General features: G+C 42.5%; 1 protein-coding gene across 1 annotated transcript; it reads right to left on the minus strand.

The window, feature by feature from the left end:
• Positions 1–28840: 28840 nt before the first annotated feature.
• PPP1R3C (protein phosphatase 1 regulatory subunit 3C) lies at positions 28841–33421 on the minus strand. The gene is made up of 2 exons (XM_032608456.1): positions 33325–33421; positions 28841–31293 (listed from the first exon to the last, which is right to left on the minus strand). The coding sequence occupies exons 1-2, from the start codon at positions 33336–33338 to the stop codon at positions 30354–30356; spliced, it is 954 nt and encodes a 317-aa protein (XP_032464347.1). The 5' UTR covers positions 33339–33421; the 3' UTR covers positions 28841–30353.
• Positions 33422–72089: the final 38668 nt, after the last annotated feature.

Consider the following 72089-nt stretch of genomic DNA (forward strand, 5'->3'; position numbering starts at 1 on the left):
TGTCCAAGACCCCCTGCAAACAACTGCCCACTGCTTACAATCTGGTGGTATGGCCACATAAACAGAATCTGAATCCTCAGCCCAGAGCTTGGCAATCCAAGGTGAGTGCTATTTGAATTGCAGTAACCTTCTTGTTTTTTCACTAAGAAACTTAGTGTCCAATGCCAAAATGTTGGTCAGTTGTGTTCAAGTTTGGTGTAACAGAGCACAAACCATAGTCATAGGCAGCTCTCAACTGTAATGCCACCCCCCAAACCACAAGAAAGGGGTCAGGCCCACCGAGGTCTTGCCCCAGAAAGGAGGTGGGTTTCACACTATGATGTGGAACAGGCCACTCTCATTGGCACTTACAATGGTTCTTTCTTTGTGTCAATTTGGTTGGGTTATGGTACCCGGCTGTCTGGTCAATCACTAGTCTAGATTTTGCTGTGATGGTATTTTGCAGATGTGACAAACATTTACAATCAGTGGACTTTAAGCAGAATATCCTCAATAATGTAGGTGAGATTCATCCAATCAATTTTTTTTTGTCACTTGACAAAATTTTATTAGGGGCATGGAACTCTGCACATAGCAGAGTTGAAGGATATTAAATAAACAAAACTGGCCAGAGGGGAGGATTCTTAAAGATGGTAGAAGAGGCAGTTAGAACCAGAATTTGGACTCAATTACATGTATAATGAGGTCCCACTAAAAGACAAGGAAATTGATAATTAATGTAGGGTTTTCTGGAAATTAATATGACTGATAGGGTGGAATAATACACAAAATGGAAGGACTTAGAACTGTGTAATAGATGAGGGTCTTTGTAAATATTTTAGGAGTGTCATCCAATCAATTGAAGGCATTAAAAACAAAAACTGAAGTTTCCCAGGGAAGGAGGAATTCTGCCTCAAGAAATGCAGCCTGAGTTTCCAGCCTGTTGGCCTGCTCTACAGATTTCAGACTCAATAATTCAGTTCAGTATCAACTCTTATCTGAATTTCCAGCTTGCGAGCCTGAAATTTTCTCTCCCTCCCTGACTGATAACAGTCCTTACCCACTGGACTGCTGATGGTGACCTGATGACACTTCCCTCACACTGACAGAGTAACAACTCCTGCAGCTGGAGCCCTAGGCCAGATAAGGAAAGGGAAGCAGACCATGCTCTGCAGTGCCCAGGTGCAGGTATCTTAGAGTGAGTCCCTCCTTCTTCCACAGATTCCTGTCTCTCCGCCAGAGACTCAGGTAGCCTCAGAGAGCTCACTGAGGTTGATATAGACCCTCACTACTCAAAGCATGGCCCACAGACCAGCTGTATGAGCATCACTTGGGAGCTTATTATTTATTTATTTATTTATTTATTTTTGCTGTGTTGGGTCTTCGTTTCTGTGCGAGGGCTTTCTCTAGTTGCGGCAAGCGGGGGCCGCTCTTCATCTCAGTGCGCAGGCCTCTCACTGTCGCGGCCTCTCTTGTTGCGGAGCACAGGCTCCAGACGCGCAGGCTCAGTAGTTGTGGCTCACAGGCACAGTTGCTCCACGGCATGTGGGATCTCCCCAGACCAGGGCTCGAACCCATGTCCCCTGCATCTGCAGGCAGATTCTCGACCACTGCGCCATCAGGGAAGTTGGGAGCTTATTAGAAATACAGAAGCTCAGGTCCCACCTCAGTCCAACTGAGTCAGAATCTGCCTTTTAACAAGATTCCTCGGTTATTCAAATACACGTAAAGTTTGAGAGGCACTGTGATTGAAGGCAGCCTGAAATTTCAGGACAAACACTGGACCAGGTGTTAAAGAGATACGGGTAGAGTTCCTGATCGGACTCTAGCCAGCTCTGAGTATGTGGGCAAACCTCGGAAGGAAACAGGCATGCTCAGAACTAACTAACAAGAGCTTACGTTATTGGGGTTTCACTATGTACCAGGCACTGAGCTAGGCATCTTGCGTGTATTAACTCTCCCAACCCTCCCATTGAACCTCTGAGAAAGGTACTCCCGCTGTCTCCATTTTACAAATGGCAAAAATGAAATACAGAGACGTAAGGCAGCTCGTCCAAGGTCACACGGAAAGTAAATAGTTGAGTCAGGTTTGAACTCAGAAAGTCTGGCTCCAGAGCTATATACTGCCTCTCAGATTCCAAGCACAGAGTCTTCGCAGTGTTCTATCAGGTGTATAAGAGAAGCTCTGGCATGGAACTAATTCTCTCTTGACTGTAGGGTTTGAAGAAAGCTTCATAAAAGAGGCAACTTTTGAGATGGTCTTTGAATGAGAGGTAGGAGTTTGGTAGGAGTTTTAAGTTGAGTGCCTTCCATGGGTAAGAAGGCTATTCCCATAACCCGGATGGGGTTTCCATGCAGCCGAGTACTCCTGTATCCGTGCTGTTTCCTCTGCCTGGAACATCTCAGCATCACCTCACCCCCTTTCACCTGATAATCTGGTTTCACTTGTTGAGTGTCATCCTTCAGATCTCAAGCTCCCAAGACGCTCAGGCAAGGTCAGGCTTCTCATTAAAACTCTCCTCACATCAATTGCTTTTCCTTCATATCACTTAGACCAGCTTATAAATAAGGAGTTATTGTGAGAGTGTACCTAATGAACGTGGGATTCTCCAACCAGTCTGTGAGCTTTTTGAGGGCAAGGACTATACCTAGTCCTCTTTTTTTACGGTATAACAACATAACGATCTGACATATGTATACATTGTGAAATGATTACCGCAACCAAGTTAATCAACACAGCAATCACCTCACGTAGTTACCATGTTTTTGTGTGTGATGAGATTATGACCTACTCTCTTAGCAAATTTCAAGTATACAGTACAAACAGTATTATTAACTGTAACCACCACGCTGTACACAGATCCCCAGAACTTATTCACCTCATAATTGAAAGTTTGTACCCTTTGACCAACATCTCCCCATTTCCCCCACCCCTAGCCTCTGGCAGCCACTGTTCCACTCTCTGGTTCTGAGTTCCACTTTTTTAGATTCCACGTATAAGTGAGATCATACAGTATTTGTCTTTGTCTGACATATTTCGTGTAGCATAATGCCCTCAAGGTTCGTTCATGTTGTTGCAAAGAGAGGATTTTCTTCTTTTTATGTCTGAGTAATTTTCATTGGATATATATGCCACATTTTCTTTATCCATTTATCCATTGACACTTAGATTGCTTCCATATCTAGGCTATTGTGAATAATGTTGCAAGGAAGAGGGAATGCAGGTATTTCTTCAAGATGGTGATCTCATTTCCTTTGGATATCTGCCCAGAAGTGGGATTACTGGATTGTAGAGTAGTTCCATTTTTAATTTGTTGAGGAGTCTCCATATTGTTTTCCATAGTGGCTGCACCACTTTACATTCTCACTAATAGTGTACAAAGCTTCCCTTTTCTCCACACCCTCTCCAACGTTTGTTGTCTCTTGTCTTCATGATAACAGCCATCCTGATGGGTATGAAGTGATATCCCATGGTGATTTTGATTTGCATTTCCCTGATGATTAGTGATGTTGAAGACCTTTCATGTGCCTGTTGGCCATTTGAATGTCTTCTTTGGAAAATTGTCTACTCGGGTCCTTTGATCATTTTTTAATTTGGTTATTTGGGTCTTCTGCTTTTGAGTTGTATTAATTCCTTATATATTCTGGATATTAAACCCTTATCAGATATGCTTTGCAAATATTTTCTCCCATTCCATAGGTTGTCTTTTCACTTTGTTGTTTCCTTTGCTATTCAGAAGCTTTTTAGTTTGATGTCGTCCCAGTTGTTTATTTTTGCTTTTGTTGCCTGTGTTTTGGGTGTCATATCTAAAAAAAATCATTTCCAAGACCAATGTCAAGGAGATTTTCCCCTATGTTTTCTTCTAGGAGTTTTATGGTTTCAGGTCTTAAATTTAAGTCTTTAATCCATTTCGAGTTAATTTTTGTGTATGGTGTAAGACAAGGGTCCAATTTCATTCTTTTGCATGTGGATATCCAGTTTTCCCAACACCATTTATTGAAGAGACTATACTTTTCCTGTTGTGTGTTCTTGGCACCCTTGTCAAAAATTAGTTGACCATACAGGTGGAAACTAAACTTCACAGCATACACAAATATTGAATTATTACGCTACACACTGGAGACTAATCTAATGCCATATGTCAATTTTACCTCAATTAATAGAAAAGATTGGTTGACTATATAGATGTGGATTTATTTCTGGGCTCTCTATTAGACTGTACCTGTTTCTACTTTCTTGTGAATCTCTAGGGTCTAGCCCAGTGCCTGACACACAGTCAGCACTCAGTACTCAGTAACTGTTAGATGCACGGGACATGATCATCGGCGGCTCTCAATCACCACCGCCCCGCCCCTCCCCCACACAGAAGTCAGAGAATGGGCTGCAACCCGAAGCAGGAAACCACCCTCCCCTTGATTAATAAATGACAAACAACAAGTCTGCCAAGCCTGCATACCTTGGGTTTATCCATTTCAGCTCATTCCTTCTTTGGAGCCACAATGAGCACAGATAAATAGTCGTTCATAATTTGAATGGCTGTTACTTGTACAAGGTTGTACTGTTACCTCCAAAGCATAGAAGACAAATCATGTATTTAAACTGAAAATGTGAAACCTGTTCCAGCAACACTGTGGCTTCTCCAAAATTCCAGATCAAAAAGGAATAAAACAAAGTCGAATTCTTCTTTTAGGCACCGTGAGGTTAGCTTAAACACCAGAAGCACTGACTTAAAGGGGCAAATTCTTCAGAATTATATAATAGATTTGACAAGATCTTACAAGTAAATTCTCTTTCCAATATGAAAACCTCCTTTCAGAAGCTGGCCCCATTTTGATAAGCGATTAATTTAGTGGTAAATGAAAGGATCCTTTGCCGTTCAGAGCTCTGCTTCGTGTGGTCAGCTTGGGAACCTATTGCAAAACCTCCATCCCAGGCTACTTGGCTTCAATGGTGTTGAAATAAAGGGATCTCTTTTCCAAATCAGGTTGCCATTTATCAAAGCTGCAATTCTTCTTAGGGTCCAGTTCCATGTTCATTTGCTTGTTTACCAAGTCTCAGTTGGTCCTTTTAAACCCCAAATATAAATATGCCTCCAACTTTGATTTCCGGCCAGGGATTTCTAAAAGCAAGTCAGACTTCAGAATGTTATTCTTTCTTGTAGGGAGGCCTTATCAGATCCCATCACACAAACTGATTTTGTGAAAATAAACTCACTTGAAAACCAATAAGAAGCCCGGCTTTTGGGACCAGTGACAGTGAAAACAAATCACTCATGTAGCTGTGAGGTCTACTGGCAGAGGTTTCTCTCACTCTTCAAACAGAGCAAAGAATCTGCTAAGAAACATTCAATTCTCCTGTAATTCTGGATTGCCCAAAGCAAATATAATTGGAAGCAGACATATCCAGTAGCCCAGCACAGTCATGTGGGTTGACTGTGGGTTCAATTTCAAAAGGAAAGAGTTCTCTGGACCAAGGAATGATCATGTTTACAGTCGCCCTTTGAGTCGTTTGAGTTTTGCTTGTCAGTTTGTTCATAAGAAGACAGAAATTTTAGGAAATTAGAGGAAGAATTTCTTCAATGCTGATTGTCAATGTCCCCACTGAGACCTCTAAAGAGAAATGATTCATTTATCCCTCAGCTCTATCTTCTGCTTTCTAGCCTCATGCATTCAGGAAAACTGAGAAGTTGAGTTTCCTCTGCTAGACAAGGTCTGGCCAAATATTTACTATTGAAGGCCAAGTCCTGAGATCAGCGATATACCATTAATTTTCACAACAGGCTAGTAAGGCAAGTACAGGTATCAGCTTCATTTTATAGATGAGGGAGATGAGGCTCAAAAAGGTGAATAGGTTACCCAGCTTGTAAAGACAGGCCTGGATTTAAATACTAGCCGGTCTGACTTCTGACCCTCAGCTGGTTTGCCTCCCCAGCTCTGGGCTGTTTAGCCCTGGCCTCGGGCCAGTGCCTTGGGCCTGTCCCCATGGAATTCTTCCTTCCCCACAGCCTTCTTTCTCCTCCTCCGTGCAGGCGGGGGGAGCCTGCTCCAGGCTTGTCCTCCAGTCCCCATTTTCTCAGGGCTGCCCATGATGACTCCCTGAGCAGATTACAAGCCCTGTGTCCCTTGGTTCCCATTTATCTCCAGGGCCTGAACACCAAGCTGTTCATCAAGGCTCTGAAAACTGTTGGTGCCTGACTGATGATTACTGGGGTTCAGACCCCCTCTTCTACAGTGTCTTTCATCTCATCGAGGAAATACCCTCAACTCAAGCCTCCTTTTATTCCATCATCCAGGTCACAGATAAAAATATTCAGCCAAACCCATAGTCTCTTTGCGTCACCCACCGAGAGAGACCAGTTCCACCTGTGCAAGAAGGCAGCCCAAGGGAGGAGGGAAAAGGGAGGAGAGAGACGGGGGTGGGGGGGTAGTTCTGCACCCCTCCAGCAGTGAACCCCTTTCCCACTATTGCCATGTTGTATAAAGGCCCAGAAAAAGTAAAGAATCTGAATTGGAAAAAGAAAAACCATGAGGAATCTATCAAAACTACAGTTATTAACAACTTCTTACTCATTTATTTTCGTTGCATTTTGTTTCTCTTTATCCTTAAGGACAGGACACAGTAAAACCAAATCGACCAGCTGAGCTCTGAGAGGCCAAAGAAAGTCTGACCTGTGACTTTTATGTATTAACAAGGCCCACTCTCTACTAAAGAAATAGGTGAACAAAGAGCTCTAGATTAAAGTACTAAAAACCCAAATGAGCAGTTACCTACATGACAAACACAACTTCCCAGCCTGGAAACCCCTTTGGAATGATACTGTCCAGAGACACTATGGCTCATTGAAAAGAGTAGTGGACTTGATGGGCTATCCCAACCCTGCTCACTGACAAGCTGTGTGACTTTGGGGAAATAACTTACCCTCTCTGAACTTCAGTTTCCTTAACTATAAGATGGGAATCATTTGAGTTTTACTTTACAGGGTTGTTGTGAGGATTACATAAATTATTAGGTCACAAAAGGTCCTCAGTAAATATTAGTCAAATTCCAATCCTAATGGCCCCTTACACATACACTGGAGGTGACCACTGCCCTCCAGTAGCTTTCTGAATATCCAAAGTTCCTCTGGGCAATTCATTACAATTTGCCTATACGTAGGACACCTACTACTTCTTCCTGTTGGTCTACCCACTACCCCTACCCCACATAAGATTCCATTCTCTCATTTAACTAAACATAGCTGAGGGACAAGCAACTGAGTCTTTGGTAGAAACTAATCCTCAGTAAGCATGAACAGCCACAGGTAAAGCGCCTGGGTAGCTTGCCACTTTGCCATAGGTAGACTCGGGGTAACAAACCCAGCTGTGCTTGCCTTGCACCTCCTTCTCTTTACTTTCCTCCCCTGTGAACTGAGATGGTGATGGCAGACTCCTATTCAGTCTTATCAGTCAGTGGGGCTCCAGCATTTACTGGGGTCCATAAAGGCCACCACATGGACCTAAGAGATCCAAGTTTTCTCTTCCCACATCCTCAGTCTTCTCCTCTCACTCCCTCCAGCATCTCTCTTGGCTTGGCCCCCAAGACTAAGCATCTTTCCAGCCTAGTCCCCGATTTGGATGCCCTATCTACTCCAACATGAAGAAATCCTCAAATACAAACCATATGCAGGTTTTTAAAATTAAGCTCACTCCAATCTTACTCATTACAAAGAAGGTTGAGGTGACTTAGAATAAAAGCTATAAAATTAATAGTACATAGTTATCATTATGACACCAGATTAGAAACAGCTGATGTCACTAAGTGAGCTCTTACTAGGCTCAGTGAAGCATTTCAAAGGTTCAGCTCAGGGTTTTGGGGTCTCTCTGTCCTCCTGGCCGACTGCAGGTTATAAATCAATTCTGCCCCATGCTGTCTCTATTCTCCACTTTTGCACTTTCCAGCTACTTCTAATAGTGTATCCAGCATGCCTGGGCTTTGTCTCTCTCTCCAGGAAAAGTATAGACTGGGACAATCAGAAGTTGCTTCTCTCCTGGGCCCTGCCTTCCTGGGAGAGCAAACAATGATTCTCTTGATGCTTTAGGTCTTTCTCTCTTGTGCTTTGGTCACCCACCTGTAGGGCACCTTAACAACTTTTGCAGCCCTCCCCTGGTTCCTATAGACCAGTGGTTCCCAAGCCTGGCTGCCCATAAGAATCATTTGGGGAGCTTAAAAAATGCTAGTGTTTAGGCCTCCACCCTATTGATGTAGAAGCCCTGTTGGAAAGGCCTGGCCATCCGTATTTGTAAAGCTTCCGGGGTGATTCTAACACATAAGCAGGGTTGAAACCCACTTCTGTAGATTTTCACCTTTGGACCTCCAGCCTTACATTGTCTGCTGGTATTTCCAGGTTCCTAATATATTACAACTGAATATTCCTTGGAGATGAGGGGAAGGGACATGGGGAAAGCAAGGACAATGCACTACTGTTACCCAAAGGTAATTTTTTTAAAAAAACAGCAATAGGAAATAATTTTCTTTTAAGGGAAACAAAATAATTAAATGTGGCATAACACTTTTTTTCGAGCAGCCTTTAGTAGTTATTAAGAAAATACTGGTACATTTTATTTATTCATATATTTCATTATAAAAAGAACTCATTTTTATTTTCAGATACAAAACAATAAGGCTAATTGAGCAAATTCTTGATTCTCACATGTAATTAGTGACAAAATAGTTTGGGAAAATCTAAACAAATTGTATCAAAAGTCCACCCCTGGGACACCCTAAAAGCCATTAAAAAGGCAAAAGGTGCAGGGATCTCTCTTCTTTTGAAACTGAAAGGCATCTTTGCACAGATGCGATGACAGGCATTTCTTCAACAAAAATATGTTGAATTCCTACCTGGTGTGAGGCGCTGCTCCAGGCCTGGTGTGTGGGGCTTTAACTTGAACCCCTACATCATGCCCTTCCACCTCAAGTCCCACAGGTTGATTATTCATAGGCTGTACTTCTTTCTTTAGATTGAAGTATAGTTGATTTACAATGCTGTGTTCATTTCTGATGTACAGCAAAGTGATTCAGTTACACATATATATATTCTTTTTTCATATTATTTTCCATTATAGGTTATTACGAGATACTGAGTATAGTTCCCTGTGCTATACAGTAGGACCTTATTTATCTCTTTTGTATATAGCAGTTTGTATCTGCTAATTCCAAACGCCTAATTTATCCCTCCCCCCTCTTCCCCTTTGGTAACCGTAAGTTTGTTTTCTATGTCTGTGAGTCTGTTTCTGTTTTGTTAATAAGTTCATTTGTATCAGATTTTAGATTCCACATATAAGTGATATCATATGATATTTGTCTTTTTCTTTCAGACTTACTTCACTTAGTATGATAAACTCTAGGTCCATCCATGTTGCTGCAAATGGCATTATTTCATTCTTTTTTATGGCTGAGTAGTAGTCCATTGTATGTATGTATACTGCATCTTCTTTATCCACTCATCTGTCCATGGACATTTAGGTTGCGTCCATGTCTCGGCTATCATAAATAGTGTTGCAATGAACATTGGGGTGCATGTACCTTTTTGAATTAGAGTTTTCTCCGGATATATGCCCAGGAGTGGGATTGCTGGATCATATTGTAGCTCTATTTTTCGTTTTTTTAAGGAACCTCTGTATTGTTCTCCATAGTGGCTGTACCATTCCCACCAATAATGTAGGAGGATTCCCTTTTCTCCACACCCTCTCCAGCATTTATTATTTGTAGTCTTTTTAATGGTGGCCAGCCTGACTGGTGTGAGGTGATACCGCATTGTAGTTTTGATTTGCATTTCGCTAATAATTAGTAATGTGTTTTAATTCTCACCGACAACATTTTTTTATTGAGATGTGCCTATTGGTCATCTGTATGTCTTCTTGGGAGAAATGTCTGTTTAGGTCTTCTGCCCATTTTTTGATTGGATTATTTGTTTTTTTTTTATTGAGTTGTATGAGCTGTTTGTATATTTTGGAAATTAAGCCCTGTTGGTTGCATCATTTGCAAATATTTTCTTCCAGTCTGTAGGTTGTCTTTTCATTTTGTTTATGGTTTCCTTTGTTGTGCAAAAGCTTATACATTTGATTAAGTCCATTTGTTTATTTCTGTCATAGCCTGTACTTCTAATTGAATCACCTGACAACATATGAATCTTGTTTTCAACCGTTTTCTTTTTCTTCAATGGTCTCTACCTTCATCATCATCGAGTTTCCCATTGGTCTTAGTGTCTTTGATCTCCTTGTTTCTGAAAGTTCTCCTACATTTCTTCTAGAGTTCTTATACACAGTTCAGCCATTTTTATATTTCCTAAAACTTATCAACTTTCTCGTCAATTATGTAAAGGAAAAATTCTTGAAGGCGGTCACAAGCTGATACAATCTGCCAGCCTAAATCAATAAACAGACTTAGTTTTGTCACCATCACTAGACATGCCACCTGAACTTAAGGGAAGTGCAAAAGCATTTTACATGTTTGTAGACTAACAACTCATTTACCTGCACCTAGGAAGCGAACTCTTCCTCCTTCAGGACTTTCCAAAAACTTCCAACACTAAAACTGAAATTTAGCCATTTAGATCAGGAATCTCGCAGTGGTAGATGGTGGACTAATTCAGTTTGCATATGTGTTTTAATTTGCACTGAAAACATTTTTTTATTGACATGTAATTGACGTACAACGTTGTATTAGTTTTAGGTGTACAACATAGTGATTTGATCCATGAATATATTGAGAAATGATCAGAACACTGTTTAGTCGACATCCATCACCACACCCACCCACAAATTCTTTTTGTGTGTGACTACTATCACTTCCACCACCCACACACACACACAAACACACAAGAGTCTTTTGACATACACAAACCCTTTCTAACCCTCTACTCTTCTGTGGGCTAAGAACCAGGAAGATAATTTAATTGAAATTGTGTGTAAAGTAATAATAAATAGGCTTGAATCAGGAAGTCTTTAAGGAAGGTGCCTCTTTATAATAGATAAATTTCAGTGCAAGTTCTTTGTTTTGCCTGTTCAGAAATCATCACCATTCAGTTATAGGCTCTTTAAAGAAGGCTGATAAGTATGTCTCCTGTCTAATAAAAGAGTTTGCAATGGAAATTCTGAGCATTGAATTTCCCATGAAGAATCAAAAACTCACTCACTAAGCCAAATAGAAAGCATGCCCACTGACCTTCAATCCTTGACCTTCACTGCCAACCATAAAATAAACAACTAGAAACAAACAGCCACAGATGTTATGCCCTTCCTTGGGTTGATTAGTGGCACCAAGAGCATTTGTGCACCCAGCACTGTAGCATGAGCCACTTGTGTAAGCAGAAAGCCACTCGTCATTAACTAGACAACGATGGCCAAGCCAGCCCAGCCCAGAGCCTCTACTCATTCTGTACTCAGAGCCCACAGAAGCAGCTCCCTCAGAGGGGCCGGGGCTGCCTTGCTCCCCTCACATCCAGTCAGGCCCACTGCCCACCCCAGCCTACGTTTTTGTCCCTCCTTGCCTGGGCTATTACAATGACTCCCCCAGCTGAACTTCTGCTTCGCATCTCTCTCTGCCTGAGCCATCCTTGTCAGACTTTCTAACCCTCTGCTCTCATTGCATTGCTTCCAGGTAAAGACGCAGTTCAGTCTATCTCCCTCTTACCTGGAGAAAAAAAGATGACTTTCCTCAATCTCCATCATTCACTGCACCTTACCTTTCTGCAGGCCCCAGCCCAAGCAAGCATGTTTACCTCTTAGCTTTCCCACCACTCCATGGTTATTGCCACTTCCTGCCTCTGCTCTTGGTGCCCTTCTGGAACACCATCTCTATTCCCCTCTGTCTGTCCAAATTCCAGCCAGACTTCATATCTCTATTCAAGAAGCCATTCCCAACCACTCCACTCCTTCAGGGTATCATTCAACTTTCATTCAACTCCATACAACTCCCAACAATTTAAGCCCTCCTCTTTTTTTCCCCACTGTCCTGGGCATAAGCCCTGGCATAGAACAGAGGTCCTAACATGAAACTTCTTTGGTGGGTCCTGATCAACTTCCATCTCTCTATATACTAACATGTTTAATGAATACAACTGACCTTGTAAATGAAGACCCTAAAAAGGGGTAAGTTTCTCTTTGGAGAAACTGCAGTCTCCCTCTCACAACGATGCACTGCCCTTCAAGTTTCATGGAGAAAGTACCGACGGGCTAGGTTTCCCGACAGCTGGCAAAGGAAGGGCAAATCAACCTCCTCCCCTCTGCCAACCACCCCACACTTGCCAGACAGCATTTAAAATGCACTTCAGGGTGTCCATCTTTTCATTTGGAAAGGAAACAAGTCTTGACATTCTGTGTCTCCCATTTCATTAAGGACAGAGGTCATCCCAGGGAGGGGAAGGGCAGTTTCCAAGAGAGGGCTTGTGGAGGAGTGTGGTGGGGGAACTCCCTCAGCCCTTCTCTTTAGCCTGCTTCACCCTTTGAAGAGAACAAGCCTAGCTCTCAGAGCAAATTATTTTCAGCGCAGCCTCTGCCAGGACCAGGCTCTCCCTGGCTGGCTGAGGCAATACCCAGAAGGACTGAGTGATAGCTCAAGGTCAAGGTCAGTGACTCAAGTGCAAGGTCAGACAGGGTGTCCAGACAGGACTGGCTGGAGAGGTGGCACTGAGACAGCTGGGAGAAAAGGGATTGCAGAGGGGACGAGGGAGAAGGCAGAGTGCATGTGTTAAATGAAAGCCGCAAAGTTTCCCTTCTCTCTCTCTCTCTCTCTCTCTCTCTCTCTCTCTCTCTCTCTCACACACACACACACACACACACTCCCACACAGAAACACATTCTTTGCTTTCCCTCCCCTCCTCTACCTCCCCAAGGCATTTCTATAAATAAACAATAAGCCACCGTGCCTGCCTGCCGCCCATTATTAACTCTTGCAGTGTTCAGACTGTAAGTATATAAATCCTCACACTGTCCCCCACTTCAGGGTTTGTAAAGCCCTTTCCCACATGTAATCTTCACCTGATTCCTGCATCACACACCTTAAAGGGTCCTATAAGTCCCGTGCACAGAATCATGGGCATCCCACAGCTGCACTCTCCAAGTTCTGAGCCTTAATACAACAAGCTTCAGGTTGTGCTGCTCAGAAGAATCCCTTATGGTTCAGGCCACGTATTTCTTAAACCATTATTTGCACACCCCTAATAATCAGAGCCACGATCTTTTAAACATTTGCTCTGTTGCAGGCACTGCACTAAGTGGTTGACACGCATGATCTCGTTTAAATTCTGTAACGATCCTGAGTTGTCAGTATGACAGGGGCATTTTGTCGATGAGGGAAGGGGAGCTCTGACGTTATGTTACCTGACTGAGATCCTAACTGGAGAGTGTGGGTGCCGAGTTCTGAACCCAGATCTCTATGACTATAACACCTATGTTCTCAGTTCCTGCCCTGAGGTTCTCTTACTAAGAATCCTTTAGCGCCCAAGGCAAACCTGTAAAACTCTCTGGAGGTTGGCCTTGATCCACTGCCCCATGACCTCCTCTCTGTGCCCCCCATAACTGACAACACCCTGCCCCACCCCCCCTCCTAAGAGAGGAGTTGGAGGGCAGCTGGAACAAAGAACCAGGTTGAGGAAGGGCATGGGAGCAAAGACAGGTGGAAGAGCTATGGCTGGGTTTGCCCTGTCACAGAGCACACAGCTGAGAGCTCTCTCCACACCAGGCATGCAATAAAAGAGCAGTGAGTAAACATGAAAGGAGGATGCTGACAATCCTCGAGGAATTAAAGGGCTGAGATGTGAAAGAGTAAGTGGACTTAAAGGCCTTAAAGATTCCCAGGGCCCCGGGGCAAGGATGCAATTGGAGGCCCCTTCTCTTCCCACCCTGACTTTGGCCTGCAGCACTGGGGACCTCATCCTTATGCAGTGGACACTCCAACCCACAAGCCTTGTCCACATGAACTCCCCCACCCCATCTTCCAAACAGCCACCTCCCAGAACCCAGGGTGCAGCCACTGGCGGTATAGACCATCCTCAGGAAGACACACTCGGAGCAGAGGCCAGCACGGGCCCTGGAGGTGGGCTCAATTGAGGAAACCATTCCAGGGTCCAGGGGTGCCATGAGCATAGTCTAGATGGGGGATGTGCAGAGGCTCAGGTGGGCACATCCCCTTGGCCTCATGGATTGCTCACCCTGTGGGAAGAGGTATAGCTAGAAGAGGGTCAGAGAAGGACCTTCTAAGGTGCAGGGACTGAGGGCAGAGGGGCCGAAGGTGGTATCATGCACTTGTTAGTGGAGCACCAAAAGGCAAAACTGGGACAAGTGGATAGGAGTTAGAAGGAAAAATCTTCCCTAGGGAGCTTGCTTCCCTTCTCCACAAATTAGTATGCCCAGCTCTAAACTCATCTGTGTTACCAATTATACATAAAATGTCTGTGGATTCACCGTCACCTCCAACTCAGTCTATGCAAAAGTACAATCTTCCTCTCATACTTCACGAAATTCCCCACTGAGTCGGTGGTACCATCATTTTCTCATGTCCTAGTAAGTTAAAATACGGAATCATCTCCTCTGCCCTGCCTTCCTCAGCACCTGGTTCATCTCTGTCTGGGGCCCTTCAGCTAAAATTTAATAATAATAATGATATACATGTAAAAATGAAACCTGTTTGTGATGAGAGGTCAGACTTTGGAAATTGGAAAAACAAAAAGCGCATTTGAGAAATAAGAGAATCTACCTTCCTATCATATCTTAAATCACAGGCGTCTAGTGACGGCATTCACCTGCAGTAGCCTCTTAAACGTGATGACAGCTCAAGTGGCATTTAAATAACATACTTTCAATATAAAGCTCTAAAAGAAAGCAATTTTATGATAATGACGGTTGTCATGAAAAGAGTTTAAATGTGCATGTAGAATATTTGTTGTCTGCTACCCACATGGTTGCTTTTGGGATTTGTGTCCAATTTTTTCAGTTGCCAGCCAAGACGTTGGTAGCAACAAAATGACAACTCCAGCTATATGCTAGGGTTGATTCCCCGTGACCTAAATGGTCAGAGCCCAGAGTATCAGCCTCCACAGAGAAGGGAGTGTATCATAAATCCCAAAGCAGACGTGTAAACAAGTAGTTTATAGACTATTAACTAGGGTATATCCAAAGATTAATTTTCAAAGTTACAGCATCCAACCGTGTACACTCTGAACATTTAAGTCTTTGTATGTCTCTGGTTATAACCATTTTTAGTTACTGTGAATCTGGCCAGCATTGTAAATGGCCAGGGTAAAACATCTGCTGGAGGAGCAGGTATAAACCTGTGACTCACCAGCTAATCTGACTCAGTGGACCCGTACCAGTCAGGAGCTGTTAATACCTAGATCCAGTAACAAAGCCTGAGCAGGGCTAAGGGGCTATAAGAAGTTTTAACAGCAAATGGCTAGGAGCCCCTGTGGCTGTCTTTATGACTGTATCCTTCGGTGGTATGTAGCACCTATATCTTTTGTTGCTATAATGGCAAATTTGGGGTATAGGCGTGGCCTGATCATTGTTTCCAAGCACACTGAAACTAGATGATGATATAGTACAGTCGGAACTTATCCCAAGATGGGAGGTGCCTCTCTCTACCAGGGTTTGACACACTCTTAATGTAGATGAAGGCTGGGAGACTCTGCTAGAAATCAGAAAGGCAGAGTGGTATGGGTGCCTATAGTTGCAGGTGGTGGGACCATTTAGAATGTTAAGGGAGGGTGGTTACCATGTTACATAGGATTGGTCGTTCTGCCACCTAGAACCCCTGGTGTGAGCACCAATAACCTGGAGAATAGCTGGTCCTTAACAGAAACACCTAAGGATTTAGCTTTTATTTTCATTCCTGCAGTAGCAATGAGAACGCAAAGAAAACTTCTACTCAACTTGACACAATCTGACATCTCAAAACTTTAGGAAAAAAACATATAAAAATGGCCCTGGTTCAGGAAGATCCTACCTGCTGCAGAGCAACTAGGCCCATGCGCCACAACTACTGAGCCTGTGCTCTAGAGCCCGCGCATAGAGCCGGTGCTCCAAGACGAGAGAGGCCACCACAATGAGAGGCCCGCGCATGGCAATGAAGAGTAGCCCCCGCTCACCGCAACTAAAAAAAAAGCCCACGTACAGCAACGAAGACCCAACGCAGCCAAAAATAAATTAAAAAAAAAAAAGGTCCTTTGTCATGAATTCAAACCACATCTTAAAGGCTGGCAGAACAATGCTTTCAAAACCCAGACGTTCCCAAACAATTTATTATTCTCAAGGGTTACATAGGGAAGAGATCATCACTAACCACCCCCCAAAAAATTGAAAAGAAAATAAAAGTTCTATTTAGCATGCAAATGGGAAAGTTCCTAGTGTGCTTATATATGTACTAACAAAACTTGTTTACCGTGTTTATTATAAAGTATTATTTACATATGAAATATATAATGTGTATACAAGAAATTTTTGCTTAAGAAATAAAATGTTAACTTTGTTTTTTTGGGTTACGTTGGATCTTCGTTGCTGCGCGCAGGCTTTCTCTAGTTGCGGTGAGCTGGGGGCTACTCTTCGCTGTGGTGCACAGGCTTCTCATTGTGGTGGCTTCTCTTGTTACGGAGCATGGCCTCTAGGCACACGGGCTTCAGTAGTTGTGGCGCACGGGGTTAGTTGCTCTGCGGCATGTGGGATCTTCCCAGACCAGGGCTCGAACCCGTGTCCCCTGTATTGGCAGGCGGATTCCTAACCACTGCGCTACCAGTAAGTCCCCTTAATAACCTTTTTGAATCCTTTTTTGTACACCACCCCATTCCCATTTACGTCCTCCCCAAGAAGTAACCACTATGCCAAATTCTACTTACTATTCCTATGTTTCCCTTATTAGATATACATATCAATTTGCTATGGATTTGTAAAAAATCCATATATTCAGCTGTGTGTGGTCTTAAACCTTATGTAAATGAATCATACTGTAGGTATTTTCTGTAACCTGCTTTTTTGTTCAACTTCATGTTTGTGGGATTCATTTGTATTGGTAGGAGTAGCTGCCATACATTTTCACTTAAATAGAATTTATTTATCCAATGTACCCTCAGTGGATATTTGTGTTGGTTTCAGTTTTTGCTTTTACAAATAATACTGTTATAAACATACTTAACTATCTCCTGATACACACACTCAAGAGTTTCTCTGTAGGATATATACATATAGAAGTGGAATTGCTGTGCATCGCTGACTTTACAATGCTAACTTGTTTCCAAAGTGGTCACACCAGTTTATAATCTCACCAGCAGGGTATGAGGCCCACCGTCCACAAGCTCACCAATATTTGCTGTTTACAATGTTTTCACTTTTGCCATTCAGGTGCATATGAAATAATATCTCGGTTTTAATTTGCATTTTCCTGATCATTAATGAAGTTGATAATCTTTTCATATGTTTATTGGCCATTCATGCTTTCTCTTCTGGGAAATGCCTACTCAGGTCTTTTTGCCTGTTTTTCTATGGGTTTTTTTCCTTATTAGGTATCGGAGTTCTGTACATATTCTAGATACTAATCCGTTGTCAGTTATAGCTTCTCCCACTTGGTAGCCCATCTTTTCATTTTCATTATATTGTCTTCTGATTTTAAAAAATTCTACATTTTAATGTGGTTAAATTTATCAGTTGTTTCCTTTGGATTTGTGTTTCTTCTTTATCTTAGAAATCTTTTCCGGCTCCAAGGTCCTAAAAGCCTTCTATATTTTCTACAAAAAATTATAAAAGCTTTTCCTTTCCCCTTTAATTATTTAACCCCCTGGAACTGCTTTTGGTGCAAGGCATGAGGAAGGGTCCTAGTTTCATGTTTTTCCATGTGATTAACCATCTGTTCCAGCATCAGTTATTGTGAAGTCCATTCTCTTCCCACTCAGCATCATTCCCAGCCCTGTCCTAAGTCTTCATATACGTGTGGGCTGGTTTCTAGGTGCTCTATTTTGTTCCACTGGAAATCTGTCCACCCGTGAGCTTACACCCCACACTGTTAGTTACTATAATTTTATAAGAAATCTTGGTATTTGCTACAGCAAGTCCCCCTCTTGCTCCCCCATCATGTTCTTTTTCTTTAGGACATTCTTGACTCTCATTGGGGCTCTTTTACTTCCACACAAATTTTAAAAGCAATTTGTGTAGTTCCTTAAAAACAAAAAACTATTGGTATCTTGGTTTTGATTGGCAGTGCTTAAAATAGTTGACAAGTATCTTCTTGATATTAAACATTCCTAACAATGAACATGGAAGTTATTCATTTGTACATCTCTTTATTGCCTTTCAAAGTATATTTCTAATTCTCACCATAAACATGTAGAAACTTTTGTTATGTTTACTCCAAGGAATTCCAAGTAATTTTTGTATTATTGCTGCTATTGTAAAATATTCCTTTTTTAAAAAAGGAATATTTTCATTGCTTTATCTGTAGATAGTTCACTTTTGGATGTTGATCATTGCTGAGTAACAAATTACCCTTAAATGTGGCTTAAAACCACAAACATTTATTATCTCATAGTTTCTTAAAGTCAATAACTTAGGAGGAACTTAGTTGGGCAGTTTTGGCTCAGGGTCTCTGAGGTCATAATCAAGATGTCATCCAGGAGTGCAGTCTTCTGAAAACTTGACTGGGAATGGAGGATCCATTTCCAAGGTCACTCACAGGGCTGTTGTTCAGAGGCCTCTGTTCCTCATCATGTGGGCCTACCCAGGAAGGATGTTCATACCAAGGCAACTGGCTTCTTCCAGCACTGGCTTCTTCTCAGAGAAAGAGAGAGAGAGAGAAGTGGGGAAGAGGGAGGGGGAGAGGGAGGGGAAGAGGGAGGGAAAGAAAGGGGAGGAGGAGAGGGAAGGAGAGAAAGGGGAGATAGAGGGGAAGAGAGAGGGGAGAAGGAGAAGAGGGGAGAGAGAGAGAGAGAAAGGACAACTAAGATGAAAGCCACAGTGTCTTTTATAACCTAATCTTGGAAGTGACATACCATAGATTTCTGCTATGTTCTATTGGTTATAAAGAGCAACTCTGGTACAATATGGGAGGAGACTACCAGAGAATGAATCTCAGAAGGTGGGGATCATTGGGGCTGTCTTGTAGGCTAACTACCACAATCTTATATCCAACAACTGCTAAATTCTCACACTTATTCTAATAATTTACTAGTAGACTCTTTTGGATTTTCTGTACAGGCAAATAAGGACAATTTTCTTTCTTTCCTTCCAATCCCATGTTTATTTCTTTCTTGCTTTACTTCACAGGCTCAGATTTCTGGCACAATGTTTGAAAGAGGTGGTGACAGAGGATCTTATCTTAAAAGTAGTGTCAACATTTACCATAGTATGATGTTTGTGGTAGGTTTTAATTGTTTTTCTTTTTAGTCAATATCCTTTTTTTCAAATTAAGGAAATTTCCCTTTATTCCTAGTTTGAGTAGTTTGAGGTTTTTTTATCATTAATGGTATACAATTTTATAAACATTTTTTGGTATCTATTGAGCTTATCATGTTTTTATTCCTTTAATTTGTTTATGTGGCAAATCATAGTAATTTTTGGTCTACTGTTGAACCAATCTTGCATTCTTAAAATATCCCCAACTTGATTATAATACATTACCTTTTTATATATTTTGGATTCATTTTAAAAAGTTATTGTTTATAAATGTTTGCATCTATTCAATATTTATAAGTGAAATTGGTATCCTTTCCCATACTGTCTTTGTAAGGTTTCAGTGTCAAGGTTATGCTAACTTATATATGAATCAGGGAATGTTCCTTCGTTTTTATATATACTGCAGAATATTTTATATAAGATTAGAGGGCTTCCCTGGTGGCGCAGTGGTTGAGAGTCCGCCTGCCGATGCAGGGGACACGGGTTCGTTCCCCGGTCCGGGAAGATCCCACATGCCGCGGAGCGGCTGGGCCCGTGAGCCATGGCCGCTGAGCCTGCGCGTCCAGAGCCTGTGCTCTGCAACGGGAGAGGCCACAACAGTGAGAGGCCCGCGTAAAGAAAAAAAAAAAAAAAAAAAAAAAAAAGATTAGAAATATTTGGTCCTTGAATGTTCGATACTACTTATATGTAAAAAATATCTGGGCCAGGTATTTTCCTTATGAATGGATTTTAAACTACTAATCTTAAATGTTTATAGACTACCCAAGTTTTCTATTTCTTCTTGAGATCATTTTGAAACAATACATTTTTCTAGAAATGCATCTATTTTATCTGCTTTAAGATTTATTAGTATAAAGTTATTCATAATGCCCTTATATTAACTTTTAAATTATGCATTACCTACATTTATGACATTTTATTTAAGTCCCAATTTTTTTTAGTTTTCTCACTTTCGTCTTCATGCCTCTTGTCGAAGATTTGTCTTTTTATTGCACTGGGTGTGAATTCATGTTTGATGAAAATTCTTTGAGGCTTTATATTGAAAGTACACTCTTACACAGAGCACTTATATTTGCTTCTACCAAAAACCTGTGGGTACTACAACTAGGAGCCTTTTTTTTTTTTTGCGGTACGCGGGCCTCTCACCGTCGTGGCCTCTCCCATTGCGGAGCACAGGCTCCGGATGCACAGGCTCAGCGGCCATGGCGCACGGGCCTAGCCGCTCCGCAGCATGTGGGATCCTCCCGGACCGGGGCACGAACCCGTGTCGCCTGCATCGGCAGGCGGACTCTCAAGCACTGCGCCACCAGGGAAGCCCAACCAGGAGCCATTTTAAAATAAATTTTCTGCTTCAGGTTTTTCAGAACACAGGAATGTGAATTCAGATTGCAAATCCCGATGAGGGCCAGAATGTGGTTATGAATTTTAGGAGGAGGTATTTTTTCCCTCTACCCAGAGGTAGAGGCATCTTTCTTAGTTGAGTTTCTTTGTAAGAGGGTTTTATCCCCTTCGTACCAAGGGTGTATCTTTTCTTGATTCTGGCTATACTAGATATTCGCTGTGACCCCACACCCACCTTAATGCAGCTTCTTTCCTCATAGCAGCTGTAGATGTTAAAAAAACTATGTTGGTCACCTGGGGATTAACAGGTGATTTCAGGACAGGTGCCAGCCATTTACCTCTCTAGAGTTCTGCTTTTGCTTTTTGTTCAGAGGGCAGAGGAAGCCTTTAAGGCCAGCCTTACTTTCTTCCCAGCTTAGCAATGTTTTTATAAATGTAAGTAGAAACTATTTTATCTATCACTTTTAGGTGTTTTGTAGTGGGAGAGTTTTGGTGGGATATAATCTAGACTTTTTATTTACTTTTTACATTTTCAAGGCCATTCTCATCTTGGTCATGTTGCACAGGGTATAACTTTGGGGTTGCTATGAAGCACTTCTTTAGGTATTAGAACAATCCCTGAAATGCTTCTAGAGGACAAAGGTGAAATAGGTTTCTAGCCAGGTTAGGATCCTGGTTATACTCTTCAAATTTTACAATGACAAAGTATACTTACGCCCTCTCCTTAGATTTCTAGAAGAAATTCACATAGAGTGAGGCAATGAACTGTATAAAGTTATGAGAGAAGAGCTTGCAGTAAACCAACATTCTTAATGAGGACAACTAGAAAAGCCATATAAAATATGACAACAAAAAAAAAAATCTGAAAGCATTGAGCTGTTGTTGAGACAACCAGGGACTTGAAATAAGGAGAACCTGTACAGAGAGAATTAAAGATCGGATAGACCACTTCTGAATATGATAGAGTAACTTGAGGCAGACCATTACTAACATGAAGATCAACAAGAAAATCTAGGGGAAAATACCAACAAATTGTTTAAAAGCATTGGAAAGTTACTAAAACAACTAGATTTTATGGCTAAAGGGAGCTAACACACTGCAGCTGTTTGTACCAGGATTTGTTTGCTGATTCTGGACAAGGGCAAGAAGCTGAAAATCTGAACTTTGCCTTGGAAGAAGACCAGTGGCATTGACAGAGGTATTGATGGCCTCCAGGAGCTGGAAAAAAAGAAAATTTAAGAGTTCAGACGTCAATATTCTGGTGAGAGGGTGTGCATAAAACTGAACCTGACACTCAGTTCATTTTCCACTCAAGATATTTGGCAAATTTCAAAGCTACAAAGGGCAAGAGGCCAAACAGCTTACCGCAAAAGCAGAGTGGAGATGTTGACAGTCTAGGGGTGCTGAGAAGACAAGGATTAGAGTTTAAAACCTGTCAGGAGGAGGAATCCTGCTGTATACACCAAACTCTCAGCCTCAGAGGGCCACAACTTAAGTGTAGTGGTGAACGAAAGATAAAAAATCTTTAACATGACTGCAATCCTGCCTTCATTCAGCTCAATTCCTGAATGGATTAGGAAGATTGGTCCTAACCCTATATGTCTAGCAGAGGAAAGGGTGAATACTCTCTGGAGAAGATTGTACATCTGGTGAAATTCTCTTTCATCTATTTTCTCCATCTTTTCCTCTATTTTTAAAAAACTACTAATAATATCTATTTTCTTTTTGCACTCAATACTTGTCATTCAATCCAAAGTTACTAGGATGCCAAAAGACAAGACCACATGAATAAAAACCAAGAAAAAAATAGATAATATAATCAGACCCAAAGGAGACTTAGATATTAGAATTAGCAGACAATTATTTTAAAGTAACTATCAATATTTTCAAAAAAAAATAGAGGAAAGGGTAGAAAAATAGATGAAAATATGGAGAAGTTCACAGGGAATTGGAAACTATCAAAAATAATTAAATGGAAATTTTAGAACTAAAAAAGATAACAACTGAAATTAAAAGCACAAGAATGGATTTAAAAGCAGGGTTCAGCACAGCAAAAGAGAGGCTTAAGTGAACTAGTGAATAGAAAATATGTGAGTAAAGCCCAGAGAGAAAAATAATGGGAAATAGAGAAAAGAGGATGAAACACTGGGGCAGAGTGAAAGGGTATAACATAAATGCAATTGGAGTCCCAGAAAGAGAAGAGATAGCAAACGAGACAGAAGAAATATTTAAAGAAATAATTAGCAGATGATTTTCTAATCCCTACCTAGACTCCTGGCTAGAAATTTACACCTAGTGAAACTATCTTTCAAAAATGAAAGCTGGGGCTTCCCTGGTGGTGCAGTGGTTGGGAGTCCGCCTGCCGATGCAGGGGACGTGGGTTCGTGCCCCAGTCTGGGAAGATCCCACATGCCATGGAGCGGCTGAGCCCGTGAGCCATGGCCGCTGAGCCTGCGGGTCTGGAGCCTGTGCTCTGCAACGGGAGAGGCCACAACAGTGAGAGGCCCGCGTACCAAAAAAAAAAAAAAAAAAAAGAAAGCTAAAGATGTCTTCAACAAACAAAAAGAGGGAATTCTGCACCAATAACTATACTAAAAGAAATACTAAAAGGGCTTTTCCCTAAGACTGAAGGAAAAGTGATCCAAGATGGAAACACAGAAATACAAGAGAAGGAAAACAGAAAAGGCAAGTAAATGGATATGGATAAATATAAAATAACTGAAGAAAACAATGATGACAACATCTCATGGGGTTTAAAATATATTTAGAATTAAAATGCAAAATAGCAATGCAAAAGGTGTTCGGATGGCAAAGTATTTTAAGGTCCTAGCTTTATTTTTTTTAAAAAGTGGTAAAAATAATAATGTGTGTTGTAATTATTAGCGTAACCAACAAAAGAACAGTAAACAAGTTAATAAACTGGAAAAAAATGGAATAATTAAAAAATAGATTAGGGAGTTCCCTGGCAGTCCAGTGGTTAGGACTCTGTGCTTCCACTGCAGGGGGCATGGGTTTGATCCCTGGTCAGGGAACTAAGATCCTGCAAGCCACTTGGTGCAGCCAAAAAATAAATAAATAAAATAAATTATAACCATTATAAATAAATAATAGATTAATCCAAAAGAAGCCAAGAAATAAATGTAAAAGAACATAAAACAAGGGGGTCTAATAGAAAACAAATAATAAAATGGTAGACATAAACTCAACTTTATCCAAAATTGTATTAAATAGAAATGGACAAAATAACTAAAAGGCATATTGTGAATAAAGAGTTTTGAGAAGCAGTATAGTATAGAAGTGATGACCATGGACTCTCTAAGTCTGGGCTCCAATCTTAGCTTCAATACTTACTGACTAAATATTTGACATTGGGCAAGTCACAAATCTTGCCTGTGCCTCAGTTTCCTCATCTGTAAAATGAAACTAAGGAGAAAACCACCTGATAGAGCAGTTGTGCAAATTAAATGAGTTAACATATGTGTAAAGTACCCAGAACAATGTTTGGCATATAGTAACTGCTATATAAGCGTTAGCCATTGTTATTATTATTTAAGCCTCACAGCAACCCTGTAAATAATTAACTCATTTCACACAGAATTCAATTGAGGCTAGGATGGTAGTGCAACTTGCCCAAAATTACCCAGCAGGGGTGTTACTACAAAATTATAGAGATGTGTAAATGTCTCCAATAGTCACGCTCCATGAAAGCAGCAACCATGTTTGTTTTGTTCATCACTATACATTCAATGCCAAGCACATAGTTAGTGTTCTAGAAATAGTTTTTGGATGGGGAGTGACTCTTACTACTTACTATACCAAGCTCTTTCAGATACTCTCAGCCAGGAACACAGAATATTAATATTAGTACTAGCAGTCCTTATTTGAGAAAAGAATCTCAAAAATTGATATTCATCTTCAATAAGAAACACACTGTGAGAATGAATATTTGTGAGGAAACTTTTTACCACTGGGTATTAATTTTAGTAACAACTTACACTTATTTACCACCTATCATTGTTAAGTACTTCATCCGTATGACCTCATTTTATTCTCACAACCACTTCATGAGGTTTGAATGTTATCCCCATTTTAAAGATAAGAACAATGACACCTGGAGATAAGTTGCCACTGAAACACTGGGCCTCAACCATTTAGGAAAGGCTGTACCAAGGGGACCTATGTGATGAAGTTCCAGTATTTCCTTCCTCCGTACAGCTTTGAGTTTCAGAAGTTGCACGTCCTCCAGCCTCTGGTTGGAATCGGGGTTGGGGGTGGGGGTGGTGAAGGGGAGGGAGGATTCCTTACTTCTCTGAGCCAATCATAGAGTCCCATTCACCTGTCCAGGGATCGGCTTATGCACAGGCATGTGCCTTAATTCCAGTCAGTGAAACATAGTGAGGGGAGGGGAGCCTTTGGTGGAAGGTGGGATGAACTCCTGGGAAACGTCTATTCACTCATAAAAAATGACACAAGAAAGATGGGCTGCTGCTTCTACTCAGTGGCGTTGTGTCTGCATATGAGGCCTGGAAGTTGTGGCAGCCTTCTTATAATTAGGAAGCAAGTCAGCACAGGCACGATCAAAAGTAATGAGGATGGGAGGACGAAAAATGAAAATAACCTGAGTTTAAAGCTACTAAATTAACCAACTGGGAAAACACCCTACCTTGGGACTCGAGATCACAAATTTTCTTTACTGTTTAAGCTCGTTGAGTCAGAGGATCATGTCCCTTGCAACTAAAGGCCTCCTCATTAACATACCACCATATAAAAAGATCAAAGAAGAGAAAAGTGAGTGGAAAGATTGGTAAAACTAAGAAGTCCGTGTTCAGCTTGTTTAGCAGGAGGGGATATGGGCAGGGGCAAGGGTGTTGGGAGAAGGGGTCAGGGGGCCAGGCCGTACTATCTCTGTAACTGTCAGCAAGTCTGAACTACTCTAGGCCTCCATTTCATCGTCTGTAAAAAGAAGTGAGTGGACGAATCCTCTGAACCACGTATGACTTTCTCTGAAATGGAGAAGTTGAAGACACTTCACTTCCCACAGCGAAAAGCAGGGGTCCTCAACCTTGATGCATATTGGAGACAGCTGGGAAGCTCTCAAAACTATCCAATACCCAGGCCACAACCCAGAATGATTACAAAAGAATCTGAGAGGGGTGGAGGGAGGCAGGCATCAGTCCTTGTAAAGCTCTCTAGGTTATTCTGATATGTAGCCAAGGTTGAGGACCACTGGCTTAGAGGGATCCTATAAACCCAGTAGTGGGTGCCCACTCATGGGCAGAAAGAGGGACGGGTCCAGAGGCAGGAAATCAGCAAAACTGCATATAAGGTATTGCTCTGACTTTGGGATCCTTGCCCATGATCTAGAGGGTTTGTTTAGGCCACAACTCCCAGAAGCTGCTAAAACAAAACAAAAAAACAAAAAAAACTCTGTGGGGAACCTGGCGATGAAAGCTGAAAAGGAGGCTCTCTCTTTGGGGCCTGGAGGATCACCCAGACTCCATGGAGATGCACAGTCTGCTAACTGCACTAGGGATTTCCAGACCTTCAGTGTGGGGATAAACTAAAAGGAAAGCCATAAATCTAGAAGAGAACAAAGTCCTTCCTTAAATAACTAAATTAAGCCTTATTTCTCTGGAACAGAATATCATGCACCCCAAATTCAAGCCATTCTCCATGTTAAACTTTAAAAGCAGTGTTGCTTCTGCTATGAGGTGAGGTATCAGGATGTGAAATATGGTTGATTCTGTTCAATAGGAAACACTCAGGAACAGCTTGCTCTTTGACCAGGCTCTCCTCCTTCAGATCACGTGCAGCCCAGGACAAGCCAGTGGTGGGTAGAGCTGGCATAGGTGACCAGCAAGAGCTGACCAGAGTCATGCCTTCCTGGCAATCACTCCCTCTTTAAGAAAGACAAATATCATATGATATCACTTATATGTGGAATCTAAAATAATTGTACAAATGAACTTATTTACAAAACAGAAGTAGAGTCAGGGATGTAGAAAACAAACTTAAGGTTACCAGGGGGGAAAGGGGTAGGGAGGGATAAATTGGGAGATTGGGATTGACATATACACACTACAATATATAAAATAGATAACCAATAAGGACTTATTGTATAGCACAGGGAACTCTACTCAATACTCTGTAATGACCTATATGGGAATAGAATCTAAAAAAAGAGTGGATATATGTATATGTATAACTGATTCACTTTGCTGTACTGCAGAAACTAACACAACTTTGTAAATCAACTGTACTCCAATAAAAAATATTTTTAATTTAAAAAAAAGGAAGGAGGCAGCTAGGAAGGGAAGGTCTTCAGGGGAGACTTCAAGGAAGAAGTGGAAAGGAAAATACTAGGCAAAAATTCACTGTCTACAAAAACAAAAACTTTTATTTAAAAAAAGCAAAAGAATAAAAAATATTTTTAAAAAGAAAAAACAATCACTGTCCAGCCTGGAAGTCACTGTTCCAGGCCAACTCAACCTGCCACGGGACCTTGAACAAGTCACTTTCCCTCTCTGAATCTGAGTGTCTTTAATAAAGGCAGACATTTGCATCCCATGGTCTTCAAGGTCCCTGTCAGACCCATATTTAATTTTTCTCCAACCTGTGGGAGGAGGGCTCTCTTCACCCAACCATCAGCATGAACAGAGAGCCAGAGAAAATTTCATGAGTAAGTTTCAGAGTAAATTTCAGAGTAAGTTTCATGAACTCCAGGGCCTACAGAAGTCAGGCAGACAGCACAGAAGAATGCAGCAGGGGTGACAAAACAAGCAAGTACCTCTGTACCATTTTTCTAGATTCCACGTATATGCGTTAATATACCTATTTGCAGGGCAGGAATAGAGACAGACATAGAGAACGAACATGTGGACACTGGGGGAGGGGGGAAAGGGAGGGGGGACGAACTGGAAGATTAGAATTGACATATATACACTACCATGTGTAAAATAGATAACTAGCAAGAACATGCTATAATGCACAGGAAGCTCAGCTTGGGGCTCTATGAAGACCTAGGTGGGATGGGGGGAGGCAGTGGTGGGAGGGAGGTCCAAGAGGGAGGGGATATATGTATACATATAGCTGATTCACTTCACTATACGGCGGAAACTAACACAACATTGTAAACATTGTAAAGCAACATTGTAAAACAATTATACTTTTATAAAGTATACTATTATAAAAAATACTATAATTTTTTTTAAATTATACTTTTAAAAAAAGCAAGTATAGCCCATCTATAAAGGAGGCAGCTGCTACTCAACTCCAGGTAACTGTCACCATGAGGAAAGACCTTGCAACTTTTTCAGAAAAAAGGAAATCTAGATTTTTTTTTTTTTTTTAATGTAGCCTGCTGATGGTCTGCTCTTGGAAATAAATTCTCTTTAAAAAAACAACAGAGAAAGAAACCAAAAAACAGTATCAAAAAAAAAACATCTGCAGCCAGATACAGCCTGTAGGCCTATAGTTTACAACTTCTGATCAAGAGGCTGTTACGATATGATTAAATTTGTTTTTCATAATTGGGCCTTTCTAGGTTGGTCATTTATTCCCCCTTAGGTTACACTGTGCAGAAGACATTTTTGGCATTTTAGGCAAGAACTGAAACTACAACTTTGGTTCCTAGACCTGCTGCCTCATACCCCAAGGAGCTGAGCTCCCCCTCAGTCTGGGACTGATGCCCACTGCCCCTCCCTACACCCTCCATGCAGCTCCAAGCTTTGCCCCTGCAGGAGGGAGCCGGATCTCAGGAGGTAGAAGCCACTTCCCACACCATCCCTTCCCCCATTTCAAAGACTCTCGAGAGGTGGTCCCCAAGATAAACCTGACCCAGCAGAGAGTACACGTTATGAGCAGTCAGCACAGATGGGGACAGTCAGGGGGACAGTCCCAGCAGCTCAAGTCACTGCCCCTGGACCCCAGCCCCAATGATCAGGAGGTGGAAATTCTCACTAATGAGACTGGGACCACGTGAATACTTTCAGGTGGATCCAATTCCTGGTCCAAACTAACCTTGCTCAGTTGTTCTTAAAACAGGAGAATATCAGTTGATGGTTTCTTATTTAACTCACTGTGGCTTTGAGAAAGAAAACATACTCAGATCTTATATCAAACATTTTTATTTTTAAAGTGAGAAGTTCACAGAGGATAGCTATAGGAGAGTGAAATATTTAGAGCAGAAAAATTGTGGGTGCTAGCCAAACTTCAAATATTGTCATAGCAGAGTTATTCCACTAGTACGCTTCCAGCATGGCAGACCACGTGTTAAAATTAACTGCATTCTCGGAACACCTCAGTGGACGTGCACAATGATAGAAGCAAACATTCAGCGGCTCCTGTTCTGAAGATTTTACAGAATGGATTTAGGCACACTCCAAAACAAGTATATTACAACACACCCCAAACAGTTCACGTCCATTAAAAGAAAAATGTTGACTTTAAAGATATTGGTAGGAAGACTTAAAATAACAAGAAGAATATAGGCAAGAAACAGAAATGGCTACTTTTATGTGCAAGGTACTGGATTCTTAAATTGAGAATCAGTGCCAATCCTCACTTCCAACATCACATCGAAAAAGTGTGGCAGAAAAATGAGTCACCTTCAATATGAAGGACGCGAGTTGTATACATTGACAACACTCTTGAAGATACAACAGTTTTGCAGGAGGAATGCCAGCATACAGAGTGGGCCTTCTTATGAGGCCAAACGCTCACAGGTTATCCGATGACCCTTCACACACTCCGGTTAAGCAACTACAACATTCTGGTTTAATCAAGGCACTGGCAAGGAGTGATCCTTGACGTGACACAGAGTCCCTACAAGTTGTTGGCCAATGATGATGGCATGGGTATTTTGGTCGGGCAGCATCTATACTGAGAACCCAAGCATGGTACCTTGATCACAAGCAAGGTCACTTATCCCATTAGGACTGCAAAGCCAGATTTGCTTAAGCTTTCCCCAAATCATGATTTTTGTTAAGTCACGTGTGAACAGAATCAATCTTGATTCCCCAGAATTATAATTCACTTTCCCCAGTACCACCCAACACTCCTAAAGTTTGTTTGGGTTTTTCTCTACAAGAATACATAGAATGGATGTTTTTCTCCCCTCTACAAATTACTTCCCTGGGAGAGAACTGTAAAACCAACTTAAAACCACAAAATAACCTTACATTTTCTCACCGACAGTTAAGTATCAGACCTCTCGCTCCTACTCTGACCTGAGCTGCAGAGCCCTTTGGGTATACTTTTCAGACATTCCTCATACCATTAACACAGCTTTCTGTCACCATCCACTGTCCTTCCTCAACCTTTTCTTGCCCAACGGGAAAGCCAGTGAATTGAGAGGGAAGGAGAAATGGGCATTGACAATGTATTGCTTTTATAAAAATAGGCTTACCAGGCTGTTACTTGACCCTCCACAGCAAAATGGGGCAGCATCATCCATATAGAACCCCACACTAAATTCTCAAGGGGCTATCTTTTTTGTAGCCAGGTCTCAAAAGTTCCAAGCTAAACCTACTGAAGGAAAGTAGCAATGCCTTCCTAATATTAAGCAACACAGACCTAGAATTACATGGGCAATAAGGTCAAGACCAGCCGCTAGGTTGCTTCATTCATCGGTAAGAGGACAAGTTCTCCATCCTCCCCCAGCTCTGCCATTCTGGGAAGAGCCCGCTGGCCAGCCTCGGGCTGCCGAAGACCGTCGACTCCAGCTCGGCCTTGGGGGACGCCTGGTGGAAGGTGCAGTCCTGGGCTGCCCTCTGCGTCTGCACTCCATCAGGTTTCCACTGCGCGTGGACAATTCTGTAATTCTGACCCTCATTGTTGTCCCAGAAGACCCGCCCGTTAGCATAGTATGAGATGCAGAACTCAATTTTCTCCTTCGTTGGGATGACGGAGGGTAGGTCAATGGCAAACGAGAAGGTGTCACTCTCGGAGCCACCATACACGTTTTTCATGTAGACACAGTCCACATCCGTGTAGCTCTGCCAGGTATCAAAAGTGATCCGGATCTGAACCTTCTTCTCAAAGCTCATGTTTTTCACCTTCACAGTCCCCGTCACCGTTCGCTCTTGCAAAGAGCAGTTCTCCAGGCAGACAGAGTTCTTCTGGAAGTGGTTCCGAAAACTTAAGTAATCAGCTGAAGGTTGAGGGAAATCTAAAATCAAGTTTTTCTCCTCGTGGAGTTTTAAGCCTGAGGAGATATCGTTCAGGTCCAAGAGGTCAAACTGGAGATCCCACACTGGTTCTTCCGGAAGGTCTGAGAAGACGTGGATGGCAGTGAGGGAGAGGCCCTTGGAGTCCGCAAACACCACCCGCTTCTTGGCTTGGTTGTGTGAAGGCTTCCAGTCGTTCTGTGTTTTGGCTTCCTGTTTTATGTTGAGACACGGCTTCAGAGGCTTTAATTTGTTCACAAAATTTCTTCGTTGGAAGTCGTCATAAGGGCCCAGGAAGCTCTTCAGAGGTGGGGAATGAGCCAGGCAGAGCCTCATAGCCACATCCACAGGCATGACCGAACTTGTCAAAGGCCGTGGATCTAAAACCTGGATCATTCTGGAATACAAAAAGAAGAGAGGTTATCATCTGCACCTGGAATGCACTTCGCCTGGTCCCAAACATATCTGTACTATTTTTGTTAGCTAAGTTATAGCCAGCACAGTAAGCTTCAAGGAGGTGCTCTCATATGTAGTGAAGGAATACAGTATTAGGTGATGACAGCTGCATCTTATGTTTGGGCTCTACCCTTGACTGGCTATAGGCCATGGGTTAAAACACGTGGGGTCTCAGTTTCTCCATCTGAGACATAAAAGATTTGGATGCGATCATCTCTAATACAGCTCTAAATCCATTTGGTCTGTTCTGGACCAGTGGTTCTCAAACCTGTCTGTTCACAATGGCCTAGGAAGTTGGTTTTCTTCCTTTTTCTTTAATGCCGCATCCTAGGACTTAGAGCCACTAATGCAGAACCTCTGCGAACGGGGACAAGGAGGTAAATATGTTCTTAAAGCTTCCCAGGTGATCTAATGACCAGATAGGCTCTAGAACCAAAGCTCTCCCTCAACTGCGCTCCCTCAACTGCTTTGATGATTTTGCTATCGAATTGATTACACTTCTCTGGAATAGTAATCCACTTAAAAAGAAAAAAACAGCAATAAAAATTCTCATGGAATGGTTTTGAGAGTGAGGGGCTAGAAAGAGTGAATCGGAAGATTATCTTTGCACTTTCATTATCATGCTCTTCATCATTTTACACAAATAACCCACCGAAGTGCAAGTCAGCAATCGGTGAACTTAAAAAGAAACTTTACCTAACCTGTATTTCACAAAGAAAGACATCCATGTCAAGTCCACATTTAAGTGGAAAAAGTTGATGACCTGAAAATGGGGCTGTTTTCAACATATGCTATATATATGGACTTATAAATGTTGAAAAGTGTAATAGGAAGCACAACAAAAAGATAACAATTATCTCTGGGTGGTGGGTGATCTATTTTTGCCTTTGTACTTTTTTGGTATTTTCTAATGTTTTGGCAATGGATATTTATAACCAGAAAGATAATAAAGCTATTTAAAATTTAAACATAACTATGTTCCGCAATACTAAATCAAGAAGTATCCATCAAGAAGGATATTTTTTCTGGCCTTTAGCCCTGAGTATATTGCCAAGCTTATGGACATTTTTCCCCTATCCTAGCCTTCAGATAAGAGGTGTGTGTATACTGTATGTGACATTTCTCAGTCTGGCTTTAGTAACTTTCCTCCCAGCAGCTCTAAGCACAAAGGCAAATGGTCCTTATCATAAGATGGATAATAAAAGAACATTCAGAGAATTTACTTTATTAGACTTGGGATTTTTCTGGGAGACCTACAAACTTAGAACAAACAAATGAAAGTGAAAGTTATATTTGTGGCTCTAATAATAGTGAACGGGCAGGATTTTTAGAGAGGTCTGCTAAGTTATGCCTAGAGGAGCTATTTAAGTAGTTTTGCAGGGGGCGGGGGTGTTTGGGAGGTTTGTTTTGTATTTTCATATTTTGCACTTATAGAAAGACAGTTTAAGGATACGGAGATTTCCCTGGAATCTAAGTCCTGCCCCAGAGTTTAAAAACAATCATTTGCTCAAACTCTGAGACTGAGTTTTCTATGGCAAACCGTCATAAGAAGAACGGAAGAGGACCAAGGAATGCGAACATCGTCCTGTAGTTATTCCCAAAGCTAAACTACCCAACCAGCAATCTCAGAGTGCTATTCCCACGAGTTAAGCGGCCCGAGTCCTTGAGACATCTGTGCAGGACCAAGAGATACGGTCGGAATCCATGAGGGAATCAGAACTCAAGCTGACTCACGTTAAGACAGTTTCTGGTTTAAGATGCCGTTTACCAAAATCAGCTCTGCCTAAGCAGCACAGAGCAAATCTCCACACCTCCGAGGCCTCCCCGGTGCCAGATTCCAAGTCAGCAGCCAGTCAACCCGCCCTCCCCTAGGGTCTTCACGTGCGGTGATGACAGAAGGAAAACGCAGCCCAACCTCCCTGCAGCTGCGCGCTCCCTGTGCTCCGGGGCGGGGAATCTACAGGGAACCTACCTGGTGCAGCTCATTAGGCAGAGGGGCGGCGGGACTCCGCTGCCTGCGCGAGTTCGCACCCGGCTCCCAGCAGCCCCGGCTTGGCTGCAGCTCTGGCGGATTGAGGGTGCAGCGCCCGAGAGGCCGCTTATCTGCTCGGGACCACGTGAGCCGACGGCTGGGACCAATTGCCGGGCCGCGAGCTCGACGGCGCGACCAACCAGCGCTCAGCTGGGGCGCGAGCCCTCGCCCGGGACGTGACGGCGGTAACGCAGGACTCGCGGGGCTCTGGGGGCGCTCGGAGAACCCTGGCCAGCTGGTCTGAGTCGCGTTAACAGGAGCCCCGGGCGAAGCGCCGTGGAGGCAGCACCGTAGCGCAAGTAGCGGGTGCAGGCCAGGAGGGAATGCAGCAAACCTGCCCCAGGCCGGGCGCCAACACAGCGGGGCTGCGGGGAAGGAGATGCCTTTCACTTCTAGAGGCTTCTGTATACAGTTAATCTGAGCGCAGAACGTTGTGGCTTGTTCCAAATGTGTGTGTGTGGATATAGATAGATATAGATATAGATGATATAGAAACACAGAAATAGATTTCAAACATATATATTTGAAATGTTTATCTTGTTCACTGCTTGGTGTATCGGCTCAGGTTCTCCCTTTCCTTGCCCTGAGCAAGCAGAAGTTGGCTTTATATTTTGGGGTTAGGGTGAACCCACAAATGCACCACACAGTAGACTGCTTCTCTAACTAATGTTGTTAATAAACCATGTTAGCCCTGTTATAAGACAGTGAGAAGGCATTCACTTAAAAGGCACTTTGTATTTCGATCTATTCTTCAGTTTTTCTCCCTGGAAGAGAAAACTAAAGCCAGAAATGGCCTGTTTTGCTTGTGTGGCAGCTCAGCCACAGAGCCAGTGGTCAACCCAAATCCCTCGACTCGGTTCTGACGTCCTCTGGCAGTGATGTGAAAACCAAAATGTTAAAATATCACACTGTAAGTTTCATGATTCTCCCCGGCCAGTTACTCTCGCTGAGGTTTTGGAATTTTGTTCAGGTTGGGGAGGTTTTAGACCATCAGTTAAAACCATAAAATTAAATTTCTAAGTCTAGTATAAATTATTTTTATAAAACCCATGTCCTCGTTCTGCTCTCAACTTGGTTATCCAGTAGTCCATTAAAATGTACAAAATGTACAACGTAAAATGTACAAAAATCCCTGTGTCTTTTAAATCACTGTCAAACAGTGGAATTGATAAAATGGTGTGATTAAAGAAAAAGAAACTCACGCTGAATATCACTGGGGAAGGTACTTAATGCTTGGGCTTGATTTTTTTAAAGGAAACATCCAACTAAGAGCAGATCTAGTCTCTCAGCCCAACCAAAACTAGCTGAAGGGACATAGTCTTTGGAGTTGACACTTTCAAATCTAGGCAAGTTCTAGCCTCAACTCCCTCACCTGTAAAATGGAGATAGTGAAGTTGTTCTTAGGATTAAATGATATTGTGCAGATGGGGAAACTCAGTGTAGTTTCTCAGTATGTGTTCAACTATCCTATGTTGAGGTAAGGAGTGTATATTACCAATTAAAGTTATGGCGAAACATAAAATAAGAATAAATTGCGATCCCGTCTTAGGGGTAAGATGTGCACTCATAGAAAACAGAATATGCTCAACCAAAATGTTAACAGAGCTTAATTTTGGACAGTGATATTATGAGTAATTAAAATTTTCTTTGTCATTGCTTCTCTGTATTTTTTACTTTTTCTGCAAAGTACATGGACTTTTTCTGTAACTGAGAAATCATCTTTAAATGACTTAAGACGTTCAGATTCAACTAACACGTATAGCCTACCTACTAGGTGCCAAGGACTGTGTTGGAAGCTTTGAAATGCTTACACCATCTACTCACGTCCTTTTGAGTTTGGGTTTCTTTCCATTCAAGCTACTTTCTCTTCTGCCCCCTGGTGCTGACTGATGCCGTAAAAGCCACCTCTCCAAACTCCTTAAAATAGAAATCAGGGATACAGGGACCTCTGCAAAGAAGAGTCAACACTCAATAAACTTCTAAACTGCATGATCCAGGCCTCCCACTTCTTTCCTCCCCCCAGATTTATTGAGATGTAATTGACATATGACATTATGTAGGTTTGGAGTGTACAAGGTATTGATTTGATATATTGCAAAATGATGTTATGTTATGTTACCACCATAACACTAGCTAAGGCCTCCATCAAGTCACATAATTACCGTTTCCTTTTTATGGAAAGAACATTGAAGATATATTCTCTTAGCAACTTTCAATTGTATAATAATACAGTATTATTAACCATGTGGTACATTAGATGCCTAGAAGTTTATACTCTTTGACCATCTCCCCATTTTCCCCACACCCCCAATCCCTGGTAACCACCATTCTACTCTCTGTTTCTATGAGTTCAGCTTTTTTAGATTCCATATATATGTGAGATCATATGGGATTTGTTTTTCTCTGCCTGACTTATTTCACCTAGCAAAGTCAGGCCCCTCATTTCTATGTCCTTCCTGGCTTTTACTGCCCTTCATCATGGAATGAGAGGGGCTGGAATGGAATCGGCGTTCTTAGTCATGAGTTGCCCCAGTGAAGACATGGTGGATTAGGAATTGTGGGGAGTTTTCTTCTTATTTGTAGGTTTTCTCCAACTGTTGTTTAACAGCATCCAAACATTGCTTTGTCCTACCCATCTTAATAATAAATCTATTGGTGAGAGCTTCTTGATCTGTGCCGTGTTTCTAGCCATGCCAGGGGTTGCAAGGACTCATAAGCCAGAGCCCCTTGACCTTGAGAATGCTACAATCTTTATTATAGGAAACCAAATTTAAACTCATGAAATACCCAGGGAACATTTTAAGGTGCTACAAAGCAAGGAGCTGATGATGTGTGACTTATACAAATGGGTCTCTTCCAGCATCTGTCCAACACGTTACCAGACATGCCCTTGTGGGAGAAACACCCTGGGGGCAGGGAGTCCCAGGTTGTCAACTCATTTTCTCCAACCTAGCCCTTTTTTTCAGTGCCCAATCAAGAAAGGGCTTGAATATTCAACTCTACAGTTATTAATATTAAAATGTCAGTACTCAGTAGTAACAGAATGAACCTTATAACTGATCTTTAAGCCCTGCCCTGTAGAAATAGTGAGGTTGAGAACTGCTCGTTTTGATGAAAAGAACTGAGATTTCTATTTCTGAAATAAAGAAAGGAGCCAGTTCACATGTCTCCGCGAATAGTAAGCTCTCTCTTACACTAACTCCTTCTGCCTTCTTTAGCCACATTGGATGGGAACACCAATATTAGGTGAAGGAGAGTAATTTTTTAAAAAAACAAAGACACTTACATAAGCTCACTTTGGGTCAGGCACTGTTTTAAGCATTTTACAACTAAATATTAACTCATGTAATATTTATAAGAATCCAAGTAGGTCGAAACCATGATGTTTATCCACATTTCAAGATGAGGAAACTGAGGAGGTCTGGGAGTTTAAGTAACTTGTCCAAGATCATGTAGCTAGTAGATGGCAAGACCAGGTTTCAAAACCCTCTAGAGTCCACGCTCCAAGTGTATGAGTTGCTCTGAAAAGAACAAGCACCACACTGGTACCCACCAAGACCAAAAAGTGCTTCAGAAAGGGGAGGGCTCCCTGAGGAATACATATGAAAGCTTTAAGGAGGAAGTGAGACTTGGGAATTGGCAAGAATTTACCTATGGCGGACTATCATCTTTAGGGCATTTAGATGATAAGAATCCAGCTGTATGGCTCAACCAACGAGAGAGAAAATGAGATCACAATTGAAATGGTACCAGCAGCCCACCATTCTATTCAAAGAACATATTCCCAGAGGATAAGAGAAGGAATTAAAAGTGTTGCTGAGTAGACTATACTATTGGCCATTCTGGTTGCACTGAAAGAATTTTCAGTATCATTTTCACTGCCTGGATTTTTTTTAGTTTAAAAAAAATCTCTACTTTTTTTTTTATTATTATTTTTTTTTTTTTTTTTTTTTTTTTTTGCGGTATGCGGGCCTCTCACTGTTGTGGCCTCTCCCGTTGTGGAGCACAGGCTCCGGACGTGCAGGCTCAGCAGCCATGGCTCACGGGCCCAGCCGCTCCGCGGCATGTGGGATCTTCCCGGACCGGGGCACGAACCCGTGTCCCCTGCATCGGCAGGCGGACTCTCAACCACTGCGCCACCAGGGAAGCCCTCTACTTTTTTTTTTTTTTTTTTTTTTTTTTTTTTTTTTTTGCGGTACGCGGGCCTCTCACTGTTGTGGCCTCTCCCGTTGCGAAGCACAGGCTCTGGACGTGCAGGCTCAGCGGCCATGGCTCACGGGCCCAGCTGCTCCGCGGCATGTGGGATCCTCCCGGACCGGGGCACGAACCCGTGTCCCCTGCATCGGCAGGCGGACTCTCAACCACTGCGCCACCAGGGAAGCCCGAAATCTCTACTTTTAAAACATCCCTGTAAGAGAACAATCTGGGTGCAGTTGTGGATGCACAGTTGTTGCTACCAAGAGTAAGTGGTTAAAGAAAGTGCAAGACACTACCTGAGGCATGTAGAGTATCTCAGGTGAGGTGAAGAGGAAGGAGAAGGGAGGGGGAACAAAAAAAGGATGATACACTTAACCTCTAATAATCTATTGGGAAGATGGACACAGAGGTTAAAAGACCAGTAACCATACCAGGTTGGCTGAGTGGCAAATGGGTCGTGTGAACATAATGCACCTTTGCTATATGTGCTTCAGGACGTTAGAGAAAGGAGAGGCCTCCAGGGGCCAGGATGGCCAACGAGGACCAGGATATGCAGGGTAACAGCAAGGAGAGCGGTTTGCTAGATGTGAGGATTCAGGCTAGGGGAATAGCAGGGAAGAATCAAAGGAGAGAGACCCTTTAAGTTTATATATTTTTTAAATTCCCTGGACTATCTTGAACAAAATTAGAGATCTGAGTGATACAAAAGGAAATTAGCAAAGAATTAAATAATAATCTGACTGGAGGGGTGAAACCATTCTCTAACATTGCTAGTTACATCTTCAAGTTTCTGCAGTTTCTCCATATTCATTGAAGGATTAGGGTGAAGAAAAGTAGAAGTTAGAAAGGACCTATGAAGAAAACTTTAAACCACTATAGAAGGGCTTTTTTTAAAAAGGTTTTAATGTGAATGTTATGGAGGATGGGAGAGGGAACAAACAGGAACTACCCAAAATGTACTAAAGTTCATATGAAACAGCAGCTTAGGAAAAATCAAATTGGGAAGAAGGAATATTTTGAAAAAGAATAATGAGGATGTACTAGCCCTATCAGCATAAAATTTATTATAAATTTAGAGTGTTTTAAAAAATTAGTATTGGTGTATGAACAAAGAGTCAGATCAGTGAGATTAGAGTCCATGCATAGACCTTCTTACGTAAGAGAATTTATTTTATGATACAGGTGGGCATGTCTAATAATGGAAGAGGGAAAAATGGTTTATTCAATAAATGGGCAACTGGCCGTCCATTGGGTGGGGAGTGGAATGGACAGATGTGTACAGGAAACTGTTTTCAATTCATGCCTCTGTGGAGAGGGATGAAGGTGCTTTGATGACATGGCAATGTACACCAACAGGCACCTCCATAGGGAATTCTGCAAGGGTACTGCTGGTTCAGCATGCTCTGGACACTGTAATTTTTGTGACTTGGAGAGTTTTCTTTTTAACTCGGGGCTATGGGAAAGAGAAAAAGTATTGGGACAATCAGTGAATCCAGTCAGTAAGAGAAATGACACAACGAACACTCTAAAATTCTGTCCTTCTCCAACTCCAGTTCCTTCTCCCTGGAGAAGACCCTTCCTGGGCATGGCTGACTGCGTTTGTCATGCCGGCTGGGTCTGATGCTCTGTGCTTGTTCTCATGGCTCCGTCTGGGCCAAGATACCCTCCTTTAGTTTCAGTCCCATATTTTGCTAAATCTTAGCATTCTGAATCATTGTGAATTTGCATTCTGATTCTTTGTAACAAACTTAAAGCCTGTGAGACGCAGGTACTTTCTAACCGCTCTACTCAGCAGACTAATTTGTCTGAAGACAGGTATTTTTCTGCTGTGTAAACTGGCTTTTGAACTCCGCTGCCAACTATGGCTATTAGAGGAGTTTTGGCAGAAGGAATCCAAACTGAATACAGATCCCTCATTTATAAGGTACCACACTTCCTTTCTCATGTGACAGAATTAAACTTCCCTACCCATCCACTCCCCACGCACACACACAAACACATCACATCACCACCACCCCCAGCTCTGGACATAACTATTCATGACTACTTGTTCCAATAGATGTTTAAAACTCTTCAGACTCTTCTTTTAAGCTATGCTATAGTATCTCCCTGAACCATGGAGAGAAAAAGCAAATTCAGTCTAAGACACGAACAGCTTTGTGTCTATCAGAGAACTCTTTCTGTTTACTTGCTACATGCCCTCTCTGACTTGGTGGAAAGTTCCAACTGGGGGAAGTTGGGGAAGGTGAATAATTTTCCACATCCTACTGAGACAACTCATTTCACTAGGGCTTTAATATTTGTCTGAAGTATAATAAATCCTCTAGAATACCAACCACAGCTTTAAAAACTCGTTTCAAAGCCAACTTTCTCCAATCCTTGTTTTACTCTCTATTAGTAAGGTATTAATATTTTTTAACTGAACAACAGTGAAACTTTTAAGTCACTCAGTAAAATCGGCAATTATTTGAGATCACCAATAGGAGGACAAAACACTTAAAAATCCCCTCATTTCTCCTGTCAAAAAACCACCTCCTGTAGTTGAAAGTACAACTGAGCAAAAGAGCGTTAGGTCTTGCTTCCTGCATACAGAATTGAGCTCTGGTTGTCACAGAGTTTTTGGAGCCCAGACAATTAGTGATTAAAAGGGAAGATTTTTCTTTCAGAAGAAGTGACAGAAAAAAAGAAAATTAAGCTTATTAAGAACAAACTACATATTCAACACTCTTTTAGGTCCTTTCATATATTTTATGATATAATCACTGGCTACAGTATTGATACAATATAATGCTTTTTTTTTTTTAAGAATAAGCACTTTATTTATTTATTTGGCCATGCCACACAGCTTGCAGGATCTTAGTTCCCTGACCAGGGATCAAACCCGTGTCCCCTGCACAGAGTCCTAACCACTGGACCTCCAGGGAATTCCCTATAATGCATCTTTTAAATTAAGTGTTATTAAAGAGAAAAACAGAAGACTATGGCTTAAAAGAGGACAAAAGATGATTGCTTCCCTCCTGCCCCACACCTATATCCAAAGTTTTGACACTATTTATGGAATTAGTCTTCTCTATGGTTGATTTTGGAAGAGGTTCTTATTTTGTGAACTACACACAGAAATGCCAGATTTGATTGGTAAAGATCACAGGGGCAGCATTTGAGCAGTAACATTTTGCATGTGAGTAATCCTTTCAACTTTTTAAATGCCTTCACATCCTTTATTTCATTTAATCTTCATTAAAGCCCTGTGAAGCCAATCTTATTATTATTCCATCTAACAGATGGGGAAACTGAGACTCAGGAAGACTGAATGACTACAGTAGGGTTCGCAGCTGTCAAGTGATGGAGGCAGGCTTCGGTGCCAAGATCTAACCTTATCTGAGTCTTGAGGACATGGGGAGGGGGAAGGGTAAGCTGGGACAAAGTGAGAGAGTGGCATGGACATATGTCCACTACCAAATGTAAAACAGATAGCTCTTAGGAAGCAGCCACATAGCACAGGGAGATCAGCTCGGTGCTTTGTGACCGCCTGGAGGGGTGGGATAGAGAGGGTGGGAGGGAGACGCAAGAGGGAAGAGATATGGGAACATACCTGTAACTGATTCACTTTGTTATAAAGCAGAAACTAACACACCATTGTAAAGCAATTATACTCCAATAAAGATGTTTAAATAAATAATGTTGCAATAACCATAGGGGTGTATATATCTTTTTGAATTCGTGTTTTTGTTTTCTTTGGAAAAACACCCAGAAGTGGAATTGCTGGATTGTATGATATGATAGTTCTATTTTTAATTTTTCAAGGAACCTGTATACTGTTTTCCATACTGGCTGCACTAATTTATATTCCACCAACAGTGCATAAGTGTTCTCTTTTCTCCACATTCTCACCAAAACCTAATCACTTAAGTGATTATCTTTTCTTCTGCAATGTTTAACCTGTTGTTAATCCATGTAGTGAATTTTTCATTTCAGATGTCATATTTTTCATCTCTAGAAGTTCCATTTGTTGGAGTTTTTTTTGTTGTTTGGTTTTGTTCTTTGTATCTTCAATTTCTCTCCTCACTGTCTTCATGTTTTCCTTTAAATACTTGAACATAATTATAGTAGCTGTTTTAACATCCTAGTCTGCTAATTTTATCATCCCTATCATTTCTGGATCTATTTCTATTGACCTTTTTTTTCTCCTGGTTACAGGTCACAGTTTCCTTCTTCCTGGCATGCCTAGTGGTTTTTTATTGGATGCTGAATGCTATAATTTTAAGTTTCAAGTGACTAGATTTCACTGCCGTCTTTTAAAGAGGGTCAGACTTTGTTCTGGTAAGCAGAATACCATGTTCTAAAGTCGTACAGTTTGTGGGCTTTTGTTAATTGTCTTATCACTCTACATAGGGCTTTTGAAATTCATCCATATTGTTGCGTGTATCAGTAGTTTGTTTTTTCTTATTGCAGAATAGTATTCCACTGTATGGGTGTACCACAATCTGTTTATCCATTCACCAATGGATGGACTTTTAGACTTTTTATTTCCAGTTTTGTGCTATTACAAATAAATATGCTATAAAAATTTAGGTACAGGGTCTTCCCTGGTGGCGCAGTGGTTGAGAATTCGCCTGACGATGCAGGGGACACGGGTTCGTGCCCCGGTCTGGGAAGATCCCACGTGCCGTGGAGCGGCTGGGCCCGTGAGCCATGGCCGCTGAGCCTGCGTGTCCGGAGACTGTGCTCCGCAACGGGAGAGGCCACAGCAGTGAGAGGACCGCAAAAAAAAAAAAAATTTAGGTACAGGCCTTTGTGTGGACAAATGCTTTCAGTCCCTTGAGTAAATTTCTAAGTGTGAAATTGCTGAATCATCTGATAAATGTATGTTTAAGTCTATAGAACTGCCAAACTGTTTTCCAAAGTTGCTGTACTACTTTTTATTCCCACCAGGAAGATTTGAGAGCTCTGGCTGCTCCACATCTTTGCCAGAATTTGTATTGTCAGTGTGTTCTTTGACTTCTTATTATTGAGCTGAAAGAGTTATTTATATATTCTGGATACAACTACTTTATTAGATATATAGTTTGCAAATATTCTTCCTCCCAGTGTGTGCCTTGCTTTTCATTTTCTTAATGTTGTCTTTCAAAGGGCAGAAGTTTTTTATCTTGATAAAACCCATTTTATCAATTTTTTTCTTTCATGGTTCATGTTTTTTATGTCCTATGTAAGAAATCTTTACTTAACCCAAGATTATAAAGATTTCCTCCTATGTTTCTATGGTTTCTTCCAGAAGTTTTATAGCTTTAGCTCTTAAATTTTTGTGTCTATAATCCATTTCGGTTTGATTTCTTTGTAGATGTGAGAGTCAAGTTGTTGTCGTTATTCTTGTTACTCTTTTGTTTTTGTTTTCACATACAGACTTCCAATTGTTCCAGCCCCATTTATTTAAAAAGCAATCTTTCTCCATTGAATCTCCTTTGCACCTTTGTCAAAATTCAGTTGATCATTAGGGTCTATTTCTGGAGTTTCTATTCTGTTCCATTATTCAATAAGACTATTCTCCTGCCATTATCACACTTTCTTGATTATTATGACTTTATGTTAAGTCTGAAATCAGGTAGTGTGAGTCATCAACTTTGTTCTTATCTTTCAAATGTATGTGCTAAAGTATAATTTAAATTTTTCCATGTATATTCATAAATTTAACTACAGAGCATTCTGTGCTACCTTTTGCAGATTTTAGTATTAAAGTTATGTTTGTTTCATAATATTAATTGAGGAACTTTCCATACTTATCTAGGGTCTGAAATAATTTGATTAACATACAAATTAACTCTTCTTTGAAGCTCAGAGGAATTCAGTTATAAAACAATTAAGTAGGTTTTTGTTTGGTTGGTTGGTTGGGTTTTTTTTGCGGTACACATGCCTCTCACTGTTGTGGCCTCTCCCGTTGCGGAGCACAGGCTCCGGACGCGCAGGCTCAGCGGCCATGGCTCACGGGCCCAGCCGCTCCACGGCACGTGGGATCTTCCCGGACCGGGGCACGAACCCGTGTCCCCTGCATCGGCAGGCGGACTCTCAACCACTGCGCCACCAGGGAAGCCCTAAGTAGGTTTTTTTTTTCTTAAAGGGAAAGTTGAACAATCTTTTCCACCTCTCCTCTTATTTTTGGTTTTCAGTCTCTTCTTGCACCAATTTTGCTCATTTATATTTTGCCAGAAAATTATTCATATTGTTACATGTCCAAGATCAGACAGCTAATTATAGCAGAGCCAGGATTTGAACCTAAGATGTCAGGCTCCAGAGTCCCTGCATCAACCACTAGATATCAGGAAATACTGATACATAGTGACCTTTAAATTCAGGAAATAATTTGATAAAGTCTTTCATGATATCCTTGTGAACAAGATAAAGACACCTGAGCTACAAAACCTGACCAACATTACCCAAAGATAGTCCATCGTTAGCTCTCTTCTTTAAACCCATCAAGAAAGAAAATAATAAAGGGCTTAACATGGAGATCCAAAGACATGGATGAGAACATAAAATGTAATTCCTGAACTTGCAAATGATGCAAAGTACATCTGATAACTTAATGGAAAAACAGAACTCAAAGGACTTTCCTGGTGGTCCAGTGGTTAAGGATCCACCTTCCAATGCAGGGGACTCAGGTTCAATCCCTGGTCGGGGAACTAAGATCCCACATGCCGCAGGGCAACTAAGCCAGCACGCTGCAACTTCTGAGCCCGTGCCACAGCTAGAGAGAAGCCCATGCGCCACAACAAAGATCCCACATGCTGCAACTAAGACCAAATACAGCCAAAAATAAAAATAAATTAATTAAATTAATATTAAAAAAAAAACTCAGAAAACCTCCCCCAGTGCAACCCAGTCAATCAAACAAGTGTCAGCTGAACAGATTATAGGCCCCACAAGAGCAAAGGCCAAATGTGTTTTATTCATCCATGTAAACAGAGCTCCCAGCAGAATTGTAGCTGTTTAGTAAATATTTTTTAACATTTATTGGAAGAAAAATATATACATTACTGATCTTCAACAACTGCACAAGTTTAGACTGAAGATGACATGGTTAAACATTGAGACGAGTGGAAAATACAAGTTTTGGTTTGTCACGAGTTCAGTATAAATCAACAGTGTGATGGTGCAGACTTGGCATCAGAAAACTTAAGACTAGATCTTAAGGTGGGGTAAGTCACTCAAACTCACAGCAAAATAAAGCTAATAATAATCTAAAAGATTGTTTTGAGGGTAAGATTATTCACACGAAATTTTTTTTGCAAACTACAAATGTCCATTATTAAGTACGTATTATCGTTATTAGATTATAAATCCCAACATTAAGCTAAGAAGCCCTTTGAGCTTATCTGTAATTTCTCAGTTTTGGGGGGGGTTGAAGATTAAGAGAGGGTAGATATGAAGTCCCTAACAAGATGTCTGAAGCATATTAAACATTTAATAAATCTTAGCATAAATGGATTATCCTTTCATATACAGGAGGCTGTATATATAAGTATATATGTAATCATTTATACACATATATTTACATATATGGATGGATATATATCAAAATGTAAAGAGGTTTCCCTAGTTATCCCCCAGTCACTATTCTAGATACTGGAGAGACAATGAAGAATTAGATGAACAAAATACTGCCCTCAATTTTTTGTGATTTACTTCTTTCCATCTTCTCTCCCATGTACAAGAATCACTTTTTAATTACAGAAGAAAAACCAAACTATAAAGACAATAAAAATATAATGGTTGCCAGGGATATGGGGGAAGGAGGAGGGGGATGAACTGCTGGAGCACAGAGGGTTTTTAGGGCAGTGAATTATATTATCATTTGGCAAAACCTATAGAATGTATCACACAAAGAGTGAACCATAATGTAAACTGTAGATTTTAGTTACTAATAATACATCAATATTGGTTCATCAATTTTTACAAATGTACAACATCAGTGCAAGATGTTAACAATAAAGGAAACTGAGAAGGGGAGGATATCGGAACACCATACTTTCTGCACAATTTTTCTGTAAACCTAAAACTGCCCCCAAAAATAAAGTCTGTTAGTTAAAAACAAAAAATCTCTAAAAAAGAGAAGAAAAGAAAAAGAAAAACTAATGAAAGCTCTGGTTTGCTTAAGTGAACACTTTCCAAATACTGAATTGCAATTGCATTACTATTCCTGGCAGCAAACAACTAATGACCTTTTATCCTTTTATGGCAAGAAATCTTCAGCTGCATCTCCCTTTTGGCCCCAAGTCTACTGAACTATAACAATAAAATGCCTGGTCATATATAGAAAAACCTCCGGGTTACCAATTTTTTTTTTATTATACGTGCTTTTATATTTGCTGATTACAAGCAATTAGTGGTCGCTTAGCAATGAAGTTTGGGGCTGTCTTCCAGGTAGAGGTGAGTTGTCTAAATAAAGCACCTCATTGTCTTACATTTCTCCAAAGAAGATATACAGACTGCCAACAAACACATGAAAGAATGCTCAACATCATTAATCATTAGAGAAATGCAAATCAAAACTACAATGAGATATCATCTCACACCAGTCAGAATGGCCATCATCAAAAAATCTAGAAACAATAAATGCTGGAGAGGGTGTGGAGAAAAGGGAACACTCTTGCACTGCTGGTGGGAATATGAATTGGTACAGCCACTATGGAGAACAGTATGGAGGTTCCTTAAAAAACTACAAATAGAACTACCATATGACCCAGCAATCCCACTACTGGGCAAATACCCTGAGAAAACCATAATTCAAAAAAGAGTCATGTACCAAAATGTTCACTGCAGCTCTATTTACAATAGCAAGGAGATGGAAACAACCTAAGTGTCCATCATCGGATAAATGGATAAAGAAGATGTGGCACGTATATACAATGGAATATTACTCAGCCATAAAAAGAAACAAAATTGAGCTATTTGTAATGAGGTGGATGGACCTAGAGTCTGTCATACAGAGTGAAGTAAGTCAGAAAGAGAAAGATAAATACCGTATGCTAACACATATATATGGAATTTAAGAAAAAAAATGTCATTAAGAACCTAGGGGTAAGACAGGAATAAAGACACAGACCTACTAGAGAATGGACTTGAGGATGTGGGGAGGGGGAAGGGTAAGCTGGGACAAAGTGAGAGAGTGGCATGGACATATATACACTACCAAACGTAAAATAGATAGCTAGTGGGAAGCAGCCGCATAGCACAGGGAGATCAGCTCAGAGCTTTGTGACCACCCAGAGGGGTGGGATAGGGAGGGAGGGAGGGAGGGAGACGCAAGAGGGAAGAGATATGGAAACATATGTATAACTGATTCACTTTGTTATAAAGCAGAAACTAACACACCATTGTAAAGCAATTATACTCCAATAAAGATGTAAAAAAAACCCAATAATCACAATTAAAAAATAATAAAATAAATAAAGCACCTCATTGTCTTCAGTGCTGGGTTTCCAAAGCCACCCCAGCATAACCACAGTTATGGAATTCTTCTTGGATTGAGTGACATTCACATCTGGCTCAGCTCTTTTCATATTCATTCATTCAACACATATTTAACGAGTACCTATGGTGCGGGTCACCATGCTAGGTTCTGGAGGTAGAGTGGAGAATAAAGTGTACAATGTCCCTGTCCTCAAGGAGCTTGCATTCTAGTGGGGAGGAGGAAGGACAAGCAGTTAAATATAATTTTTCAGGGAATTCCCTGGTGGTCCAGTGGTTAGGACTTGGTGCGCTCACTGTGAAGGGCCCAGGTTCGATCCCCGGTCAGGGAACTAAAATCCCACAAGCTGCACCACGAGGGCCAAAAAAAATTTTGTTTTCAATTATAACAATTAGGCAAAGCTGAAGATGAGTGCTATGAAGAAAAGTGAAGTAGAATAAGGAGATTTAAAGAATTTGGAAGAAAGTTTCTCTTTGTTCATTTTATAAGTGGTTAGTGAAGGCCTCTCTGAGGAGGTGATGGTTGAAGACAGCTGAACGAAAATGGGGAGGGGGAAGAGCATGCCATAGACAGAGCATTCTCTTAGGGAGAATAGCAGAATTCCATAGCACTTGGCCTGACAGTAAAAGAAATCATTATACGGTTAATTTTCAGGATTGAGCTGCAGATCGTTTGATACTTTTCAGACACATTTGTCTGATGATTAATTTTATTTATTTATTTTGAACTAAGAATAAATTGACATATTTTATTAATAGAGGAGCCCTGTTCTTTCAGGCATGATTGTTTACTGATAATATTGAGCCAGTAATTAAAATTTTAACTGGAAGTAAATTGGCCCTAAGAGAAAAATCAGCCAGCCACCACTCAATTTTCCCCTCTTCTACTAAGTTTTTGACAGAGAAATTAAGGCTTAAGTTACACTAGTCTGATCTCTTTCCCTCTTTGAAGATGAGAAACTTTCATTTTAAAGAGTGTAGGGGCTATTTTCTATTCAAAGCTAAACCTTGTTAACATTTTGGTGTTCATTATTCTGAGGGTTTTTTTTTTCCTGTACATAGTGTAGAAATTTTTTTTAACTTAAAGTATTAGGATTATCATATACATTTTCCACATGTCTTTCTTACTTACTAATATATGGTACTCGTGATTCCTTTTCATTAAATATTCTTCTAAAACATCATTTTTAATAATAGAAATATTTGAGGATTTTTATCTCCCATTCTCACCTACATTGGATTTTATCTTTTCGTTTAACCTTTGCTAATTTGGAGGATGAAAAGATATTTCCATTTTTACCCTTTACTAGTGAAGTTGAACTTTTTCATGTTAATTAATCCTTTTTCTATTATTTTTTCTTCTATCTTTTCTACCAAAGTACTTCATTGATTTATAAAAGCTTTTTATATATTAGGGTTATTAACATTTTTGTCATATGTTACAAATATATTTCCTAAAATATATATTTGCTCCAGATTTTTAATTTTGTTAATAAAATGTTTACCCACAAAAGTTTGATATACAATTCTTTGCATTTTTTTCTACTGTTTGTTTCTGTACCATGATTCCTTTAAAAAAGGCCTGGGGAGATTGTGAGGAAAAAAAAAAAAAAATCCCTAAGTTGACTGGAGAGGCCTGAGGAAGGGAAGGGAAAAAAAGTATTAAGTCAAGTGTTTTCAAGAAGGAGTAGACAGACCTGGTCTTAATTCCATCTCAGTATAACTGGACAAGTGTAAATCTCTCAGAACCAGTTTCCTCTTTTGCAGATTGAGGAGAATAATCCTTTTCCGGCAAAGTTGCTGTGAGGACTAGATTTTTAAAATTTAAAACACCTCCCTTGAGAGGGAGTGGGTATCCAATAAGTTGTAACTATTACTAAAAGGGAAGGTGTCCCAAACTGGTGCTTCTCAAATGTTAATCTCCCTGTGACTCACAGGACTTCTTGTTGAATACATATTCTGATTCAGTACACCTGAGGCGGAGCGTGAGCGTCTGCATTTGTAACAAGCTCCCAGATGATGCTGAGGCTGGTTGAAGGTTCCAGAGTCTTCCAACAATGGGAATCCCTGATGGGGACTATTTAAGAACCAATTTAACTGACGTCTATTTTCCAAAGAATTGTGACTCTTAGAATTACCCAGAATTTGCAAGATAGAGGAGAAAACTATCCCTTAGAGGATGAAACTGGGATCTAAACTTATGCCAACCAGGTCAATGTTTCACCAGATGAAATTTAATTACAGTCCCTGTTGCTGTCCAGGGAAGCCAAACCTCAGATGGATAGAAAAGTGTACATAAAGAATAAAGTAAAAGATCTAGTGGTCAAATTTTCTCAATGACCTCCTTCTCAAAGGCCCACCCAAAACATCCATCAAAAGGAAATAACAACAAAAATTGAGGCCTTTAGAGGAAATAAACTGCAGTACTCTGCATGCATCTTCCCATGATGCAGTGTTTTCCAGCCTCAGCCAATCAGGAACATCACCTGGGGCATTTGCTCCCACTCTTAGCACCTCAGAGAGTTCATGGAAGGGGAGGAAGAACGCCAAGCATCTATATTTCTAGACAGAAATGGTTTGGGAACCCCTGCCTTACTGCATTCATCTCGTTTCTTTGCAGTTTAGAATTTATACCAAAGAGGGGTTAACTGAACATAGTGAACAAAGGTTCTGCTGTGAAAAGAACTGGACGACACTCAGTCACCGTGTAACCTTGAGCAATTTACCCATCCTCCTTGAGTCAGAGTTTTTTCTCATCTGTAAAACAAAAATAATGAAATCCTCTACATAAGTCATTATAGAGACCAGATAAAGTAATGGATGTGACAGCCACTTGTAAACTGAACGCAAGTGTGATTTCCATAAATGCATGCATTGTGTCAAATCTTCACTGAACCAAGCCATTAAGATTGTTCCTTGAAATCTAAAAATAAAACTGGTTCTGATGAACCTAGGAGCAGGACAGGAATAAAGACGCAGACATGGAGAATGGACTTGAGGACACGGGGAGGGGGAAGGGTAAGCTGGGACAAAGTGAGAGAGTGGCGTGGACAAATACACACTACCAAATGTAAAATAGCTAGCTAGTGGGAAGCAGCCACATAGCACAGGGAGATCAGCTCGGTGCTTTGTGACCACCTAGAGGGGTGGGATAGGAAGGGAGGGAGGGAGACACAAGAGGGAGGGGATATGGGGATATATGTATATGTATAGCTGATTCACTTTGTTATAAAGCAGAAACTAACACACCATTGTAAAGCAATTATACTCCAATAAAGATGTTAAAAAAAAAATTGTTCCTTGAGGGTTTTAGTGTGGGATTTTATACCCATAGCAAGGAGGAGTCCGTAAACAAAATGTCAAGCTGAAATAAAACCTGGCTATAAACCCAACTTTGCCTTTCCTTGTTTGAGCCACTCAGGGAAAGATGGCAATCTTCCAGTACTGTTATCTCAACTGTAAAACATGAGGATGATTAACTCTTTGCTCCCCTCTCAAAGACGTGGAATGCTTTGTAAATGATGACATCTGGAGGTGTCTTATAAACTCTAAAACTCCATACACATTGTCTGATGCCTGCCTGTGCAGGAGCTGGAAAGGACAAAGCATCCGTTGTCAGATCCAGTAATACCCCAGCCCTACCCCACCTAATCCCTGTCCTGCGGGGCAAGAAGATCTGCTGACGGAAGGGCCTGCATCTGAGTCACGATTTTCCATCAGCGGTTCAAGGGACACCAAGAGTACTCAGAGTTCCTGGGGCAGAGGTCCGTCCCCTGGGGTGGAGTCGAGGGGCTTCTGCTCAGCAAAGGAACAGGTTGACCCGCGTGCCTGGCCTCTTTGCAGGTTCCCAAGAGTTCAGTGACAGAAGGGGCCACACGTTCTCAGAGCCGCTGGCTGAAACTGTCATTACGCCTCAGATTTCAAGAGTGGAACCACAGAATCTGTGCCTGGGAAGAAGAACGGGGTCGAATACCTGTAGAGTCCAGCACAGACTTATTACGTGACTCGGAGTGGGGAAAAGCCTGACAAGGTAAAACTGCTCACAATGATTAAAAGTGGGGAAGCGAGGACAGCTGTCTGGAAAGATAAAGAACGGCACTCAGAGATGGAAGTCGGGTTGCAGGGGGCAAGAGATGGTGAGCAGAGACGGTGAGCAGACAGGAAGACCAGGCGAGCACCAGCGCTAGTAAGTGGAGCGTGGACCGATCAGCTGCTTCCAGCCGTGACCACGTCCGGAGAGGAATTCTAGAGAACCAAGGAGCTGGGCTCAGCAGTGAGGTTCGGAAGAGGTAAGTTATGGAGACTCATAGCCCCAAAGAGCAGCCTCCAGGTGATTATATTTTTCAGATTTTTTTCAAAGCTCTCTTTTTCCTACCAAATCTTACTCACTTAGAAACCAGCAAGAAATGTGGTATCACATTTATTTACAAACCTAAAGGTAACAATTCCTACATACTTTCCCTTTCATGACATATTACATTCAACAGGATGAGCCTTAAAAAAAGAAAAAAAAAACTACTGGGTGCATCTTAGGGGGATGAAGATCTGTTTGTCAAGAAAACTATCGCTTTAAATTCATCGTTCTCAAACTTTAGCTAACATCAGAATCATCTGGAGGGCTTGTTAAAGCACCGAGTGCTAGGCCATACCCGCAGTTTCTGATTCATTAGGTCTGGGGTGAGGCCTGAGAATTTACATCCCTAACAAGTTCATAGGTGATGCCGAGGCTGCAGTTCCAAAGACCATACTTTGAGAGCTATGGCCCCAGCTAACTGGGGATCTTTGACAGGGAGAGAAATAAAAACACAAAGCATCTCTATTGGCCAATCATTCCCTCATCATTATTTGCCTTCCAATCTTTAAGTTTAAGTTCAGAAATGTCACCCCTCCCAAGCACATCACTTGGCGAGCTAGTTAGTTTCTCACTTTGTAGGAATAGTCATAGAAACTCTAAGGGTCATCTGAAAATAGAATCATAGTGGTTCACTGAACTAGAACCACAGCATGAGGTGGAGGTCACTTTCTTACGGGCTGGTGACATTAAGATCTATCCCCTGTGGGGACGGGCCTGTCAAGGGCAAGGAACACAGAACCCCCTCGCTTGGACGATACTTCCTGGTATGTTACCAAAACCTTGCTCTCTCAACCCCATGTTAGAGAATTCATCATTCAGGAAACAATCCCTCTCAGTACTATATAGAATCTCCTTTCTGAGGAGACAGACTCTAAGATTTGGGACATTCCAGATCCTTGCTCCCAATCGAAAAATAACGCAAGCCACGTATATAACTTTAAATTTTAAAAGTAAAACTAAGCAGATGAAGGTAATTTTAATAATATATTTAATCTAATACACAAATATCACCTCAACATGTAGGACCTGTTAAAAAAAAACAGATATTTTTACATTCTTTTCTTATACTATTCTAGAAGTCCAGGGTGTATATTATAGCACATCTCAATTTGGATTAACCGTATCTCAAATGCTCAATAGTCACATATGGCTAGTGGCTACCTCGTTGGACAGAGCAATTCCAGATGATATTTTCTTGATAAATTGGATTTGCCTTTGATCTTAGTAGCACCAACTACTTTTAATAATTATTTTCCTTGTGCTATCAAGCTCCAACAGACTCCCAAGACTCTCCCCACTCTAGCTGCCCCTGAGAATGGCTCTCTGTCCAGAGAATAACTGGTACCATGTCCATTCCCCCACACTTCCATAGAGATGGCAAGTTCAGCTGGACATGTGGCTACCCAGAATAAACACTGCACTTTCCCTTGCAGCTAGGTGAAGCCGTGAAACTACTTTTCAGTCAATGAAATGTAAACAAATTCATGCAACACCTTCCAGAAACCTTCTTGAAGAAAGAGCTGGCATCACCCTTTTCCCATCTCAACCTCCTTCTTCCTAGTGGCTGGAATGAAAACCAGATGTCTGGAATTACTGCCACGACCTCATACCATGAGGTGACATTGGAAATGGAGGCTACACCATAGTCTAGGAGCCCATTTCCTGGGGATTTCGTAGAGCAGAGCCTATGTTCTGACTTTAAAGTGAGAGAGGAATGAACTTCTACCACGTTTAAGACAATATTGTGTATCCAATTTTTACAGCTGAACTTAACTCGTCATACCTAACTCACGTGCCCACCCATTCATCCCTGGCTTGTAAACATGTCCCAGGTGGAGATCCCTGGGAAAGAGGAACTCACAGATGCAGTGTGCATTTTTAGCACAAAATAAAACTAATAAACTGAGTGCTTACTTTAACAGGCCTTATGTTTTTATTCCTTTTAATGCTTACTACAATCCCCATGTATAAATAAGGAAATCTAAAAGATGTTAAGTGACTTGTCCAGGATCACACTGCTAGGAAATGGTGAAGCCAGGATCTGAATCCAGGTCTGGATGGCTTCATAAACCATGTTCTTTGCTAGATGTATCCTCATTGGTAGAGTCTGAGCCACACAACAGGAGAGAGAATGGGACATAAGTCCAGTTTTTCAAAATCAGCAGAAGTACTAAATTTAAACCTGAATTCATACCCTTATCCCAGCAAGATTCAATCAGTAAAAATGTGAGTCAGCTGTTCTTAGCACTTTGTAAAGCACTTCAGGTGAAAGAGGAACATCCATTTAAGCCGATTTCCCCAAAAATTCAACTCCCTTTGGGGTTCTCGCACCCGTCCAGCTATTCTTTTCGTCATCACTTTAGCACTCTAAGGATTTAAAAATGGATATACCTAGAGTAAAACGTCTGATTTATTGCATTTCTAATAAGTCCATGTTAAATAAGAATTTTTTGAAGAATGGTGGGTTTGGGAATGCCTTTGGGTGGCAGGGAGTGGAAGGAGACTTTTGGAAAAACAACCTTGAGCCAGAAGTCAGAAGAATTTTCTTTTTATCAACCTCAACTCTTTTTCAGACGATGGAGAACGCAAAAGGCAAGGAGTGAAACTCCATAGAGAAGTTGGGGGAAGAATACGTGACTCTCAAATTCAAACCTGTTGTCAGCAAAAGCTGGAGAGAAACACCTAGCTTCAAGCAAGCCAGTGCCTCAGCTTCACCAAGCACCTCCTCCCTCCTCGAAGGGGACCAAATGAGAAGCATCTGTGAAGGATGACAAGGCCGCTGTGTACAATAGAATGCTACATGCAACGAGCGCCTAAAACCTCCGAAGAAGATACCTCGTCCTCCGTTACCCTCTAAACTGCCACCAGTCAGCCTGCTTCCCCGACACCTGGTGTGGGCCTGGCATCAGTGACAGCTGAGCGGAGGTCGGACGCATTATAAGCAGCTCTCCGAATGCGCTTCCCCAAATCAAAAGAATATTCCTATCCCAGCAAAGGAGGCCAAGATCCAGACACTCATAAAGAAAATCAAAGGTGGAGTAAGGGGAAACCTATCTAGAAAGGTCTAAGAAAAAGATGTGCTCTGAGGGGACTGATCCTCTGGCCTGAGGAGGGGAGCCCGCACTAGAAGAATCTCCCGCTCTCACTGAGGGAGCTAATACTGTTGTAGTAACAACTTCAGCCCCAAGGCTACGCTGGCCTCCTGGACCAGAACTGCAGCCAAGGCCAGGATGGTGGAGGCAGCAGAATCGCCACAAGAGCCTTAGGGTGTTCGGTGGGGTGTGGTCCATGAGAGAAGTCTCCCTGCAGACACAGATGACAGGGTACACTTGTAATTCCATGCTGGATAAGCCTGGGTTCCTGAGAAACCAGGGAGAGTGAGCGCCTCCTTCTCGCCCCCTGCCTGCAGTTTTCCAGTATGTTGTGCCCCATGTGTTCAGAGGGATGATGTGTTAATGAAAAGCCTCGAGTGAGACTAGGATACCAGGAAAAAGGGCACATCGGTGATTGTAGTCGTGGTGGAAAGGTTACTCTACACCCTCCACCCTTCCTGCTTCCAGGGCTCTGGACTGGTGGGTTGCAGGTGATACACAAACATGTCTGCTTTGGGTTGGGATACAGAGACACTTACGTATAAAAAGGGAAAAACATTTCATTAGTTACCATTCATTCCAGTGAAGAAGATGAAAACATCTTCCGTGTTACCAAATGTTTGCCCTTCTGAAACGGTAGAAGCGGCCTCAACAGCTTCTAATGGGAGTGTCTTCAGCTGAGCATTGTGACGATGTCTAGTGAGGAATCGGCGATAATTTGCTTCCAGGCTGGATTTCCCTCTTCGGATACAGACCACCTTAGGAGCTGCTCTCTTCTAATTGTAAGTGTGATGACTTTGAACGGTTGAGCATTTTAAGCCAAAGCTGTTATTCCCTTCTTCCCTCCTGAAAACACATAATTCTTAACTTGGAAACTGTTGTTTTGTATTTTTCTAAGTAACCTGAGACTTCTGTGGTTCAGCTCTGGGCTAAAAATGCGGGGCCCTTTGCAATAGTATTTCCACTTGTAACTGTTGTGTATATTTCAGCTGCTTAAAAAAAAGGTTTAAGGCTGCTTCCCAATCATAACTAAATAATATGTTGTATTTAAAATGTGTGTATAGGGCTTCCCTGGTGGCGCAGTGGGTGAGAGTCTGCCTGCCGACGCAGGGGACACGGGTTCGTGCCCCGGTCCGGGAAGATCCCACATGCCGCAGAGCGGCTGGGCCCGTGAGCCACGGCCGCTGAGCCTGTGCGTCCGGAGCCTGTGCTCCGCAACGGGAGAGGCCACAACGGTGAGAGGCCCGCGTACCGCAAAAAAAAAAAAAAAAAAAAAAAAAAAATGTGTGTATAAAATAATTCATCAGCTATTGTATTTAGGGGACTATATTCATTGCATGCAAATTGTTAGTTAACTTTCTGAACTCCAAATAGGTTAAAGTCAGAAAGCATGATTTTCTTCTTCTGCATGATTCACTTTCAATTTTTTTCCTTACTACCTAAATTTATAAGAAGCATATTTCTGGGAGTTTGGCCTGAAGGCAGCTGGGCGGCATTCTGGCTCCTGCAATAGACTTATTTCTCCACAAGAAGCACTCCCTCTCCAGCGGTCTCTGAGGACAAGAGAATATTGCTGTGTCAGCGCTCACCGAAATGTTTAAAACGTTTACAATAAGTGGTGGCACAGGGATGCTTGCAGCTAATGTCTGAAATTATACATAGCTCTGGAAGTTTATCAGTTCTACTAAAAAGCAGCAAACCTGAAGAGGCACTGATAGAGCAAACAGCTAGCAGAAATAATAGATTTCTTTTTTCCTAACATGTATTGGATATTTACTCTGTGCTGGGCCAGGGTTCATCACACGAGAGTTTCACAAAAGCCCTATGATAATATTAATTTTAATTTACAGATAATATTATTTTTTAATTTATTTATTTTATCTATTTATTTTTGGCTGCGTTGGGTCTTCATTGCTGCGTGTGGGCTTCCTCTAGTTGCAGCGAGCGAGGGCTACTCTTCATTGCGGTGCGTGGGCTTCTCATTGCGGTGGCTTCTCTTGTTGTGGAGCACGGGCTCTAGGCACGCGGGCTTCAGTAGTTGTGGTTCTCAGGCTCAGTTGCTTCGTGGCGTGTGGGATCTTCCTGGACCAGCACTCAAACTCGTGTGCCCTGCACTGGCAGGCAGATTCTTAGCCACTGTGCCACCAGGGAAGTCCAATAATATTATTTGTAATTTACAGATTTTTAATTTAATATTTTTAATTTAATCTCTGTAAATTAAAAATAATATTGGGTCTAGAAGGTATTAATTACCCATGGTTTCACTGCTAGGAGTTGGAAGATGCCAGCCAACTTCCAGGCCTCTTTTATATGAGAGAGGAATAAATAAATACCTCTAGGGCAGTTTAAGGAATAAATATCTGTGTAAGGTGCCTTCTGTTATATGTAGCTGAAATTAATTATAGCTGTTACATTTACCCAATTACAAGGGATTTCTGATACCACTTGTGGTTCTTCAAGCCCGAATCCAAACACCCTAGCAGACATTCTAAACAGCTGTAATCATAATATACTCTTCCCAGTGTGCATTAAAAAAAAAAAAAATCAATAACTATCTGACAATACAAAAGCTATATTACAGGGAAAAAAATCCCAGTGTTCCAAGGACTTTTATAGGTATAATGACTGTATTTTTACCTGACCCCAAAACTGACCCCTATGAAATGATAAACATGAATGTGCTTAGAGATTTTCAATAGGACCGTAGGGAAAAGTTATTTCATTCATTTAAAAGCCATTTATTAAGTTCAGGGAAGCTATACAGATAAAAAGGTGGGCCCTACCCTCTAGGAGGCCCCAGGTCTACCGAGAGAGGCGTACAAGGTGGGCCAGTGTGGGAGTGCCGTAGCCCAGCGGAGCCCAGGGCACACGATCCAGTGTTGAGTGAGGGTGGGAGGCTTCCTGGGGGAGGTGATGCTCAAGTGAGTCCTAAAAGCTGAGAGGTATCCGTGGGTGAATCTGGGAGGAGACATGGCCACCACAGCATATGAGAGCCACATCACGAAGGCCTGGCACCACGATGTCTGGATCACCTGGAAAGCTCCGCAAAGTGTGGAAGTGTTTTAGATGGGGAATACCATGTGAATGGTTGTAGTTTAGAAAGATCTCTAAAATGCCGTTCCCTGGGTGAGCTCTCTGACCCTTCCTGCTCTAACACTATGCTTCAAATAACTGGTGTGATTTTTTTTTTTAATCGCAATAACTTGTCTGAATCTAGACTGATAGGAACCTGCAAGTAACACGTGCCCTCATTTGGGAAGCTAACTTGGCTCACTGAACATGCGTGCCTGATTCTGTCCTCTTGGCACATGCCTGCTGGACATTCTTAAGTTGGGAAAAGAGATGCAGGCGAATCCTTTGGGGGTGCCGAGTCAAGCAGGAGCGAGGACTGGAGCTGAGAAGAGGTGATGTCTCAGGATTGGGGATTAGGGCTCAGTGATAGCATGTTATCAGCTAGATGGCTGCAGGGACCGAGAACCCAGCAAGTGCTACACTCACCACATCAGACTCCTCTGAGGGAACTCTCTTCATATTTGAACATTATCTGCAGAGTTCAGGGGGTTTCCAGGGCATGGAAACAGGGTTGGAGCCCCAGTGGCTCCTGGGCTAATAAACCCTAACCTGGGTGAGGGAAGGTGAGGGCACCTTCCCTCACCACTTCCACATGCATTGGCCAAAGGTGGTGGGTCCCTCCTCAGGAATCCCATGCCTCCTTCTACTGAGTAAAGAGCAGGAAGCCAGGTGCCAGGCAGGGACTGAACCTGCTTTGTTCACAACTGTATCCTCAGCACCTAGCATAGCACTCACTCAGCACATGGTAGGTTCTCAAGAAATATGTGTGAAATAAACAAATGTCAGTTAATTGTGCTTTTGCATATATAATAATAGCAAACATATTGTTAACCATGTGTTCTAAGCATTTACAAGTATTTTATCTTTGAAACACTGTAAGGGATATACTATTATCCCCTTTTTACAAATGAGAAAAATTAGGCATGGGGAGGTTAAGTGACTCGGCTAAGATCACACAGCTGTAAGTATAGATTCTGTAGCAATAGAAAGAAAATAGTATTTGTTAGATGAATTAGTATTTCTGGTTCCTTTGAGACCCCATTCATTTTTTCAATTTGGGGCACTCGTAGGTTTGGGTTGTTGTTAAGGTAGCATTATTAACAGATAAACCTGCTCATCTTCTGGTTATGAATTGCAATTGAAACGCTGGAAGAAGCGAAAAAGACTCAAGTGGGAGAAAACCTTAAAATCCTCCACCACAATCCCATGACTCTTAAAATAAGACCCAAATGCCCAGCCCTGACCTCTCTGATCAGGCCCCAAATCTGGTTTCCCTGGTCACTGAGGTCTCTGTCACGTGGGCCAGCTTTCTGCTCTTCAAACACGCCAAGTGTGTGCCCTCCTCACGGACGAAGCATCTGCTATTCTCACTGCCGCACATACTCTCCCCCAGGTTTTCTCCTGGCTGGGTAGCTTCTGGCGTCCAGGTGGCTCCTTGTTGAGGCCTTTCTGGAGCTCCCAGTCTAAAGAACTACCGCCAGCCCCCACCCCCCCTCCACCTGTCCAGTCATTCTCTCTATATCCCATGAACCTTTATTTTCCCATGAGCTTTGTTTTCTTCACAACACTTATCACTAGCAGAAATAATCATTTATGTTTGTTTGTGTCCTACTGTCATCTTCCCACTTGAGACTGTAAAATCCATGAGATAGATCAGGGACACTGTCCACACAGAAGAGTGTCATTCATACTTTTTGAATGACAAGTGATTCCACAAATTACAAATCTTTGCCAAGCACTGACCAATACAAATCATATGAGAAAAGGAACCTCAGATTTCTGTGCACCCATATCTATGCACCTGAATCATGTAGGATGAAATACCCAGGCCCTGAGGCTTCCACATCAAAGGCTCACTGACAATACCCAGTTGTCCCTAAAGACTCCCAAAGGCCCCCCCCTTGCAAATATAAGAGGTCAAATTGGGGACTTTAAGCATAAGGCAGATGACTGTAAAATCAAACCAAGAGGTTTAGTAGCACCAAGGATGCTGGAAGTCTGTGGGGCTGCTCCCAAGGTTCCTGGGGAAAAAAGAGTTGGTACCACCTCTAGGTATCAGCAGGGAGGGTTGTTGTTCCAGTTTTTTTTTTTTTTTTTTTTTTTGCGGTACGCGGGCCTCTCACCGCTGCGGCCTCTCCCGTTGCGGAGCACAGGCTCCGGACCTGCAGGCTCAGCGGCCACGGCTCACGGGCCCAGCCGCTCCGCGGCATGCGGGATCCTCCCGGACCGGGGCACGAACCCGCGTCCCCCGCATCGACAGGCGGACTCCCAACCACCGCGCCACCAGGGAAGCCCGTTCCAGTTTTATATACTGAGTGTAGCATAAGATTTCACATGAAAGAAAAACATTCCTTTAATTTAAAAAAAAGCATAGTTTAGAACCATTTTTTAAGTATCGTTGGTTTATAGTATTATATTAGTTTCAAGTACACAACATAGTGATTCAATATTTTTATAGATTATACTCCATTTAAAGTTATTACAAAATAATGGCTATATTTCCCTGTGCGTTCAGTATATCCTTGTTTCTTATTATTGTGTACATAGTGTTTGTATCTCTTAATCCAGGGTTCCCCAACCCCTGGACCACAGACCAGCAGCGGTCTGTGGCCTGTTAGGAACTGGGCCGCACAGCAGGAGGTGAGTGGCGGGTGAGCGAGCGAGGCGTCATCTGTATTTACAGCCGCTCCCCATCACTCACATTACTGCCTGAGCTCCGCCTCCTGTCAGATCAGCGGCCACATTAGATTCTCAAAGGAGCACGAACCCTACTGTGAACTGCACATGTGAGGGATCTAGGTTGTACACTCCTTATAAGAATCTAATGCCCGATGATCTGAGGTGGAGCTGAGGCAGTGATGCTAGCCCTGGGCAGTGGCTGCAAATACAGATTATCATTAGCAGAGAGGTTTGACTGCACAGAGACCATAATAAATCAATTGCTTGCAGACATATCAAAACCCTACCTGTGAGTGGCAAGTGACAATTAAGCCGTATCTTACGGAGCAGACTGGACATAAGCAACACACTTCAGGTGTCATTGTCTCCCATCACCCCCAGATGGGACCATCTAGGTGCAGGAAAACAAGCTCAGGGCTCCCCCTGATTCTGCATTACGGAGAGTTGTATAATTATTTCATTATATATTACAGTGTAATAATAATAGAAAAAAAGTACAGAATAAACGTAATGCGCGTGAATCATCCCGAAACCATCCCCCCTCAACCATCCGTGGAAAAATTTTCTTCCACGAAACCGGTCCCTGGTGCCAAAAAGATTGAGGACCACTGTCTTAATCCCATACCCCTATCTTGCCGCTCCCCACTTCCCTCTCCCCACTGGTAACCACTAGTTCTCTGTATCTGTGAATCGGTTTCTATTTCTTTAGGAAACTGTTTCTTTAGAGAATTTCTCTTCATTGGGGACAGAGTGAAAGTGCTAGAGGAAAAAAATATTCTTATTTTTTACTGAAGTCTTTCTCAATATTCAGAATAAATATTTTAAATGTTGTACTTCAGAGGTAGGAATTTTAAAATTTCAAGGCCAAGCACCCCGCCTGCAGGCCCAGGGAGTTGAATGCATTCACCCCTCCGTCCACCCTTCACTCCTCCCCAGGTGGTGGCTAGTGCTCAGTGCCGGCTCCAGGCAAAGCACATGAGAAATACGGGGCCTGCAAACGTGCTACTGATGTGGGTAATTTTTCCTGCGGGAAGAGAAACCAGGAAAATAATTGCCCTAGAAATAACTCAGTCAATGGGCATCCCTCGCCCAAACCCCTCCTAGCAGCTAATGCTGCAAGCCAGCATCCCAGAAGGCTTTGGTAAAAAGTCTGCTCACAGCCATCAGAATGGTTTGGAAGGTTTAGCTGAAAATAAACTCCTTCCCCTCATTTGCACTTCATGCCTTCAAGCTCCCAAGGTGCCACTTCCCCTGCTGCTGCGGGGAGAGTGGCAGGGAATCTGTAGTCACTCTCCCTGGTAGCACAGGCCTGGGACCGCAGAGCAGCCGCCCCTCACCTCTGCGTGGTGACTGCCATCTCACTGCTGCTAGGCAAGAGATAATTGGTGGTGCTGAAACATGGCCAAGATTCAGAAGGATGCAGAGCAGGCATCTAAACACAGGGCTTTGGTGCCAGCATCTGAGCCCTGACAGTGGTGGGTTAGGGGCCAAGGTCACCACATAGTTCAGTGTGACCTCAAAGGTCAGGGCACCCTGCCTGTGTCCAGGCCCCCACTCACTCAGCTTCCATGCTACGTGGATGCCACTCCTCCTACATACCAGCCTCTTGCTAGGGTAGCAACAAGAAGGTGTTAGGTGACATTCAATCCTATATGGCATGCAGGTAGTGACTGCACATCACCCGCAAGTTGGATCGTGACAGTGGCAGCTATAATTAGGGAAGGGGATCAGCACAGCCTTCCGTGGGTACTGCCAGTACTGGCACCGGGGCTCTTTGCGTTGTGCCAGCCAGCTTATTGGTAGTGTAGAACTTGTTCCGTGCCAACTGGGAAAACGATCACTTTAACTTGAGCCAGGGAGAGAACAGCATCTGCTGTTTGAAGAACCACACCCTTGTGGTCTGACACTCAATTGGTTAATTGAATCCGAAGACCTATGCGTCTGCGTCTTTTTTTGGAAGTTGCTCCACCACCCCACCCTCTGTCACTGTATTGTCATTGCGGAAGCCCAGCGACAGCCCTAGTCCTGAGACTGGGTGTGTGCCACTGGGGACAGGGAGGGAAGGTTTTAAGTGGGGTACCACTCTCAGAAGTAGGGGCAGGCATCCCATTTCACAAGGGGCATCAAGAGACCAGCTAGCCCAGGCCTGTGTTCACAAAGGTCCTCAAACTTAGAATTTTGAAATGACCTGCAAGAGAAATTATATATACAGTCAGTGAGATCCCCTGACAAGAGTGAAAGAAAATAATATTCAAGATGAAACTTTAAATTAACATCCTCTTACTAAATGACACTGCATGGAGTGCAAAAAGGTAATAATAATAATAATAATGACTGACATGGGGCTTCCCTGGCAGTGCAGTGGTTGGGAGTCTGCCTGCCAATGCAAGGGACATGGGTTCGAGCCCTGGTCTGGGAGGATCCCACATGCCACAGAGCAACTAGGCCCGTGAGCCACAACTACTGAGCCTGCGCGTCTGGAGCCTGTGCTCCGCAGTAAGAGAGGCCACGATAGTGAGAGGCCCGCGCACCGCGATGAAGAGTGGCCCCCGCTTACCACAACTAGAGAAAGCCCTCGCACAGGAACGAAGACCCAACACAGCCAAAAATAAACATACAAATAAATTAATTAATTTTAAAAAAAGACCTAAAGAAGAAATACATGGTGAATATCTTAAAAAAATAAAATAAAATAATGACTGACATGTATACAAAGCATACAAAGAGTGTACTTGTATAAGACTTACATTTAATCCTCACAAAAACCTGAAAAGGAGTTAATACTATGTCCCTTTTATAGACTAGAAACTGAGGTATAGAAAGAGCAAATAACATGCCCAAAGTCACACAGCTGATGAGGTAACCTGGCTCATAAGTGCCAGGATTTGAACTCAGGCTCTCTGAGCTCCAGGGTCCCTATGCTTCACTACTATACTATGATGTAATTGTTTTTTTTTTTTTAATATTTATTTAATTTTATTTATGGCTGTGTTGGGTCTTCTCTGCTGCACGCGGGCTCTCTCTAGTTGTGGCAAGCGGGGGCCACTCCTGGTTGTGGTGCGCGGGCTTCTCGTTGCGGTGGCTTCTCTTGAGGAGCACAGGCTCTAGGCGCATGGGCTTCAGTAGTTGTGGCACGTGGGATCAGTAGTTGTGGCTCACGGGCTTAGTTGCTCCGCGGCATGTGGGATCCTCCCGGACCAGGGCTCGAACTCGTGTCCCCGGCATTGGCAGGCGGATTCCTAACCACTGCGCCACCAGGGAAGCCCAACGTAATTGTCTTTAAAAATAAATCCTTGGTAATAGCACAATCACATTGCCATTCTGTGGGTTAAAAGCACCCACCTCTTAGTATGGAAACACTTGGCATTTCACTATTTTTTAATATCCCAAGAGTCTCTAAAAATGGAAGCACCCCAGACTCTCTAAAAGGCCTCAGGTCAGGCCAGCAACAGCCTGTCTTCTTCATGAGGATTGCTCCTACTTGAGAGAAAAGTGACACAAGTTCTGGATGAGGATGTTGAAGGCCCTGTGAGTGGGCCTTTCGCTATGCTACAGAATCGCATTTATGTGGTCATGTCAGTTCTTCAACTCAACGCTGTCAAATTAGGGATCAAGAGAGCTTCTCTGTACCTAATAACTGGTGATGCCAAGGCCCCTGAGAGCTCCAATTCTGTTCCAGTCTCCCCGATGGAGTGGCAGCATCAGGGAGCCGTGCCAGGCACCCAGCCAAGGTGCTGGGAGGCATTGCCCAATGTGAGCTCTAACTGACCTACAAAATGAAAAGGTGGCAGTTGAATTGGGAAATCTCTCAGCAACAGAGTCCCGAGTCTGCTGGAGGGGACCACTGTGTACAATTAGTATTTGATGAATGGACATTAGGATTTATTCACTCAAACCCATTACTAGCCCTCCCTGGGAGGGCCCTGTGCTGGGCACTGTAGGAATGGAGATGAATGAGACACGAGAGCCTGGAACGGGGGCCATGAACACACAAACAAATCGCTACTACAGTGTGGTTCATGAAGCAGACCACAGCGTGTACTCATGCTGGGCAAACCCAGAAGAGGGCAGTTTTCATTCTGCAGAGGAAATCTGTAGAAGGCTCCATTACAGGAGCTGACATTCTCAGGCAGCCGCTAAGGATGACTTAGCCAAGCAGAGAAAGCTAAGTGAAGGACAAAGGGAGGCAACGGGGACACAGGAGAAAAGGCAGGGCCCCTAAGTGCCATCCAACCTGTTATCACCTTCCTGCCTTTGAGCAAACTTCCTGTTAATTAGTCGATTTAATGAATATTTACTGAGCTCCTGCAGTGGGACTCCTAATGCTTGAAAATTTGGGGGCACTACCTGGAATTCTTAATCAATGTTTGAAAAAGAACTAGGTGTTTCTGAACTAACTCTGATGCATGTTTATCTTCAGAAACTAAAGTCAGCAGGAACCATAGAACAAATGCAGAACTGCACAAGTGCACGTGCATACACACATACACACACACCCCACACACACCTTCTTGTGAGGATGGAGACTGTGGAGGGGTTTAGAGCATTTTCACCTTCACGCTTGATTCCCTTCTTACTCTGACTTCTTAGATTATATCTGATGGGTTGACATCCTTTCTCGGGGACTGTTAATAACAGATCATACTCCCAGCAGGGCCTTGAGACGTGCCTTTCCCCCATCAGGGTGGCTATAATCAGAGACAGAGGCCTGCGTGAACAAACACAGTGAGGCCGTCATGCCTTCTGTAGGGATTTCTGGGGCTGAGCTGACTCTTAGTTCTCTATCCCTTTATTCCCTCAAATACTGTAGAAAAAAATCTGCTTCCAAGAAGAAGCCAACCGTGCCCTACCCCACACTAAGCTTCCAGGCCTGGCACAGGCTAGAGCTGCCAGAAAGAACTTTGAATGAAATTTAGAGTTTTAACTAACACCTTTGGCTGGATACTTTTATTCTTTTATTAGATTTATTTTATTAAGTATAGTTGATTTATAATATTGTGTTAATTTCAGCTGTACAACAAACTGATTCATTTATGTGTATATATACATTCTTTTTCATATTCTTTTCCATTATGGTTTATCACAGGATATTGAATATGGTTCCCTGCGCTATACAGTAGGACCTTGTTGCTTATCCATTCTATATATAATAGTTTGCATCTGCTCATCCCAAACTCCCAATCCATCCCTCCCCCTTGGCAACCACAAGTCTGTTTTCTATGTCTGTGAGTCTGTTTCTGTTTCATAGGTAAGTTCACTTGTGTCATATTTTAGATTCCACATGTAAGTGATATCATATGGTATTTGTCTTTCTGACTCCCTTCACTTAATATGATAATCTCTAGGTCCATCCATGTTGCTGCAAATGGCATTATTTCATTCTTTTTTATGGCTGAGTTGTATTCCATTGTATATATGTACCACATCTTCTTTATCCATTCATCTGTCGATGGACATTTAAGTCTCCATGTCTTGGCTACTGCGAATAGTGTTGCTATGAACATAGGGGTACATGTATCTTTTTGAATTATAGTTTTGTCTGGACATAATCCCAGGAGTGGGATTGCTGGATCATATGGCAACTCTATTTTTATGGAAACTTTTATTCTTGAAGTGTTATCACATTTGTGACAAGTAACTGGAAAACCTTTCATTACCTACAGATGACCAGAAAAGTCAGGGGACCTGCCGTACACATACCAAAGAGCAGAAGGGAACTAGCTCCACAGAGCAGGTTCAAGCAGGTGGTGGGAAAGAATTAAGTTGGTTTCTCTCTGTACTCTCCAAAGTTCTGTTCTTAAAATGGGATGTTTACCTACTTTCACCAGGAATTCTCAATATTCTGCTAGCCCAGCAGGTTGAAAGTTGTCATCAACACAATGGCTGGCTGGGTTCAAATCCCATTTCTACACTTACAGGTTTGCATAAAATTAGGCAGGATCGGGCTTCCCTGGTGGCGCAGTGGTTAAGAATCCGCCTGCCAGTGCAGGGGACACTGGTTCAAGCCCTGGTTCGGGAAGATCCCACATGTAGTGGAGCAACTAAGCCCAGATGCCACAGCTACTGAGCCTGCGCTCTAGAGCCCGTGTGCCATAACTACTGAAGCCTGCACGCCTAGAGCCCGTGCTCTGCAACAAGAGAAGCCATCGCAATGAGAGGCCCATGCACCGCAACGAAGAGTAGCCCCCGCTCTCTGCAACTAGAGAAAGCCCGTGCGCGGCAACAAGCACGCAACACAACCAAAAATAAATTAGTTAAGAAAAAAAATTAGGCAGGATGTTTATTCTCTCAATAGCCACATAGAGCTTAGAACAGAGTCTGGTACATAGCAAATGTTCAGTCAATGAGGGCCAATGTCATCAACTTACTCATCAGAGACCTTGAAATTAATCAAAGTTTTGCTCATTAACCTCTAAAGAGAAAGAGGTTAGTAAACATTTGGAATCTTGCTCCAGCCAGAACAAGGCTGATGCCACTAGGGGTGCGTCCCTTACAGGACAGCAACACCTTTGTTTCCAGATTTCTGCCTCTAGGACCCACCCAGTTCAGTCCCTGTTCATAGTCATTGCCAAGAAAGGCTTGTTGAGCAAGTGAGTGAAGGAATGCATGAATGAATGCGTGCATGCGTGCCTACTCTGCCTATGCTCTGGCCGCCGTGATCTGGTTGCTCTGGGGCCAGTTGAGTGGTTAGGATCTCTCATCTTTCCTTACCTTGAAGCTACTGGGGTCTTCAGAAACTCTTCCCAGCATGAGTCCCTCACTCCAACCTCTGATGACTGAAAGGCGATTGTCCTAAGCAGTTGCATAGCAAATTGTAGCATGTATCAGAATCACTTGGAGTGCTTTTTAAAATACAGATTGCTGGGCCCACCCCAGAATTTCTGCTTCAGTAGGTCTGGTTAGAAATTTGCATTTCTAATAGTTTAGTGGTTTCTAGGTTGAAATTTGCATTTCTAACAACTTCTAAGTGATGCTGATGCGCTGCTCCTGGGACCGCACCTTAAGAAACATTATTCTAAACCGTGGATTTGATGTCATCACCCACTGCTTTAAAAAATCTCAGAGAGTTCCCTTTAAAAGTCCACAAACTAAAGCTACGAAATAAGGTCCACACTCTTCAGACTTGGTCCCCTCCAGCTTAACCCCAGTCCAACTTTCTGGCCTTGTTTCCTGCCACTCCCCTCATTCTCTAGCCTCACTGAGCTACTCTCTATTTTGTGAACATTCCATGGCGCTCGCTGCCTTTGCACGGTTCCCTCTGCCTGGAATGCCTTTCTCAGTTTTGCTAACAAACTCCTGCTCATCCTTGAAGACCTGATTCAATTGTCAGTCTCTGTGTCACTTTCTGTGAGCTCATGTGGATATACGGTGTGGCTTCAGCACACTGTACATGGCCCTACTATCATCCTTGCACATTGTCTTTTAGGTGCCTGTTATGTTACTTGACTGTCTGCCCCTCCAGCCATGACCATGTGTTATTCCTATTTGATGCTCAAAGCCCAGCACAACACTTGCCAAAAGGAGCAGTTTAGTGCCTATGTGATAAATAAGTGAGTTCCAGGCTACAATTGCCCTAGCTGATATCTAGCCTGCTCCACAGACGTTTACTGTATTAATCAGCTATCGGTGTAATAATGCTGCATAACAGACACATACACACAGTCTCCAACAACAAGCTGTGTGTTTTTCTCGCACAGCTAGGGCAGCTCTGCTTCAGGCAGAGATTTGGCTGAGCTGGGCCACAGGCTGCAAGTTGGGTTCAGGCTTGCTGTACACATTTTCTGATTCTGGGACCCAGAGCTCTGCAAGACATGCTCTTCTCGTGGTGGATCACATAAGCGCAAGAGGTCTAGACAAAACATGCAAGCGTGCTTACAGACTCTGCTCACATCACATCTGCTAATATTCTGTTGGCCAAAACAAGTCATAGGGCCAAAACCAACATTAACAGAGTGCCATGGTGCCACTCTGTCTGCCAGGGTACCAAAAAAACCACATGGCAAAGTGTACGGAGGTATGATTCTATAAGAAGCCAATTGGGAACTGGGAAGGAAGTATTGGAAGAATAACAATCCAACCTATCAAATATATTTTCCCGTCTTAGGGGCCTCAATCATCTTTGTTTTTTCTGTTCAGATGACACAGTAGAAACCCAGGCACCCAGTGAATCTCCATTGCTAACCCTGGACATTAGCTGGGCTATCTCTGGACTTCAACGGCTGCATCCATAAGATGGACAGAGCTAAGCAAAGGCCCAGAAAACCTTGGTGGTATTCAGCCTTTTGATAAGAAGTAGAAAAGTTGCCCCTCAGATATTTCCATATTTCTATTCCCTCTCTTAAGAAAAGCATTGCCACTGGTTACACTGGTTTTTCTTTTTCTTCTTTGTTTTTTTTTTTTTTTTGATTTGTGTCTATACTACATCATAGTTAAGATGTAGCTAGTTCCTTCAAAATCTCACTTGAACTTCGGCCGTGCTTGCAGTTGTTCAAGTATTGATACTTAGAAAGTCATCTAAAATAATAGATTATCCTCAAAAATGTGCCATGTTGTGGTTTAAGGACTATGCTCTGGGTGGTCTGGTGGTTTACAGACGGTTGTGTAGACAAGCCCAGCCGGAAGGGTCCTTTAAGATGGCAGAGAACTAAGAGATCAAAAGCTTCAGACAAACGGGTGTTCTTCCCAGAGCCAGGTGGGAAGAAACTGTCCTGTTACTGTACTATATATAGTGCTTGTGCTCTGAAAATAAGAATATTTTTTTTATAGAGCTCTGGAGATTTAATTTGGGAAAGAGGTCATTGTGACCTGCTCTCTGCTGGTAAGTCAGGACAGACCTACTGACTTCCCAGGGTGGTAACTGGAGCCAGTCAACTGATTCTTGCCTCACTGCTTCAGCCTTGAACTTCTGTCAACCATAGGGCTGGTCCGGAAACACCAGAAGGGCTGGACTGAGCCACTGCATTTTTTTTAGTTACCATATACAAAGTCATTATAGTCATTAGTGGAAACGCCATTGTTAGAGAAATACCGCACTAGCCTGCTTGTGTCGAAAGCACAATTTCCATTCTTCTTTTGCAAAATATTATGGGTTTGAAATTTCTCCTTTTCGATCTAATTCTTCTTTTCATAATGGTACTTTCCTTGAGCTGAGGCCTCACTCACTATGATTTTACCTAATACTTAATCCAAAGGCTGACAAGCAGCCCTGCCTAAACCAGCAGAAGGGAACCAGTGGAAGGAGGCCATAAGGCAGTTCCCATGGAGATGGGAGAAAAGACAGCAAGCCCCTACCCCACCCTCTACACACCCACACTCGTGTTCCTGAGAGCTTATTAGGGAGTGAATGTTTGTATCTCCCCTCCCAAAATTCCTGTGTTGAAATCCTGACCCACCCTCCATGTGATGGTATTAGGAAGTGGGGTGTTTGGGAGGTAATTAGGTCATGAAGGTGGAGTCCTCTGTGAATGGGATTAGTGCCCTGAGAAGAAGAGACTGGAGAGTCTGCTCCTCCCTCTGCTCTTCACCATGTGAGGACACAAGAAGGTGGCCATCTGCAAACCAGGAAGAGGACCCTCACCTTGCCAGCACCTTGATCTTGGACCTCCCAGCCTCCAGAGCTGTGAGAAATAAATGTCTGTTTTTTAAGCCACCCAGTCAGTGGTATAGCAGCCCAAACCGACTAAGACAGGGCTGCTCAGGGCTCTAGTGGGAGCAGCACTGGTGTGAGAACCAATGAGTAAGTACAGACAGTGGCCAGCCTCCTTTCCCAACCAAAGCCCCGGGACCCAGGCCAGCTCATCCCAGAGAGGCTCTGCCAGGACTTTATGGAACCAAGCAAGGAGCAGCCTTGCTCCAGGCCAAGTCATAGGCCATGGGCCAGGCCCAGCTTCCGTGAAGCAGTCGGATCAGGGAGAGGCCCTGCCCCAGTCTGTACCTCCTCCTACACTCTTTGCCAAGGGCAGGCTTTCAGGGGGACATGTGGGCCAGGAGCCCATCACAGCTTTCACATGTGTGGCTCCCTGTAGGACTGAACAACTGGCAGCCTCTTGGCTCTGTTGACGAGAGCACTAAGAAGGTTTGCTTCCAGTCTCCCCAGGACAATGGTAACCCAAAGGCCTTCAACATTTCTAGCTCTCGCTGGGATCTAGACACACTGGGCTGGGGACTGTATGGGTGGTGAAGACTGTGCTCTTGGCTGTGGCTATGCTGTGGGAAGGGCAGCGCAATGATACAGGACAAGGGTCAGTTCTCCTCGAAGCCCCCCACTGCCCTATCAAGTGTCATTTGTCCTCAAGACAACTCCTTCTTCGGGCAAAGAGGAGGGACTGACTGCTCATTCTCCTCTCCTAGATACTTTGGAACCCCTGGGACCAATCACCTCAAGGCCAGAGAGAATGCAGCACCTCAAGACCTGGGCACGGGACTGAAACCAGTAGGGCTGCCCAGGGAGAAAATTTGCAAATGGCCAGGCCTGAGAAATAAGATGACTAAGAAAGGAATCCAAGGAGACAGGCCATCAACTTAGAGATCTACCTGTGCTCACAAGCAGAAAGCAGAGGCTCCATAACTACAAACAGGGCAGAAGAAAGCAGAAACCTGACAATTCGAGTCAGACATGGAGCAGACAGAGGCAGGCTGGCCCAAGTGGGTAGCGTGGATGGTTCAAGGCAAACCATACAGAGCCCAGATACCAGCCCTGACAGCTCTGTGTGAAATTATAGAACACTTCCATTGGCTCAGACCAAGGTCCTAAAAGAGCAGCTCCTCTGGAGAAGAAGGACCCCATCAGTCACTCTTGGGAAAACGGCATTCAATTTACAACACTGATGAAGCACCAGTGCATGCTGGGACCTGCACCAGGTACTGGGGTACAGCGGGAATGAGACGACCTATTCCTGTCCTCACAGAGGACAGAGCAGGAATTGGAGACAGTGCACTAGTGGTTACAGATGCACTGAGCATTGCACAGAAGTCCACTTAGCAAGAAAAAACGTTTTTCATCGCTTCTCTACTCAGTTCTTTAATGAAGAGAATTGAAAATAGATATCAGATAGAAAACAAACTTATGGTTACCAAAGGGGATAGCACAGGGGGTAGAGACAAATTAGGAGTTTGGGATTAACATATACACACTCTTATATATAAATAAAATAGATAAACAACAAGGACCTACTGTATAGCACAGGGAACTATATTCAATATCTTGTAATAACCTATAGTGGAAAAGAATCCGATAAAAGCAACTGAATCATTTTGCTGTATACCTGAAACTAACACAACATTGTAAATTAACTATACTTCAATTTTTTTAATGGTTAAAAAATTTTAATTTAAAAAAATAGATGTTAGGGCTTCCCTGAGGGTGCAGTGGTTGAGAGTCCGCCTGCCAATGCAGGGGACAAGGGTTCGTGCCCCTGTCCGGGAAGATCCCGCATGTCATGGAACGGCTGGGCCCGTGATCCATGGCCGCTGAGCCTGCGTGTCCGGAGCCTGTGCTCTGCAATGGGAGAGGCCACAACAGTGAGAGGCCCGCGTACCACAAAAAAAAAAAAAAAAAAAATGCCCCATCTCCAAACACAGTCACGTTCTGAGGCTCTGGGGGTTAGGGCTTCAATGTACAAAGGGAGGGGAAGGGACTCAGATCAGCCCTAACAATGAGTAACAAGAAATTGTATTCCTAGATGCACAGGGGATGGATGTTATGACAGGCATCTTGGTGTTAAAGGATGAATTCATGGCAGAAATTGGGAGAAAGGGAAATCCAAGCAGAGTGAATAAAAGAGCAGCATTCATCCTGGAATGTCCATCATGACAAAGTCCCTTGAGTCATAGAACCCACGTCACGAGCA

This window comes from Phocoena sinus, chromosome 16 (genome assembly GCF_008692025.1).
Source record: "Phocoena sinus isolate mPhoSin1 chromosome 16, mPhoSin1.pri, whole genome shotgun sequence".
Taxonomy (NCBI): Eukaryota; Metazoa; Chordata; class Mammalia; order Artiodactyla; family Phocoenidae; genus Phocoena; species Phocoena sinus.